Consider the following 71,210-nt stretch of genomic DNA (forward strand, 5'->3'; position numbering starts at 1 on the left):
TGGGTCCTTTTTGACTTTAAAGACCCATTTGAGACCAATAGCTCGATGACCAGTAGGTAAGACTGATAGCTCCCAAGTTCTGTTTGCCTCGATGGATTCCATCTCGGTCTCCATGGCTTTTCTCCAACACTATTCATTTAGAGCTGCCTCAACACTTCTGGGTTCCTCAGCTGCAAGATAGCACACTCCACTGTACTCAAAATCTGTGACTTCATCAGTTGTGTCATTGAGACTTGTCACTGTTCTGAACTTTTGTGGCACTCCCTCTGAATCAACAGACTCTCCGGTTGGTGGAGTTGCAAACTCAATCTCCTGCACTACTGGACTCCCAGGTGGTGTTGCATTTGTTGCTCCATCTGAACCAGCATCGATAGCCCAATCAACTTGGCCAGGTGATTCTTGGTCTGAATGTTCAGACCCATCTGAATGCACTGCTGCTCCTTCTGCATTTTCAGGTACTGTTCCTTGTCCGCCAATAGAGTAATACTCAACATCAAACACTTGTTCTGTTGGATTTTCTTGGGCTTCTTTCTTCCAGTCCCAAGCCTTACTCTCTTGGAAGATCACATCACGAGAGATGTGTAATTTCTTGGCTACAGGATCATAAACTCGATAGCCTTTTGTACCTGCTTCATAGCCAATGAACACCATAGGTGTTGATCTGTCTGACAACTTTGAGACACCGGGACCTGTCCTTTTTACATGAGCCACACACCCAAAAGTACGAAGGTGATGTACCTTGGGTTTTCTGTTATACCATACTTCATAGGGAGTTTTACCTTGTAGGCTTTTTGTTGGAGCACGGTTCAGCAGATACACAGCTGTAGTTACTGCTTCACCCCAAAATTCTCCTGGCATTTTCTTGCTTTTCAGCAGACACCTTGCCATTTCAGCCACAGTACGGTTCCTTCTTTCAACTACACCGTTCTGCTGAGGTGTATATGGTGTGGTAGTGAAATGCTTGATCCCATGCTCATCACAGTACTCCTTGAATTCTATGGAATTGAATTCACCTCCTCTGTCACTGCGAAAAGCTCTGAGCTTGGCACCCGTTTCAGTTTCTGCCAAAGCCTTCACTCTCTTGAAATAGTTGAAAGCTTCATCTTTTGTTGCCAGGAGCTGAACCCACATGTATCTACTATGATCATCCACTATAAGCAAAAAATAGCTCTTACCCCCTGGTGTCTTGGGCCTTATCTGCCCACAAAGATCTGTATGAAACAGATCCATGTTCTTGTCAGCTCTATAGTTTGCCACTTGAGGGAATGACTGGCGCTGTTGCTTGCCAAGAGCACATCCATCACAGAATTCTTCCACCCTATCAATCAGTGGCATACCCTCCACCATCTTCTTCACACCAAGCTCCCTGAGAGCTCTGAAATTAAGATGGCCATATCTTCCATGCCACAACCAAGCCTTATCATCAACATTGGTCATCAGACAAACAGGTGCTGCAAGATTAGTTTTCAGCAAGTACAACCTATTCTTGACTCGAGGTGCTTTGACCAGCAGTGAGCGCTCGACATCAAACACATTGCAAAAACCATCCTCAATCACAACTTTGCAACCACCTTCTTCTAATTGACCCAGACTAATGATATTGCTCTTTAACTTAGGTATGAAATAAACTTCTGTCAGTACCTTATGCCCCTTGATCTTTGCCTGTAGCATTACAGAGCCGATGCCCTCGATCTCGACGAGTGAGCCGTCGCCAAAACGCACCGTGCCCCCCACCGACCTGTCCAGCGACACCAGCGCCTCACGACGCCCAGTCATATGATTACTGGCGCCTGTGTCCCGGACCCAGACATCACGATCTTCATCACAGTCGCCGGGATGAACCTTCTTCTCGTTCAGATGCACGACATGATGAGTCGCGCACCCCACCGACGACACGACGTCGCGCGGTTGGACGCGCACGGCGTTCACCGTGGCCAGGAGCAGTGCGGCCTGATCGGTGTCTGCCTGCGCGTGATGGGCCTCCTCCTTGCGTTCCTTCTTTGGCGGCCGCTTGCAATCTTCCCTCCAGTGGCCATAGATGCCACAGTTCCTGCACCGGCCCTTCCGTCTTGGAGTGCCCTCAGACGTGAGCCGGGGATTGTACTCTTTTTTCTCGCCGCGATCACCACGTCCGCCACCGCCGCCGTTCTTCATCTTCCCGAGCTTCTTTTCACCTCCGGTCGACGATGAGGACTCTGGCAGGAGACGATGACGATTCCTCGCTGCCCAATCCTCCTCCGTCAATAGGAGCTTGCCCGTCTTGTCCGTCACGGCCTCAACGCCGAGACGGTCCTCCGCCAGCTTGAGTCTGCCGACGAGGTCCTCAACCGTCAGCTCCTTCAGATCGAGCATAGTCTCGATTGAGATTGCGATCTGCGTGTAGCGCTTCGGCAACACACGCAACATCTTCTTGACCACCCGGATCTCATCAAGGCTCTCACCGGATGTGTGTAGATCTGCTGCCAGCGCATTGATGCGCATGGCGAACTCGTCCACCGCCTCGCCATCCCTGAATTCGATGTTCTCGAACTCTCGGAGCAGGCGCTGAGCGTTGGCTTCCTTCACGCGTTAAGCTCCCACACGCATGCTCTTCACCGCCGCCCACGCGTCCTTGACGGTTTTCTTCGCGCCCAGCATCTGCCACATCTCCGGCGGCACGGACCGGAGGAGCGCGCCCATGGCCTGCCTGTCCCTGGATCGCTTCACTCCTTCGCCGCCGGGATCGATCGTGTCCCAGATCTCCAGTGTTTTGTAGTTGCACTGCATGAGCATCGCCCACTCCGTGTAGTTGGAGCGGGTGAGCATCGGCCACATGAGAGAGCTCTCACGGACCGGCTGCCCCGTACTGCTCCCCACCGACTCGTTCACCATCTCCTCCGCCGCCGCCGGACTGCTCCGCGGAAACACCCGAACCTTTCGATGTCGTTGACGAGGAGGGCTCACCGAGCCGTCGTAGTACATGCAACGGCCAGGCTCTGATGCCACGTGTTGGCGCCGGCTGCCGGAATGGCTGCGCCGACGGCGATCGGCAACTGCCGGCGAACTCGCTCTCGCTCTCTCGCTCTGGAACGCGAACCGTGAACACGAGAATAGTTTTGCGCCGCACAAAATCGCGGCCTTTTCGGCTTGCTCTCTACTCTTTATTGAACGGCTGTTTCCACGATCGGAGGACCGCCATCCCCGCCACACCGTGCACGCTGTGACGTGCCCGCCTAAAGCGCGGGGCCGTTTTACATCCAGCATGGCGGAGGACTGAATCGCCACCTCGTGAACGCAGCACAAGTCATGGCGCACACACACCGTTCGTTACATCATGCAACAGCTAGCTATGTTTAGAATGTAAACGTGCTCATGCAACTAATCTATTTACATCATGATCCAAACGTGCACGGGATTCAGTTTTGGGTTCAACATCTCCAATGGGGATTGTTTGTTCTACTGGGATCTAGTATTCCTCTCCTCCGGTTGACCGGGATGGGCAGTGAGCAGCTCTTTGTTCAGTGGTAGCCGGTCCTCATGTGTGACCTTGACTGACGGTGGCTTTATATTGTTACTCTCCCCTCTCTCCAAGCTGTTGTCTATTTCTCATTGGCTGTTCCATGGTTGCTGTTGAATTGTGATTGGCTGAGATGGACTTGAGGACCTCTCATTGTCTGCTGATCTTAAACTGATGTTGCTGAGCTATTGCATGCTGGTCGTCCAGGTGCTCTGCTCCTTCTAGAAGCCATTTTTCACCACGGTGAAAACTACTACTACTACTAGAGATAGTTGGTGCTGTTATTTTTTTTATTTTAACCGGAAGTACTGTGACATGTAATTGATTTGATATAAAAAAAGTGATGTAAGGTATACCTTAGTGTTAAATTCATTTGGTCATGCGTACTGGGAGCTTCAAGAATTAGATGGAATTCTTTTTATATCTTAGCTGTATTCATTTTCTTTGCTTGATCAATTTAATACAAGCTAATCATGTCCTTAACTATGATTAAAGATTTGCTAGAAATTTGGGTCGTTACATACACCCCACTGCCCTTCTGCTTTTGTTTTTTTCCTCTTTAGCCCTCCAACATGTTTAGAGAATATTCCAATTTCTTAATGGACAGTATCCCAAACATTCCACCAATATTGCATCCAGTTCGATCATGACTGCACTGCACTAGGAATAAGTTCACCACTAGCACCAATAATGTTGTGTAAGGATGGATTCGGATGTTTATTCGAATGTCAGATTTTTAGTCATTTTTCTTCGATTTTGGACAAATAAGATATAGAATTTACTATGTAAATTCATAGCCTTGTATTTAACATTGATCTTGTAAAGATTCATAAAAACTAAACCTCAAATTTATCATATATATTCTCAAATAATAGATATAAAAATTCGAATACGGATCGGATATGGATTCGAATCTTTTTTCACCTTTTTAATTGTAGGGAGCAAATAATACATAAAAAAATCTATACAAAATTTTATTCTTATGTGTAATAATATGCTTGATAATATAAAAAAAGATTAGCATAAAATTTTAAGCATATCTATTTTAAAATATCAAATTTGTTCTAAGAATTCTGATGTCTAGATCCATCCTTAATGTTGTGGGCCATTCTTGAAAGAACAAATTCGATTTATAATGAGTCTAATTCCAAAGGTTGGGGGTGCTTGGTACTATTGTGTTTAGTTCCTAAAATCTGTGTAGAGCAGTAAGAATATGACAATCACTGCGTTCGGCTGGTGCCTCCAGCTCCAGTGCTACAGTATTTCTCTCTCACATCGCTCCAGCCTCCAGCCTCCAGCCAGGTAATAGTATTTTTCTCTTACACCACTCCAGCTCCAGCCTCCAGCTCCAGCCTGCCGAACGTGGTGAATATACATATGGTGCCTTTTCCTCTCGAAACATACACTTACTGTATATTTCTCTAGATCCATCATTACTTAGTCATTACATTGCTAGGGGTTGGAGTTGCATCAAATCTAACGCATATGGAGCTGGGAATCGATCGACAGCTGTCCCAGGGGCTTGGTTATTACACTGTCATCATCTCAATTCCGAAGCCGTGTTGTGAGATCTACAGGGCGGGGACATTGCCCTGGCCTCATTACCACCAAGCGAGAGGTGTAGTGCTCTGGACCCTCCAAGCAGTACTCCCCTCCCTAGTTTGTTCTCCATGGTCATTTCCTAGCTAGTTGTAGGAGATTTCTTCTTCACTAGGAATTACTGCATCTGCATCAGCACTAACACTAGCAGGATGACCAGAACTAGCCGCAGTGAGAAGGGAGGATAGGACGAGGGAGGGGAAGGTTTGGCAAGGACTCATCATCTACTTGAGGATCCTAAATATTTTCAGTGTTGGATATATATCTTAAATATGCTTTGTCATCTGGACCATAATAATGATACCCGCAACCGCAAGGTCATAAATACTGCAGATATATAGCGGAGTTGTCCTAGATCAGTGTCCGGGGACGCAGCTGATTTATATAGTGGGGCTAGGTTCTAATAGCGGTATTCAAAAAATATCTAAAGTTTTATTAAGTGATATTGCATATATTAAGACTTTGTTCTATCATAAAATTCATACAAAGATAGACTACTCAATCAAAACTTAGCGAGTTTAGAATCATAACTTGTACATATAACATAATAACAAGGTAGCAAGACAATAAAAATGCTAATTTTAAATATTTAAATTTTGAAGAAATAATTTGCTAAGTACCACTATTATAAGGACATTAAATAAAGCAGCCTTATAAACACAATAGAAGCTTTTAAAAATGCTATAGCAGGTGCTAAGTTCCAAACAACTATTCTTAAGTGCTACACTACTACACAAGCGAGCAACAAAACCAGCGCACTAGAACCGGAAACAAAAAACAAAATCGCTTGTGGTTACGTTAACAGAACCGGTTGTCTTGCATGAGGTAAAAAAAAACAAAGGAGCATACAAGGAACTGGTTCTGGTGCTCCATATCAGAACCGATTCTAGGGAACAACCAGTTCCGGTAGTCTTCAGCAGTACCAGAATTGGTTCTAGAGAATAACTGTTCTAATGTGATGTCTATCAGAACTGGTTCTGGAGAACAACCAGTTCTGGTAGTCTATACCAAATTTTGAACACATGATTTTTTTTTGAAAATTTCAAATAGTCTTGTATAAAAAAAAATAGTCTATATAGAACTTGTAGATCTCGATCATACGTACAACTTTGTAGTTGACAAGATTTTCGTTTTGGCACCGAAATATATGCTACAAGTTTCAGATCTATCGGATTTTTTTTAAAATTTTTAAATGACCTCAGATGGAGAAATATTCTATATAAAATTTGTAGAACTTAATGGAATATACAACTTTGTAGTTGACAGATTTTTACTTAAGGTCATTTATGTAGCCAAATGGGTAATATAAGATATTTTAAAGTGATGTTAAAAGTAAAATATCTCAACATTAGTCACATGACATGGTGTAGATGAGATGATAGGGAGGTTGTGCGCGAAGCTGGAGGTCCTGGATTCAAATCCCTGGTCGCCAATATGTGTACATGACATGCGCAACTTGTGACGAGGAATCCTAGAAAAATTCAAATTGTTTTGTTTTGTTTTTTAGACTATGAAAATAAAGATTAGAACAGGTTGTGAGGAACCAGAACCGGTTGATAACAACAAGAAGTTCGGGAGTGTAGCTCCTCCTCACTAGAACCTCTTTCCCAGTCGTGGTTTACTTTCAAGGAGTATTGGCACCAGAACCGGTACAACAACTAGTTTTAATGTCGCTGTTCAGAACAGGTTATTTAATCGGGAGTGTAGCTCCTCCTCACTAGAACAGCTTTCCCAGTCATGATTTATTTTCCGGGAGTATTGGGAGGTTTCCTACCATAGCTAAAGCCAAGTTCTGTAGTAGTGCTACCATTTAGCCGTAACTTTTGTACTCTGCTACCGCTATTGCAGCCGCTACAAATGCTATTTAATACCTTCGTACCCATATGGGTTGAAAATGACTATTATAAAGATAAAGATTCTAATTCCTCCTGATCGTGTTCCGTGGTGTTGATTTTTTATATATTCGGATGTTCCCACCTAAAATAAAATGGACCCTCTTATGCGCATGTGTTCTGTTATATATGTGTGTGTATTGGGAGTGCTCTTTGCTTACTCTCATTGGCCTAGCAAGGCAACCATTATATATTGGTGTTGCTATTTGTTTGCCCTGTTATTTAAAAGCTACGAGATCAGTAACAATGGTAAGTTAACATAAGTCATTTTCCTCAAGTGTTTTAATTGTTTATTACCTCATTCGGTGCATGCTTCTTTCGGCTACACTTGTAGAAAAGGACTTCAATAACAATAGACTGACCCATTAATGATTTCAGCGTTTTAAACCGGACAAGGTTGGAGGTCCATGGGGAGGAGATCATGGCAACTTTCGCGACATCCAGGTGCCTCCCTACAGGCTGCTTCGCCTGACAATCTATAGCCAAGAGAATGTATTAATCAGCTCGATCTCCTTCTCATACATTGGCTGTGATGGCTGCGTGTACCATGAGCACGATTGGGGTTTTGTCAGAGAAACCGAAGCGCATCAGGTACGAGTAGGAACCCATTCATATACTTTCTCCTCAAAACAACCGTTACAGCGTAGGTCCAAACAGAAATTTTCCATTCCCCATAAGGTAAACGGGGATGAAGTTGGGGGAGCATTATTCCTCCTTGCCGTTTTCCCAACGGATTTGCTAAACTAATATGTCACAATGTTTTTCCATGTTATGATCTATGATCATTTTCATGAATGGTAATTTAATTATGTGTTGATGTATTGTATTTATATGTGAATCTGAAATTATTTGAGGCATATATAGTGATGTATAGCATGTAATAATGCATATATGATATATGAATTATGTGAAACACATATATATTATAGTGTTCAATTACGTGGGGACGGACCTCGATGGGGATTTTATTCCCCATGGGATGGGAGGAAAAGGTTTCTGTGAGGCTTCAAGGAGATGGGGAGAGGAATGGCGCCGGGAAATTTCCCATTACTGCCTCTAATCATTAGCAATTACAATATCATTCTCTATTCCTTTAACCTATGTTGCCTGCAATTTTGGTATATATGTATCTAAAATACAATTTTTCACATGAATTTTATTATATTTGTATAAGAAAATTGTATGCCACAAACAAAATCTCGTTGAGAGCTTTACCTTTGATGCACAAATATTTTTCAGATTTATTTATAGTTGTTTAATTTACTCAAAACAACAAAACCTATATATTTGCATACAAATTCCAGTTTAATTGTTAACATGTTTTTGAGAGGAAATGTAAACGATTTAGTGTGAAAAACAGAAAAAATATTAATCTGATAATATGGTATTTAACTTATAACCCAAAATCTATCTGTTAGGACCGAGACACTCTAAGAGGGGAGGGTGAATTAGAATTTCTAAACAAACTAAAGGCTCAAGCATATGTAAAAACCTATACAAGTTCTATCTAGATGTGCACTAGTTTTTTCTATTTGTTTCTATCTCTACGGCACAAGGTATTGCACCCTAAGTTCCATATCCTATCAACTAAAGGTAATTGCTGAAGCAAAGTACAATAATTAAACGTGAAATGTCAAGGATACAGAAAGCAAACTCTCGGCGTGACGACTTTTTACCAAGGTCACGCTTTCCACTAATCCTCGGTGGAGCCCCTCTCAAGGGTCAAGCTACTGGTCGGATAACTCCATGGATTAGCTGTTAGAGCTCCCCATTAGCAAATGGGTCTCCTACTAGGCCTTACCCGAAACTGCTCTCTGCCGTCACCACTAAGGGCACTTCACCAAAACAAGGTGGTTTCTCCTCCCATTCAAAAGTGTCATGGCCGCTCCACAAACTCGGTTGGAGGGTCCCGCAAGACTACAACATCGCCAAACTTTACACAAACGGTGCGCACAAGCACCTTGAGGTACAAGAGGGTTCTCCTCTCCTCATTCTAGGCTAAATAGCTGGCAAGAAGTACCAGAGGCTTAAACTAGCACTAATGAAGTCCTTAATCTAGTGCTAAAATCCCTAATTTTCAATATGCTCACTTTGGTGGTGGAGACACTCAATAAGAGGTATGCAAGATCACCCTCTAGCTTCAGCTCACTCCAACAACACTGAAAAGGAACGTGGTGGTGGTATATATAGCCCCACTTCGAAACTAGCCATTGGAAGCTGTCAGCCTAGAAAACACGAACACAGGAGAGACAGGGGAGGGTTAAACCGGAGTAACAGTCCATCCGATGAGTGCATACTCCGCACTCTGACCAACTAGCCATTGGCCCCTTGCCAACTCACCAAAGAAGCTTTTGTCCATCTGATGCTCCCACCAGTTGGTCCGTTAAGGTCTTCTCACCATCTTCAAATATTCTAGTTGCCTTTTGGAAAACTCTCCGGTGAGCACTTCCTGTGCGGCCACCTATCGCTCCGGTGAGTGCAAACTTCTAGGGTGGCCAAAACCATAACTCCCTAGAAAACACTCCGGTAGACCCTTCCGGTGAAGCCACCGGTCACACCCATGAGGACAAACCTCCAGAGTGGTCGAGAGACCATCTCTCTAAAAATCGCTTCGATAAAGATTTTAAAGCAAGAAAAATGTATCTAGATTTCTAAATATTCTTTGAAAATTTCTAAAGATAGATTGGGACACCAGAAACCCAAATAATATATGAGGAGGCTTCCTACGCAATGGATGACCTACTCTAACTTCAAATAGGCCCATTAGATTAGTTTAAATCAGCCCATCTTGAGAAAAAATAATATTTATTTAGAATAATAGAAAATGTTCCATAATAATGTTCTAGAACATTGCTCTAAAACAAAATTAAATTTTATGGACCATTTCTTTGGAATATTTTTTCAGAACAAAATCAAATGTTCCAGAACATTTTTCGAGACATTTTTCCAAGTACAAAATCAATTGTTTCGAAATATTTTATTTCTTTTCACAAACAAAATCAAATGTTCCATAACATATTATTTTATTTAGAAAACAAATGAATGTTCCCAAACATTGTTCCTGAACATTTTTTTGGGATTTTATTTTGTTCCAAGAACAACAACAAATGCTCCATAATATTGTTCCAAAACATTTAGCTCCAAAAAATCACATAGCCAAATCTTCTAAAAAATACTATTGTTATGATAAAAAGAAAGAAAAAGAAAAAAAAATAAAAACACACACGCCCACCTCATGCCAGGGACCTCAGCCTACTATGGCAGCACAGCCGCCCACGTGTGTGTGTGTGGGGTGGGGGGTGGGGGGAGGGGTCAACTGTTGCAGGGCAGCACTCGGCGGTACGGCTTGAAGGGTGGTGCTCGGTGGGGCGAGGTGGTGTGACGCGGAGCAGATAGTGAGGAGCTGGAAGGAGTAGGAGGGCGGTGGTGGTGATAGGAGGAAGAAGATGAGCTTTCAACCGTTGATTTTGTCATGCGCACGAATCTAGGAGTGTCCAACTTTATGGTTGGAGTCTGTCGGTGTTTGGAACCACCGGCTAGTAAATTTGTATTCGCACGTCTGGCTCGGATGGTGTGCACGGAGGACACAAGGATTATACTGGTTTGGGCTGAATATCCCTACGTCTAGTTTGCTGCTGCTCATTTTACCGGCACTAGTTTGCAGTAGTGGTTACAAACGGGCGAGAACGGGAGTAGGTCCCAAGTCTCTAGTGGATGAAGTTGGATTGAATCGGCTCTGGTCCCCATGTAGGGGGGGCCTGCCTCCCCTTTTATAGGCCAAGGGAAGAGAGTAGGCTACACGAGAGAGAGAGAGTGAGAAATGGGAGGAGGAGAGCAAGTCTTCCGAGGTCGCGCCGTTCTTCTCCGCCTTCCGTGGGTCCCACCGACCCTGTTGATGATGACAGGGACATCCGCACGCCGTGTCCCTATTCGCCACTGGCGCCGTATGCAGGTGTCATCAGCCGGTCCTGGTGCCCCGTCCCGTCTGACGGGCGGCATGGGCAACGGGCTCCCTTGACCGCGCCGTACAGGAGTAAGTCGCACAGTGCCATCCTGTTCGGCGTTGTGGGTGTCGTGGGCTTCTTAAGTATGGTCCGTCGCCTTCGTAGGTCAAGTTGAGGCATGCCCAGGCCTGGCCTGACGTCAGAGGCCTATTCCCAGGCGTGCGCCATCACATCCATAGTGGTTGGGTGTAATGTGGGCCCCACGGGGTCCCACATAGTAGAGCTGGGCGAACCGAGTCCTCGCCCTCGGGGTCGGGTGAGGCAGAGATCTTCCTCAGGGGTTGGGCGAGTCCGCCCCCGCGCCCTTGAGGTCGGACGAGGCAGAGCGTCCGAGCCCGAGTCTTCAGGGTCGGGTGAGTTGAATGCCACGTAATAAACCACAGGTTGGTTTGAGGCTTTTTAGTACTTTAATCCCTCCTGCCAGGTATCCCTAATATTGATACCCGACAGAGTCAGACTCGAACATCCGGTATATAGGGTTCTGGGTATAAGAGCCCCGGTACAAGAGCATCTCCAAGAGTACCCTAAATATACTAGTCAGGTTGGCGCGCTACGCGCGCCTGTACAAAAAACGTGGACCAAAGATATTATCTGTTACTATATTCGAAGCAACATTGTATCGATGTATTGAGTTAGATCTAAAAATTACAGTAAGCGGGCATAGTAGTTTTGTGTCTGAGAGCGCGCAAATCTCAAGCATTGTAGTATAGAGGTACATGTAATTTTTTCTTAGGAATTTTGTTTGGGTGTCAGTAGGTATAGTTTAATTACTTTAATAGGGAAAAAAGTAAGATTAGAAATGAATGAACAGTCTAATTATATTTTGTGGGTTTACGGAGGAAAATCAAAACCCAAGAAGTTGTACAACTACCACATGTAAATGTAGTATACAAAGTTTAGTTATTATTTTTGTATGTAAAAAGTAGTTAAATATATTTTGTATTGTCAAATAATGGAAGGAAAATATTTTTTTAGATAAAGAGACTAATTTAATAGAATCGTGGGCCCCATGTGAGTCCCGCCTGAATAGTACATGGGTCCCACGTGGGTCCCGACTGAATAATACGTGGGTCCCACGTGGGTCCAGCCTGAATAGTATGTGGGACCCGCATGAACAGTGCACGGGCCCCGTGGGCCAGGACTCATGAGGTTGCTCCAATTCTTGGAGCTTTAGTATATGTACTCAATTCCCAAAAGCTTGATTTTAGGCATGAAGTAAAAAACTACCCCTCCAACAGATCCCAAAAGGTATTCCTAATCTTTTTACAATCCCAAAAAAGAGCCAAACTGAACCAGATTTGGGTTAGTCTGCCGCAACTCCAATCCTTCTTTTGTTAGTCTGCCGCAACCCCAATCCTTCTTTTGTTAGTCTGCCGCAACCCCAATCCTTCTTTTGTTGTGGCCCACAAATTGATGACATGGCAGTTCTGAAATAATTTTGGCAACCAATTTTTGGGATCTGCTGGATGAGAGGTTAGTTTTCACTTCCAATAATTTTTGGTAAGATCCTAAAACTAGTTTTTTGGGGTTATATTTTTTAGATACACTTGGAGATGCTGAGCCCCGCCAAAGGAACCCTTCGAAATGGGTTTTTTCTTTTTTATATTTTTTTAAAAATAAAAATTTCGAAAATATATGTCCGTTTTGAAATATTTCAAAAATACCCCCGGTCGCCCCCCCATAGGGCGACAGGCCTTAAGTGTAATTTTTTTTCTTCAAATTCGCAACGAGGTCCTTGGAAAAAAAAGGCCTGTCGCCCCCCCCACGGGCGACAGGGGCCTGTCGCCCTTGGGGGGGGGGGGGCGACAGGGTCCCCTCCCCCTATATAAGCCCTGGCCGCCATATGCCGCCATTCCCTTTGTCATTTGAGCCAAAAAATTCAGGAAAAAAAGAGGGGTGAGGCGAAGAAAAACGGCTAAGCTCTGCCGAATTGCGTACTTGTGATCTACCGGTAACTTCCGTATGAATCCATTGATATTGTATAACAATTTAATTTAATTAGCAGATTAGCTGAATTAGATTTGGTGCTTTAGAACACTCGTTTAGTATTACAATTTCAGTACTATTACATACTTGTTTTTAAATTAATTATGAATTAGAATAAAATTATGAAAGTACCTTATTGATATTGCAGCATAAGGCAATGGCTGCCTCCAATTGTGGAGGATTTTCATGGACCGAAGAAAAATCTAGTATAATACTTGATATCATGACCTATCTTGTTATCAGTAAGAAGTTGGATCCATTAGCGGATGGTACGATAGAGATGGTGTTGTCCAAAGTAGTAGAGTTTAAAGATTTCACATTATTTCGAGGTATTACGACGCAAGATGTAAAGGGACACCTGCTAGAACGTCGGAAGATATACATGAGAGTATGTGAACTAGCGAATCATCCTAATATCATTGGATTCTTACAAAGTTCTTGTAAGATATGGATGCGGCCAGAGGTGTATGAGATGCACATTAAGGTAACTCTCATTCAGTTGTAATCCCGTCCGTCATTTCGAATCCATATTTATGAAACAGTAACATTGTTTTTTAATTATATGCTAGGATTACCCTGAGGACACGGAGTTGATTAACAAAACGATACCAAATTTCCTTAAATTGGTATGTATCTTCGGTGGACTTATGCTGCAAACTAGACGAAGGAGGTGGATAAGATCTTCAGGTGATAGTACTTGGCCTGCGCAAGAACAGATGCCCGGAGGTTCGTCGAGTCATGCTTCAGCACCTCAACCACCAACTTGTGTTAACTGGGATGACGACATGGATGACTTCATGCCCCCCAAACCATGGCCTCCAACACATGATGTTCCTCCCCCTGTACATGAACCTAGAATCAGAAAGGAGACAAAGGGAAACACAAGAGGTTCGTCAAGTCATGTTGCACCACCTGCAGCACAAACTTGTGTTAACTGGGATGACGACATGGATGACTTCATGCCTCCCAAACCATGGCCTCCAACACATGATGTTCCTCCCCCCTGTACATGAACGTAGATCCAGAAAAGAGAGAAAGGGAAATCCAAGAAGTTCGTCGAGCCATAGTACACCACCTGCAGCACCACCATCTGTCAACTGGGATGACGACCTAGATGATTTCATGCCATGATCTATAACATATGATGTTCATCGGTTTAAGATGTATTCGCATTTAGTATTGTTAATGTTGTATTATGCTTGTATGTATGTCTCGTACCAAACTTGCATTCACTGGACATGTACATAATGTCGAGTTTGAATCGTACTTAGTCGTAATGGAGCATCGAAGTATAAACATACCATCTATTGTATGTAATGGAAAATACGAGAGTGATCAGAGGCGAACGTTTAAGTGTATAAAAAGCACTAGGGTGTCGGACCCTCTTAGCCCTCTGCTGGGCACGGACATGGCCCTCGGAGCTTTTCTTGTGACTAGAATACTATAAAGCACACATTTAATTAATATAACGATAAGAAATAAGAACTAAGAAATGCATTACATAATGTGAACCATCAAATTTTACATCATAATAAAACGATAATGAAACACACATCACACATGCAGTGGCATGGCAGAACCCGTTGCAAACTACGGTAAACAGATTCCGGACTAACCTAACATGCCTTAGGTAATTTAAAAAAAAAACAGAACAAACACAACGATGCAGCAAGTCACTAGCACTAGGGTAGTTCTAGTAGCCGTACCCCCACGTAGCAAACTGCGTTGAGCCTTCTCCGCAGTATGCACCCATTGCAGGTGGTGCAGGTGGTGGTGCTGGAGGCGCAGGGCCCTTCTTCTTGTGACAAGTACAGTTGCAGTAAGGAATAGTGCATGGTTCATCCTGTAAACCAGCAGCATTGCTGGTATCATCAACTTCGTCGTCTTTGTTACCCTCGCTTACTTCCTCATAATGGTTCACCTTGCATTCCAGATCAAAGATCTTTATCTGGAGGTACTCGATGAACTCCTGAACAGAATAAATTGGTGCAGGATCGACCCACCTAGTAAAACCACAGTTTTCTGGAGCATCGGAAGACTGCAAAACAAATTTCATGTAAGGTGTCTCATTGAAGATAAAGAAATGAAACAACCGAGTATTACCCATGCGTGTGGACATTTAAAGAAACGCCGACCGCCATCCATCCCGTCGGTGCACATCTGCACTAAGCAGTCCTCACCATGTCTGCATTTTGGCCACGGTTCTCTACGGTTATCGTATTGTTGAAGAGGAGTTTCATTGGTAAATTCACTCTTGTGCTATGGTGGAAACTCAAACACTGGTTCCGGAAAGGAATCAGGTCCAAGAGGCCCCTCCCATATTATGGGGTCTCTCATTCTTCCCCCTTTTACTTTCTCAAAACCGTAGTAATTCTTCCCGCTAGACCCACCTCCAGACATTGGGTATACAATGAGGTTTGGTGTTTATGTGCTGCTGGGAGTTCACAAACTTCGGAGTATTTATAGGCGCACAAAGGTCTGATACCCGGAGTGTGGAGTGTAAATGCACCTAAAAAGCCTACATGACAACACAGTGAAGAGGCTAGCTGACCAAACACTGAAAAGGCTAGATTCGATTCTCGAAATGACTACTCGATGCATCTCTGTGCATGCAGACTCATAGCGCTGCATTGCTGCCGCTCGGTCGATCGCGCCTAGATGCCGCCTTCCCCACTACACGCCACAGACCTGCGCTGTAGAATGACAGGTCCGTCGTCCTCGACAGAGAGACTGCTTTGAAGGTGAGCTGGAGTGGTTGCCGTGTTGTCACATCTTTTTGAAATGGTGGAAGGGCACTGCTATTAGGTCACTTATGTCTGTGGCCCCGGTACCATCCCTGGATATGGTCCGCCAACTGGTGCTGTCCCTCTAAACATTCCAGTATGGCCGAACACAGTAGCTGGATCGTATCCTGTATGTGATATTAGTAAATATGTAGGAACACTTGATCTAATTTTAAAGAGATATGTACGTTACCTGCAGTTGGGAAGAACTGCGACGTCGGCCCGTGCACGGTCGACGGACACGGGAACGACGACGAGGCCTGGGACGACCCGTGGATGTCTTCGTACTGCACACGGCTTCCCAAGTTGTGAACTACCTGACGTAACTGATCACACTGCCTCGACCATGCCTCTGTCTGCTCAAACTGGGTCATTGGGGATCCGGCACGTACCCTCGTCAAGTAAGTCGAGCAGTCCGTCTCCATCATGTTGCAAAGGCGAAACTGCATCCATTCAGTAAAGGTACAGTTACAAACACATGAATTACCTTACAAACACTGCGTTCCCATGTGTCTTCATGCAGCCGTCGCAGAGTCCACGGTAAGTGGCTGCAAGTACCGCCTCACCCCAGCTGTTGGGCGGTACGTCCTCGTTCCCATCCGCAATCTCCCGTGCATACGGAAGGAGAATCCTATCGACCGAGTTGCCATGACTATTGTTGAACATGATGTAACCAAACAACCAAAGTAGGTACGCCTCCAACGATCTGGTCACACTGTACTCGTCGGCATCCGCAGCCAACAGGGCAGGCTGCATAAATAATTAAGATTAATGGTTTCAACTGACAATGGAACATGTGAATTGTAACAATTAAATTTATATATGGAATGAATACGTACTGTAAACTGTAGGAACCAGGTCTTCGAAGGACCTGCTGCTCGCGGGTGCGGGTTGATCGGACCTGCTTCTTCCACGCGGTCAACCAGGGCAAAACGGGCCTCCAGGTCATCCTTCCACGAGGCCGCCACCACACGCGGACCTACAGCCTCCCCGACGATAGGGAGGCCGAGGAGGTAGGCCACGTCCTGCAGCGTAGGAGTCATCTCCCCACACGGGAGGTGGAACGTGTGTGTCTCCGGCCTCCATCTGTCAACGAGCGTCGTCAGGAGGGATCGGTCGAGCTGAATAGGCCCAACCTCGACAAGACGGCTCAGAGTCAGTAGATCGGCCTCATGTAACCTGCAATAAACAAAATTGTCTAAATAAAGGAATACCGACGAATACATAAGTGATAAACAATAATATTTCATTACATACCTGTCACACCAATTGTGGTGTATAGAGATCGCCTCCCCGGGTGGACGAGGACGTAGCACCTCTATGGCTCGGTGCTCAACAGCTGCAAAGTAAGACCTGTGGCTCGAGTCGATAACTGGGTCTAGCAAGGAGTCCATCTCCATACCTGCATTTTCAAAAATATATGAGAACACATAGGTATATATATGTTTCTTACAAATTGGACACATAGGTACAATAATATTTCATTACATACCTGTAATATTTCATTACTACATATTACAAATAATGAAATGCAATTGTAGATCATGACACCGAATGCCTTCCACGAGCAATTCTCGCCGATGCTCGTCTGAACGTAGGAGGTGCTCTATCTCTGGGATTTCCGGAAGGACCGACGTCAGCAGCATCGTGAAGTGCATTCTGAGGACACTTCTTGTAGTTGTGACCCAATGCTCCACATTGGCTGCAACACTTTTGTGCCTTGCTTGCTTCCGACTCGTCCATACCATTCCGAATACGACGTGTCTGACGGCGGCCTTTGCCTTTGTTAGTGGCTGGATCAGGAATAAACATCTTATTCTCATTATCCTGAGTGAAAGGCCCCACAATTTCAATCCCGCATACCTCATGTCCCCAGGTGGATACAGCTGCTTCCTTGCTGAAGTAAGGTGAAACAAATACTCCTGGCTGTAACGCAGACTCTGCACATACCGCAATGAGATGGGAGCATGGCAAATGCAATAACTTAGGCTTCATGCAGGAGCAGAAGGCTTTGCCATCTACTGTAATCAAACTCTCCTGTACCACCCTATCTCTACGGATACCACGACCACTTCTATCCTTGCATAGAACCTCAAATCTATGCTCCATTGTACCTGTCGATATGACGCGGTGCAGTTTGGCCTTTTCAATCTTCTCTTGCATATATTGTGTCACTCTTTTGCAAAACTGAATTTGGGGGTTGCTGATGTTTATGCTTGCAGCTGTGTAACGCTCTCTGAAATACTTCATGCACCCATACATGATGAACTCAACAATTTTCACAAGAGGAAAGGCACGACAAGAACGCATAACCATATTGAAACACTCTGCATGGTTCGTTGTCTGAATACCATACCATATTCCGTTAGTATCATACAGGAATGACCATTTCTTCTTAGGTGCACCTCGAATCCAGTGTGAAAATAGCTTCTCAATTGAATCCCTAGCCTCTGCAGCCTGACTCGTGCCTGATTTTGATGCCTTTACCTTCACTAGCTCTACAGTCAACTGATCAAGCATCTGCCATAATGCATTGAATTTTCTCTGTTGATTTTGGGTGCACAACCTCTTAAACAGGTTCTTAAGATTCTTGTTCTTGAAGTGGTCATAGAAGTTTGCACCCATATGCGTAGTACTTAAATTAAATTAAATTACTCACCCCAACTTAAATTACTCCTACTTAAATGCGTAGTACTTAAATAAAAAATTATATAAACTAAATGTACTAACCTGCAGATCACAAGTGCTGAATCCGGCAGGGCTTCGCCGCTTCCCTTCTCTCCACCTCTCTCTTTTTTTCTGGATTTTTGGTGGAATTTTCGGGCTCAAATGAGGAGGGAAGGGGGGTTGGAGCTTATATAGGGGGGTTGCCCCGGTCGCCCGGGGGGGGGGGGGCGACAGGCCCCCTGCCGCGCCCGTGGGCCGGGCCCAGCGGTCGCCCGAGGGGGGGGGGGGGCGACAGGCCCCCCTGTCGCACGCGGGGGGCGACAGGCCCCCTTTTTTTTCTAGGGACATCGTTGCAAATTTGAAGAAAAAAAATATACACTTAGGGCCTGTCACCCTATGGGGGGCGACCGGGGGATATTTTTGAAATATTTCAAAACGGACATATATTTTTGAAATTTTTATTTTTTAAAAATATAAAAAAGAAAAAAACCTTCGAAACAGGCCTATGTTGGGCTTCGTTAAACATCAGGATACTTTGTGCTGGGCCGGCCTAGGTAGGTACCCAGCTACGCCACCATGTGAACCACGTGTTTAGGCCCAAAGCTTCATGCCGATCCGTGGTTGAAACATGGGCGTGACGTGCCATTGTTCTCTGGTCCAGCACGAAAAAACCTAGCCCAAATCCCAACCTCTTGGGAACTCAGCAAGAGGCAGCCAAAAGGCAGAGGACAAGAGGTAATTAAAACAGGAAACACGAGCAGGCAGAGTGGAGTTTGTGAACATGGTTTGACTTGAGATGGTATTTAAAACTATACATTGACTATTTATTTTTTTATACTACAATAATGTTGACAACAATGAAATCATAATTATAATAAAGTATTTTTAATTGTGAATACAATGATATAATTTTTATAAAAAAATTACACTACCTAAAGTTAGTTGTTGATTGAAAATGATAAAGTAAGTTGAAATCTTGAAATACATGCGCACCTTATAAAAAGAAAGCACAGGGAGTATCTTGGTTGGACGGGTTGGATGCACTAGTTGTGGATTCTTAGGGTTCCTTTGACATGGCTTCATCTTGCATAAAAACTGTTTTAGCTCCAATTTTTCAGACAGGAGAGCTTCTTTGTAGAGAGTTTGTAGGACCGAGACAGGCGACCAGAGGGGGGGGGGGGGTGAATGGGAGCCTTTAAAAATTCACTCCGTTGAATCGTCAAGATGACCCAAGTCAACTCGTGGCAAGCTCACCCTAGAAACGATTTGACACGCTCAAAGCATAGCGGAAGCAAATCAAAACGAGACACCGAAAAGCTTGCACAAACTAGATTAAGCAGTCATTCACATGAGCTCAAGTTCATGTAGAGAAGCAACGTGACACAAAAACTCAACTGAAAGCAGGCTTGCTGTGCAGCCGCTGTGTCTCGCTGGCGCTGGGCCTCATCTAGTCTCCGCCCAATCGTCCCCCTCTCTTGATTGGAGAGATCAACAAAAATCCCTCGCTAGGAATTAAACCCTAGGTTAGGCCGGAGAGAGGAGTGCGCGCCGGAGGAATTCTGGGACATCGGCTATCTGTGGCTACTGTAGCAAACGCCCCCAAAACCCTAAAACGCATACCCCTCAATCCTAGGTGCCACATATTTATAACCCATAGGGTGGCATACCTAAATTACAAATTTGCCATTACGTCAATCAAATTAACGTAATCGGCGCGTATCACGCAATATCATCCTCCACGGCAAACAATCTCGATGTCCGCGATCCTTCCATCTATCACCATGGCATCCCGTGATCTCGCCGCACGACGATCCGGAATCTTCTCGTGATCGACAATTATCCCTGTCTTCGGCCACGTCCGCCGCAACGAACGTCTGGGATCTTGGTTTTGTGGCTTAACCAAGAAACCGTCGACCAACGTTCTCTCATTGTGTCGTCAGGTATAGTAGACATACACCGCACGATCTCAAATCCCTCGAGCGCAAGTCTTGATCCACCCTTCACCGCTCTCAGTCCATCGGCGTGGCATCATATCTTCGTTCTTCACACGTCGCCGCATGTTCAGTCTCCACCTATCACCTGCAACAACACCAACCAAGAGAAACGTCACACGCACACCGTGTTGTTCAATCACTCATCACAAGGTCCTAGCTCCACGGGCATCTCAGAGTTGAATCTATTTGAAGAAACATTTGGGATAGAGATTCTCTACTGGATTCACGAATAGAAGATAGAAGTTCAATCCGAACCTGGTGAAGCCACTTGTTTTAGCGCCAGCATCTCAGTACAAAAAGGGCTTTGGATTTTGCCGAATTATACGGATGAGTTGTTTTGCTTGGGACACTTTGGAATGAAGTTTGGATGAATTCTATTCTAAGGCTATATTTGAAGCTGTGCAATGGGAGCTTATCTTCTTCTTCTTTTTTTGCAAAACACTAGTACAAACTCAAGTGCACGCAAACCCTACCCTATGAATAGGGATGGTAATTAGATCGGATTCGCTTGAAATCGAATTCGGATAGCACTTTTTACCACGTATTTATTCGAATTTGGATCTTTATTCGGATGTTCTCGAATGTGATGCAAATCGTACAGTTCGAATTCGGATGTTTATTCGAATATCCACTTAATTTGGGTGATAAGAAATAGCCCATATCCATTCGCTTTGTCAATGATTTTACCAGAATAAAATTAATCAATCGTCATAAAACATGTAAGTAAGGATTAGCTATAACACTATAGACAAAATATCAATTTTTAAAAATAATTTTTAATAAATAATAGGCTCATAAATAAATATATAAATATCAAAAAAACAAATATATAAAATATATAAAAATATTTTATATTTATAAATAAATAAAACAAAGTATTTAAAGGCAATGTACATTAATTTCAAATTAAATACCTACCATTTGCCATCCCTACCTATGAACCTACATTAGTTTAAAATTAAATACCTACCATTTGCCATCCCTACCTATGAACACCTTCGAGGGACTGGATATCTCGAGATCGACAAAGTTACCATAGAAGCTTCGCTCTCCAACTACCACTAAAAGCATAGCACCGATAAATCCTAAAATAAATCTAGAAAAATACAAGCACTCATGCCAAGTCAAAAACTTTAACCTGGGTGGATAGGTTCTACCCCAAGGAACCTAACCGGTTGAGCTACGCTCAGTTCGCAAAGGGAAGCCTTATCATGATTTGATATGGTCCGTGCTTTCTGCTATGTAGCTGCAATATTTAATATAATAATTATCAAATATTTAATAAGTACTCCTTCAATATAGATTGACTGGTTATGATACAATGTGTATATTCTACATACATCTGATTTTGTGAATATTAGTAGCTATATATTGTACACAGCTGAGGTGGGAATGTTGTGCAGATTCAGCTTGGCCTGATGGATTATGTGATGGAAATCTCCGGGACAACGGGTGAATTCGATAACATGCCTAACATCATTTTGTCTCTCAAGATTGTCACCTTCAAGGGAACGTATGGGCCATACGGCAACGACAGTAAGGGGACTCGTTTCAGCTACTCGGTGCAGGGCAGCGACCGTATCACTGGCTTCTTTGGACGCTCTGGCTGGCACCTGGATGCAATTGGACTCTACGTCCGTCAATGCTAGATCTCTGCATACACGTGTAATGCATAATACATACAATCACATCGGTGTGGATTTCTTATCCCACTCCGTGACTGGGCATGCGGCATGCCACGACGCCTGACCTGTAGTGTGCTTTTACACAAATTTCAATAAAGAACAATGGCTTTATCTGTACTGTCTGATCAGGGGTGCGTTTCGGTAGTGATGGCTGCTGCGGCAGGCAGTTTTGAGCAGCAACAATTCAAAGAACGGCGAGCCTGCAGCCGAGTACGTGGCTGGGTTTTGCAAACTAAATCTATCAAATGTCTTCGTGACATTGGTCTACAGACCGTGGGGCATGGGCTACAGAGTTGCCAAATCGTCCGCAGGGGCCGCAACGGAGCCGCTGCAGGGAAAGATCTGTGATGCCTAGACTGATGGATGCGCGGTGGCAAATTAAAGACAATTATATTGCACGCAGCTGAAGGCTTCAAGCAGCTCCGATCCATGGACCAAAGATACATCCTGAGCTACTATTGACTGTCGCTAGTATGTTCTAGTTTGACCATATAGATACTCTGTATTGCATCTACATCCCAAGAAATGTAGTCTTCCTTGCATGTAATAACCAGAGAACCTGATGTATCTAAAACTGACAAAGTCTATCTGGGTAATGCAAGAACCGGAGAAATGTTGATGGGCAGCAAGAAAAGTAAGTCATCAGCATGATTTGAAGACCTACTGCGCATTTGAATCCAAATACACACAGGTTGCCACTTGCAAAACTCCTTTGACGCAGAACCTATCTCCATAATCAGCAAGTAAACTGTCTGAGGAAACCAGCATGGTTTTCATAGTAGCTTTTTGTTATCCATCACGATTTAAAACCACAATATATGAAACTTTTGGTTCAAATTGAAGACTCAATGAAACCACAGCACCAAGAAAAATAAGGCAAACACTGCTTGAGGAATACTGGGCGGCGGGACTCCTCATTGCAATAAATTTTTATGTACCGCAGCGCAAATTTAAGCATCGCAAATAGATGAACTACTTATTCTCTCAAAGAAACCATGAAAATATCCTTCATCCTACTCCGACTCAGTCCATGAACATGTACTACATGTCTATATCTATCCTACTCCGTGCAGATCCACCCTGCCGCTGACAAGATTCGGTGCGTCTGGCTCATGCTCACTGCCATGCTGGGGCAGAACGAGGATTATTCTAAATGCAATGGAGCCTAGCATTAGTTGTATGTTAGACAATACTGAATTTTCTTCCATTTAGTTAATCCCAAGCATCTGATATAGTCCTTCGTTAATTTAGGCTAACCGTCTTAACACAAAACATGAGAGAAGTCTCCACCATGGCATCTAAGGTCCTGTTTGCATCAGTTTTACTTTCTTATAAACCAGCTTTTTTCCTCTAATTTTTAGAAACTGGTTTTTGACTAAAAGCTATAGGTAGGGGTATTCGGATCCCTGGTTTCTAAAAACTGGTTTCCTACTTGGTTGGTGATAAAATACTATTGGGCCTCTGCATTAATTAGTTCATGCACATCCATAGCTAACCACTAGGGATGAAAACGGTTGGGAATCGTCGGGAAAACCACTTAGCCATTCCCGCAACTGCAATTTTTGGCCGAAAACGGGAGCAGGAACGGAAAAGCCAGACGGAAAAACAAAAATGATATTATGAGATATCGGGAACGGAATATTTCATTCAGGAAGATGCCGATTACGATTAGGAATCGATAACTCAAAATGAGAAAATATATATGACCACTTTAAACTTTTAGCATGACAAAATAGTTACAGCAAACAGATCACAATTCACATCGCAACACAGCAACATTGCAACAACTAACAACAACAGTTTAGTGTTCAGGCAGGCAGGCAGCACCGCAGCATGCAGCAACAGAAGGCAGACGGGTACAGGAGAAAGCAAAATAAGTTTAGCAATTAGCATGCTGCATGCATACAGATACAGCAAACCAGCAAACCAACAATAGTAGTACTAATACAGTAGCCAACACGGCAACAACAAAGTACCACGGCAGTCTTACAGCAATCAAGTTCAAACTCAGAAACAGACCACAAGTGACAAGTCCACAAGACCATAACTAAGTCACTGACAAGCATAGTAATAGAAAGACAGTAAACCACAACTCGGCAACTCTAAATGCCATAGAAATCATGCTCATTTGCAGTTGGCCCATCCACTTCTCCATCACTGTCTGCGATGGGCAGGGGGCGGCGGTGGAAGGCGCATAATATAGTCCTTCGTTAATTCAGGCTAACCGTCTGAACACAAAACATGAGAGAAGTCTCCACCATGGCATCTAAGGTCCTGTTTGCATTAGTTTTACTTTCTTATAAACCAGCTTTTTTCCTCTAATTTTTAGAAACTGGGTTTTGACTAAAAGCTATAGGTAGGGGTATGCGGATCCCTGGTTTCTAAAAACTGGTTTCCTACTTGGTTGGTGTTAAAAGACTATTGGGCCCCTGCATTAATTAGTTCATGCACATCTATAGCTAACCATTAGGGATGAAAATGGTCGGGAACGGTTGGAAAAACCCCTTAGCCATTCCCGCAATTGCAGTTTTTGGCCGGAACGAGAGCGGGAACGGAAAAGCTGGATGAGAAAACAAAAACGATATTAGGAGATATCGGAACGGAAACGCCCCTTTGCTCTGTTGGAGCCATTCTTTGGGTTTTAGTAGCTTCTGCGGAGGTCACATTGTTTTTGTTGCAAAACATATCAGGGAGAAGAACAGATGCAAGAAGAGGATTTGCGATGTTCCTGATCATGCATATCTTCTTACAACAAGCCTTTTCCTCCCTGAATGTACTTGGATTACTCCCTTCTGGGAGTAACATGATTTGTATCTTCGTATCGGCTCTTGGGCTGTCTTCTTTATAGTTGAGATCGAGTGGTGAAACCGTTGAGATCTGTGTATCTTCTTATATTGGGATGTAATCCTTGTAGTTGGATTTCTTTTGGAGTGAATCCAGAGGTTGCTGGCTGAGATAACTCTGAGAACTTGGTTCACGCCCTTTGTACTTCTTGTTTTTTACCATACTGCCCCTGTCTCTGTTTATTTAACCGCTCGACTAAATCTAGGGTTAGCACGTTTTCCTCTTCTTTCTCTGCCGCCGCAAAACTCATCTGCTCTCGTCCTCGAGTGCCGTGAGAAACTAGCCACTGCTAGCCCCCGAGCATGAAGTGAGAGAGACTTGTTCTAATGGCGCTGAAGAGATCTGCTATGAAGGTGAAGTCGAGCGAGGCTGCCGGAGACCAGGCGGAAGTCCAGGGGTGGAAGTCGAGTAAGTGTGCCGACTCCCATCTTCTGAATCTGGTTGAGAGTCATCTTCTTCAGCCTCGAAACATGATCCATTGGCGTGGATCCATGGGGGAATCTTTTCCTCATGAGGAGGAAAACAAATCTGTTGTTTTCCTTCCCTATGTTCTTCGGGGCCTCGATTTTCCAATTTCCAATTCTTCCGGGGCCTTCTTTTCCATTGGGGGGTTTAGGTGCCTCACTTGACCCCTAACTCCATTCTTCATATCTCGAATTTTGTTCATCTGTGTGAAGCTTTCCTGGGGATCGAGCCCCACTTTGATTTGTTTCAGTATTTCTTTCATCTAAAACCTCATCCCAACGATTCCAAGGTAGATGTGGTTGAGGGAGCCGGGTTGCAATTCTGTCAGGGGAGGAAGCCCAAGTACATTCCTTATGAATTGAGTGACAAGGTCATCGACTGGAAGTCGATGTGGTTTTATGTTAGGAACCTTTCTTCTTCCCTTCCTCTTCGCACTCCTGCCCCCCTATGAAGAAGTTGAGTTGGAATTCCAAGGGGAGCGGGGGGGGGGGGGGGGGTCCAGGTTAACTTTCTTCCTGGGGAGATCGAGAGGTTGAAGGCAGAGCACCAAATTTGCGGTGCTTCTGTGATTGCGCATTGATCGATGCGGAGGATCCATATACGGGGGAGTTGGATCCTACCCGTTATAGCCGATCCAAGATTAGTGAGGATGATTTGAAGGATCGGGTGTTGGGATTGCTGAAGAATGTGGCTGGTACGGCTAATATTGCTGGGGTCTTCAGTGCTGGCAGGCGTCCTCGGGAGGTACTGTTTCGAGTGGTCGACTGAAGTGTAGTTCGAGTACTTTTTGTCGAGTAGTCGAGTTGATCCGGTATCTTTCGTGCAGATTAATCCCGAAAACTATCAGAGTAGGCCTCTGCTGCCTGAGGATGTACCTTTGGCGCATACTGACTCAAGTGTGCATCTGACTTCTTTTGCCTTGTATTTTAGTTTGAAATTGCCGTTGGATCCTTGTTTGATCGCAGTTAAATCTTTTTTGCAGGTCCTTCGGCTAGTCGGATGGCGTTCGGACGTCCAAGACCGAACGGCGGAGGAGCCGGCAGTCGAGTCTGTAAGGACTCGCAAGCGGAGCGTTGCTTCTGCTGGGAGTAGTGATAGGTGAGTACGGCTTGGTACACTTCTGGGGTGTTTTCGTTTTCTTGATGGCTTTTTCCTTTTCTCAGGCCTCCTTCCTCTTCTAAGAGGCAGGTGGTGGGCTCTATCGTGAGCCCTGCCATCTCGACTCCTGCTGCTCCATCTGAATCCGGCGGGAGTGGCTCTGCCAAGGGGTAGAGCGCTTTGGGACAGAGTGTGGTCCCGAAGTTTGTCAAGCCGAAGAAATTCGTGCTGAAGCAGTCCTCTCAGTAAGTGTGGCTGTTGATCGACATCTTGCAATTGCTCTTTTGATTTTGTGATTGTAGTGTCGGGTACTTCTTCCTTTTGTAGCAATCCAGACGCTCTAGGGATTGATGAGTCGGAGAAGGGGATTTTTGATTCCCTTAAGAGTATTGCTCAGTTGCCTCCTAGTCCGCCGCGGGGGATGATCGGTTGGGCAATTCTGCTGCCGGTACGACGGAGAGTCCTATGGCCGAGGAGGCGGGCAAGGTGCCTCCTGCTGCTGGCACTAGTGAGTGTCTTGATGTGGTCGACTCATTTTTCCAACGAGCTTTTGCTGATTGTCTTTGTATATTTCAGATAAGAGGGCTGAGGACCACCCGGAGAGTCCTTCGGCTGCTACCAGAGTTGATCCCTCCTTGCAGGAGTTGCTGCGGCAGGAGGTGGAGAAGTCGGTCGAGGAATCGACTGCTATCGTCCGGGGGATCCTGGGCTGCCATTCCTGCCTTGTTGTAAGTGACTTCTTGTGCTCGAGTGCTTTTGTTGTGTTGTCGAGTACTTTGTCTTGATCGTGCTTTGTTGGCAGAATTTGGCCAAACAAGTCGCAGAGCAGGCCGAGTTCCTTCGGCGGGCTGGGGAGGATATCCAGCTGACGGCTGACCAGTCGCTGCAGCTTGAGAAGATTGCTACTCTTCAGAGCTCTTCTCGGGAGCAGTCGGAGAAGGTCAAGCTGTTGGAAGCCCGGGTGGAGACTTTGGAGCAGGACAATTCTGCTCTGAAGGAGAAGGCTTCCAAGCTGCAAGAGAAGGTCAAGGCTTCTGTGAAGGAGAAGAAAGGTATTCTTTTCCTTCTTTTGAGTCCTTCGAGTAGTTTTCTCCTGTTCTCATGTTTTCCTTGCTTTGACACTGCTGAAAAGCTTGTTGTTGCGAAAGGATAATGAGGTGACTGATCTGACAAATATTATGTATCGTCACGCAGATGCTGTGGAGAAGCTGACCAAGATCAAGGCTGATGCCGACAAATAGACGGTTAGTGATATGAAGCAGATCAGGGAGCTCTCCCAGTAGTTGGCTGATCTTGAAGTGGCAGCCAAAGTAGTTGTCGACATGGTGGAGGACGAGAGAGCAGCCGAAAAGAGTCTGCTGGAGCATCTTCGTGAAGCCCCCCAGCGACTCAGTAGCTTCTTCTCCGACACCTCTAGAGAGTACTTGGCTCATGCCTTAGGATTAGTTAAATCCTTTCTCCCTTCCGCGAACTTGTCCCCTATTGGTGATGGGGTTGCCGTTGGCTGCTCAGAGGAGCGATTCTCTGAGTATATCGCGGAGATGAAACCCATTGCTGATAAGGTTATCAGCGGCTTGGAGCCGGCGCTAGAGTCTTGAACAGTTTTTGTAATGTCTTCTTGGTTTTTGTGTGGATGTGGGTCCACTTGAGTACTTTTATGATGTATAGTACTTTTTTCCTTTTATTTGACGGCCGGTTGGCTGGTTGCCTTTTCATGAAGCTTGTCATCGACTGTCTTGAATCATTTCTTCGAGTACCGTAGTAGTCGATTTGCTTGTCATCTCGTGGATGAGTAGTTCCTCTATAGGAAATGGAGAGATTGTTTGAGTACTGTAGTAGTCGGTTATTCTCTTCTCGAAGTCGAGTGCGTAGCAGTTGATGAATTGTCACCTCTTGGATGACTAAGTCCTTGTTGGAGATAGGGAAATTGTACCTTCCGAGAATCGAGTACCTAAGTAGTCGATCAATTGTCATCTCATGGATGAAGAAATCCTTTTGGAAGATAGGGAGTGCGTCCCATCCAGAGATCGAGTACCGAAGTAGTCGAATAATTCATCGTCTTATGTACGAGAAAAAGTCCCTCTTTGGGAGATAGGGAGCTTGTCCCATCCGTAGGTCGAGTATCGAAGTAGTTGAATAATTCGTTGTCTCATGGACGAGAAAAATCTCTCTTTGGGAGATAGGGAGCTTGTCCCATCCGTAGGTCGAGTACCGAAGTAGTCGAATAATTCGTCATCTCGTGGACGAGAAAAAAACCCTCTTTGGGAGATAGGGAGCTTGTCCCATCCGTAGGTCGAGTACCGAAGTAGTCGAATAATTCATCGTCTCATGGACGAGAAGATCCTCTTGGGATGCGGGGAACATGTCCCTCCGAAGATCAAGTACCGAAGTAGTCGAAATAGTCATCGTCTCATGGACGAGAGAGTAGAGAACTTGTCTGTAGGGCCGTAGGCCCCGACTACTCGATTCGCCGTGCCTTTGACTCTGACTAAACAAAGAAAGGTTGGTATTCGAGGTAGCCGAAGGAGTAACCACCCCTGGAAGGGGGAGCTCATGTCTCTAGGTTTAACTCCTGAAGATGGTAGAAAACTTGTCTCTAGGGCCGCAAGGCACATGTCCCTTAGCCCCGGTTACTCGGTTCGCCGTGCCTTTTACCTTGAGTAAATAAAGAAAGGTTGGTATTCGAGGTAACTGATGGAGTGATGACTCCTGAAGAAGTAACCCCTTGGGAGGGGGGAGCTCATGTCTCCGGCGACGAATCCAATTTTGAAGCACTCGAATTCTTTATATTGGAATTTTACTCGCGTGGATCCATCTTGGCCTTTATTGGGTGTAAGACCGGGAATCGAATTGAGTATTTGTCTTCTGCCAACACGAGTGGTTTGGGAACTGAGTCAGAGCTCGGGCGAACCCATCCGAGCCTTTATTGGGTGTAAGACCCGGGGTAAGCCCAATAGATGACTCGAGTCAGAGCTCGGGCGAACCCATCTTAGCTTTTATTGGGTATAAGACCGGGGGTAAGCCCAATAGATGACTCTCTTTAGTCTTTGCTTTCTGTCAACACGAGTAGTGAACTGAGTCAGAGCTCGGGCGAACCCATCCTAGCCTTTATTGGGTGTAAGACCGGGGGTAAGCCCAATAGATGACTCGTTTGCCAGTGCGAGTAATTTTGGGGTTGAGTCAGAGCTCGGGCGAACCCATCCTAGTCTTTATTGGGTGTAAGACCGGGGGTAAGACCAATAGATGACTCGAGTCAGAGCTCGGGCGAACCCATTCTAGCCTTTATTGGGTATAAGACCGGGGGTAAGCCCAATAGATGACTCTTTTGAGTAACTGGCATGCTTAATTCCTCATTGGAAAGGATTTTGCTCGTGTTGACTCTCTTTTTGTTGTCTTTGTTGGCAGAAGTTGGAGGTGCTCCGAGTTCTTTGCGAAGAGTGCTGCATTGGAAGCTTGAGTGCTTTCCTTTGGGGTGCAGGAAGCATTTTGAATGGATTTTCTGGTGAGTAGAATCAGTCGTCGACTGCTTTGGTTGAGAAGGAGGTGCTGCCTTGTCGCGGAGCCGTTTTCGCGAATTGTACCCGTAGATATCAGGTATCCGGTAATTAGATGTCGGACTGTAGGCTTCGATTTCCTCATGATCTTCTCTTTTGTTGATGATGACTGTTTTTGCGTTGCGGCCAATGTTGATAATATTGTTTAAGTCACTGTTGGAGTAGTCGAACGAGTCGCCCGGTTGTTGATGATGCTGTCTTGAGAATCATTTTCGGGTTGTTGTCTAGATGGACGGTGACTGTGATTCCTGGTGGAGGATTTTCGTAGCTAGCTACTGCTGCTTCAGTTATCTCCGGTTCAGAGAGGAATTCGTCGTAGTCCAATTCTTCCAGTGCTGTAGAATCACTTTTTCGGTTTGTAGCATCCGAAAGAAAAGCCATGAAAATTTCGCGGTTATGGTTGTGAATTTTTGAATTGACATTGTTGTCCTTGAGCGGGAGACCTTGATAGAACGGTAGTTCTTCATCTTCTGAGAGTTGCTGCCTCTCTCTTTGATTTGCGGACTGCCGTTCTCCTTTTATAGTGACTGTAAATGTCGAGTTCTTGTCGGACTCGGTCCTCTTGTCCGAATCGGGTTGTGGCGCGAGTCAGTTTCTTCTTATGTTTAAAACCAGGTAGGTTTCCTTGTCTTGCTTGATTCGGGGAGAGAGTTCGAGAGTATGTCATAGAAGGTCTTTGTCGTGCGGGATGTGGTCCGCTGGGGGCCATCCGCCTTCGATTTGAACTGAGAGTTCATTTTTGAATTTGTTGTATTTGTCCAAATTGTTCCGTTTTTCCGAGGAACATGTCTGCGGCATGCAGTGATCTTCTTGCGGGGTAGGGGAGTTTAGAGTTTGGACAATGTTACAACCAGCGACTCATGTAGTCTTTGAGTGAAACAGAGTCTTCTGCAGGGTGGGTCTGTGATAAATGTTGATCCAGTGGTCTGTGCGAGTTATCCCACAACTCCTTTGCTTTGGACTACTCCCAGGGAGCTTCAAGCTTGTCGGGATTGCTTAATCCTTCCATGAACAGGTCGATGTCATGTGACCATTCAGTTAGTTCGTCTTCGGGAATTGGTTCATCTAATTCTTCGAGATATTTGATGAAAGCTTGATCTTGTTCCAGCTCTGCAGGTGTAACACCCTAATTTAAATTTCAGCATTTATTAATAAATTTAATTGGCTTTATTTAAATTTCTAAGGTTTATTGTGTTTAGCCATGCATTTAATTTAATTTTGTTTCACAAGTAATTAAAAATTTGTCTAAGTTTAAAAAAAATTTGTGTTGCATTCATGCTGGTGCATACTTTTATTTGAGTGTGGTTTGAATTCAAATTTATATTCATCTAGTTTGGTTTGAGTTAGAATTAGAAATAGAAGAAGAAGAAGAAATAGAAAAGGCCCAAACCCAAACTCCAAGTAAACCCAAACCCACCAGCCCAGCTCAGCAGCCCAACCCACACAAAACTGGCCCAGCTAAACCCCTGCGCGGCCCATCCTTTTTCCCCTCTCCCCCTCGGGCCCGCTTCCACCCGCAAAGCCCAGCGGCTCCTTCTTTCCCGCGGCCCAGCCAGTAACGCCAGCTCGGCCCAAAGCGCGCGGCCGTCTCTCTCCGCCTCTCACCCCGCACTCACCGGGCCCGCCTGCCAGCGTGCGCCCACTCCCCCTCGCTCAGCCCGCGTCGCCTTCCTCCCTGACCGCCCGGGCCCACGCGTCGGGGTCATCCCCTTCCTCGCGCAACGGCCGCGCTCGTCACACCGTTTTTCCCGGCGAGGCCCCCCCACGCCAGGCGCGCACGCCAAGGCCGCCGCCGCCCTATAAGTAGCGCCCCGCGGACCCCCCAGCACCCTCACTCCACCCCACGCGCCGCCCCAAAACCCTAGCAGTGCCCACTCGCCCTGCTCCGCCGGGACGAGACCCTGCGCCGCCGTGGAGCCGCCGCCCCATTGCCCTCCGCTCCACTACGACCAGCGCAGGAGCTTCGCCAAGGTCCCGTGAAGCCCCCTGATTCCCCCACACCGACCCCAGGCCTACCCCTCGCCGCAATTTCTTCTACGGCGCTCGGAGGTGAGAACGCTTCGCCACTGCAAATCCTCGCCGCCGGTGACCCCGGAGCCCCCCTGAACCCCTGGCCTCACCGCAGGAGCACCCCGCGTCGATCTGAGGCGCCAGGAGGCCCGGAGCTGCGCCCCATCGACCTCTCCCCGAACCCAGCGCCGACCCGCCGCTCGGACACCGCCGACGACCACCCTGCGCCACGCCTTTCCCCGATCCCGACCCTAGGTGAGCACCCCAGGGTCCCTGTCCTCCTTCTGCGCTAGATTTGGATCGCCCTGGCACACTCTAGGTGCCTAGTCACCGCACTCCAGCGAGACCTCGCCGCGCCGAGCCGCCACCACCCTTGACCTCCCCGCTCTAGGCCTCTCAGAACCCCAACAACCCCATAGGAAGTTTACGCGTGCCACTAGCTTCCTCCCAGGCCAAGCGGCACCCCGTTTCGAGCTCTGGAACGCCAGTTTCGCCTTCTCCGGCGCTGCGCCGCCGCGGGAGCACGCCGCCGGCGCCTTCCGCCGCCGTTTCCGCCCCTTTTCACTCGGGCCGTTAGATCAGAGGCCAACGCCCACGATTAGAACCGGTTTGGATCAGATCTGGACCCCCAGATCGAGATCCAGCGGCCGTGATTCGCGCGTAACGGTTCGGCTGGGAATTTTTGTTAAAGAGCCCCTCGGTTTTATTGAAATAAACCCGCAGTCCTAGCGCGTTGAAAAATAATTAGGTTTAGGTCCAGGTTTTAACACTTAGCCCCCTGAGCTTCTTTAAAATTGAACCCGCCGTCCACCCTTGGCAGTTTTGCATGTTAGACCCCAGAGTTTTAGTTTAATTACGTTTTAGCCCTCGGTTTTTGCAGAAAACCCCCCTGGAACTAGTTTTTATTACAAATAAGCCCCTGAACCTTGTTTTTAGCCTAGAAAATGCGTTTTAGCTCCGTTTTTAGCGTTCTTTATGTCCACGCGATCGTTGTAACGCGTAGAATAGCTTTAGACTAGTTTAGTGTGCTGTTTTTATGTATTGATGTACTGTTTCTTAGTTTTTGTTAGTGTTTGCTTGTATGCTTATTTATCATGCATTGTTTTGGCCATGTGTTCGTGAGTAGACGTTGATCCATCTGAGGAGCCCCAGTACCAGTACCCGGAGCGCAGCCGTCTTCGGAGCACTTTGAGCAGCAGCAGGAGCAGTACGAGGAAGGCAAGTATAACATGAACAACCCATCACTTTAAATACAATTTCATACTGCATTTTAATATTGTATGCCTATAAGGATTTCCTAGCCACTTTATATCCTTTACATATACCTTTGGGTTGCATTTTGGTTAGTTGTGCTAGGTTGCTGCGCTATAACACTCTCTGGTCCTTTTTTTAATTAATTTGATTAATGGTTTACTTGAACTTAATTCTGAGAGTGGCCCTCTGTGCTTCGTGCTTGAGTGGCTCACGTCTCGTTAAAATATGGTTTTGTAGAAACATGGTTTAGGGGGCCAGCACGGTGCTTAGTGCTTGGTTGGCCACTCTCCATAAGGACCGGTTCATAGAGCGACAACCTGGGACAACAGCGCTACCACAAGGCTAGAATGGGATAGACTTGGCGTACTAATTAGATCTTTTTGGTTTGGAGTAACTTACCTGCGGGGCAGGGGCGGTAAGCTTCTATGGCCCTCGTGCTGAGTGGCCTCGTCTGTGCTTCGTGTCTTGACGCCCACTAGACCTGCTCCATAGTCGCCGATCCACCCTCGCGGTTACTCCCTACCAACGAGTTTCTTTGTAAAGGCCTCGTAGTGAGTCGCTAGTCATCTCACCTAAGGAAGTGTGATGAACAACTGGCGTAGCTCACGACTTGTGGGTAAAGATGTGCAACCTCTGCAGAGTGTAAAACTAGTATACTAGCCGTGTTCACGGTTATGAGCGGCCCAGATCCTCCTTTGATTAGTGGAGTTATCTCCTTCCGACGAGGGAGGTGCTTCTCGGGGTTACCTTGGTGGCTTGGTTTGGTTTCTCAGTAGTTACATGATTAAACTTGATTAATAACTATGTAACTGGGTTAATGGTAATTCATCAACTCGTAGTAAATAGCTTTAATAAAATCTTGCCAACACTTAAAAGCTAATGCAGTTGAGTCAGCCAACCTTAGAGCCTCATAGTTTGTGTTATACTTGTTGAGTACAAGTTGTGTACTCACTCTTGCCTCTTCTCTACTTTTTCCTCTTGGCTACGCTACTGCTGCTCAGTTCCTGCCGACACGAGGGAGTTCGCTCAGCGCTACCAGGACTACGAGGACTTCTAGGTGTTCGTCTCCCAGTCGACGTCCCTGTGGCGCCCTGCTTCAGCTTTGGAGAGCTTTATTCGTATTTTGTACTTCGCTTCCGCTGTATCAGACATTTTTGTCATTATTGTAATAAATAACATTCGTATTCGCTTTATTATGTCTTTTTACGTGATATGTGCTATGATATACTGTTCATTCTGTTGTATATACATATGACTTGATCCTGGCACGTATATGATTGCTCGGTTTATGTTCTTTTATAAACCGGGTGTTACAGAGTGGTATCAGAGCCATATCGACTGTAGGACGAAGCCTAGATAGAACTGGTCGAGTTTTAGGACTTCTTCTCTCCAATCCTTGCCTGCTGAAATTATTTTACTACTATACCCCTTGACTTCTATGACTTTTACCCTTCTTGCCTTGATTTCTCTCTCTGAAGAATAGTCTTCGTAGACTTTGGCCTGAATCAGTCATCTGACCACCATGAGTATTAGCTAGGTGACCCTTTTATAATAATACGATAGCCCGCTCTGCGACACGTTGTGTTAGTCGAGTCGTATGCTAAACTCGGCTAAGTCGTGAAATTGTCTACTTGTTATTATGCTTCATGCTTGATTTGGATTTTTAAATGATTGCATAGCTTAGTAGTTTAATTTGTTTAAAGAAAATCACTCAGATGTTAAAGTTAAATAATTAATAAAATGAGTTAGATCGTTGGGGGTAAAACAGTCCACTCTATCCTGTCTACTTTATCATGGCTGAATCTTTTTCCGCAGAAAGTTATCATATCCATCTGAATTTATTCCTGCAATATCCTTACTCGTGAAATCTTTTGTCCAAAATCAGATGGTGAACACCAGGCGTGGTTCTGACCAGCAGGGGCAGAACAACCAGGGTCAGAACACCCAGGGGACCGGGATCCCGATGCCGCCGCCCTTGACTCCGGAGCAGTACTTCCAGCTCCAGATGCAGATGATGGCCACCCTGAACAACACTGTTCAGGCTCTTCAGCAGGCTCACACTCAGCCTCCGCCTCCTCCACCGCCGCAGCCTCGCGACAGGCGTGCTGAGTTCCTGAGGGGTCACCCGCCGACGTTCTCTCATACGTCCGACCCTCTTCAGGCCGACGACTGGCTCCGTGCAGTGGAGCGTCAGCTGGACATCGCCCAGTGCGATGATCGTGAGCGCGTCTTGTACGCAGCAGGACAGCTGCGAGGGGCAGCTTTGGACTGGTGGGAGTCCCACCCAGTTCATGACCGCGAGGCTCTCACTTGGCTCCAGTTCAGGGAGCGTTTCCGCAGCCACAACGTCCCCGCGGGCGTTATGAAGATGAAGCAGAAGGAGTTCCTTGCACTGAAGCAGGTAATCTTAGATAAAATCATTCAGCGTTTTCTTTTGAGCTAATGCCCCTTGTTCTATCCTTATGAATCTTGAGTTAATCTTCCGATATCCATCTGTCTTTGTGAATTCAGGGGACTATGTCGGTCACGGAGTATCGTGATCGCTTTCTTCAGCTGGCTCGCTACGCCCCTGCCGATGTTGCGGATGACCGCAAGAAGCAGGAGCACTTCATGGAGGGTCTTGAGGACTACCTCCAGTACGCGCTGCTCAACCTCTGCTTCGACGACTTCAACCATCTGGTTGACAGCGCACTTAACACCGAGCGCAAGCACTTGGAGATGGAGGACAAGAAGAGGAAGATTGTCCCCGTTGCTTCCGGCAGCAACACTCGTCCTCGCCTCCAGCAGCCCCAGCAGTACCAGCAGCCTCAGTACCGGCCTCCTCAGCAGTACCAGTAGAGGCCACCGCAGCAGTACCCGCCTCGACAGCAGCAGGCAGGTCAGGGCCCGAGGTTACCGGCACCTCCGGCTCGTGCTCCACCAGCCCCGCCAGCACCTCAGGCTCCACGTCCGGCAGCTCCTACCGGACAGCAGGCTTCGACACTTGCACGCGTCTGCTATCACTGCGGCCAGCTGGGGCACTACGCCAACACTTGCCCCCGGAAGGCGCAGGCGGGACAGCAGGGGCGCCCAGCTCAGCCCAGGGCGCCAGCACAGGGCAGGGTGAACCACGTGACGGCCGAGTCAGCGGCCGAGGCTCCTAACGTGGTTATTGGTACGTTCATGGTCAACTCTCACCCCGCTACAGTGCTTTTCGATACCGGTGCTACCCATTCTTTCATTTCCAAGTCATTTGCCGAGCAGCATGGTATACCGGTTTCTTATATGAGGACAGCTATGGTAGTTACCTCACCTGGGGGTCAGATTCGTACATGTTCTATATGCTCCAGAGTTAGTATTGTCATAAAGGGGGTAGAGTTCCGCACTGGCTTGATAGTTATTGACTCCTCGGGGATAGATGTGATTTTGGGCATGGAGACTCTTACCAGATGGGGAGTCCGTATTGATTGTGTTCAGCGGACAGTTCACTTATCGGCATCTGATGGCCAAGAGGTGACAGTCAGTGCTTCAGAGCCTTCTGGATTTCTTCATCAGATGGAGGCTAGACCCACGGACGGTATTCGCGTGGTGTCTGAATTCCCGGATGTCTTTCCGGATGATCTGCCAGGTATGCCGCCTGAACGCGCCATTGAGTTTTGTATTGATCTCTTGCCTGGCACAGCTCCTATTGCAAAGCGGCCCTACCGTATGGCACCTATAGAGCATGAAGAAGTTAAGAAGACTATTGATGAGTTGCTAGCCAAGGGCTATATCCGTCGCAGCTTCTCTCCTTGGGCTTTTCCATTGTTGCTGGTAGATAAGAAGGATGGCTCGAAGAGGATGTGTGTGGATTATCGGGAGCTGAATGCAGTCACTATCAAGAACAAGCATCCACTGCCCCGTATTGAGGATCTCTTCGATTTGCTTCGAGGTGCTCGTATATTCTCGAAGATTGATCTTCGTTCGGGATATTTTCAACTGAGGATCCGTCCTGGGGATATTCCGAAGACGGCATTCACCTGCAAGTACGGGCTATATGAGTATACAGTCATGTCCTTCGGCTTGACTAATGCCCCGGCTTACTTCATGCATCTGATGAACATGGTCTTCATGGATTATCTGGATGTTTTCGTGGTGATCTTTATTGATGATATTCTGATCTTCTCCAAGACAGAGGAGGAGCATGAAGAGCATCTGAGGCTCGTGTTGCAGAGATTGAGAGAGCATCAGCTGTATGCCAAGTTCAGCAAGTGCGAGTTCTGGATTGACGAGGTGCCATTCCTCGGTCATGTTATCTCTCAGGGAGGCATTGCTGTTGATCCGAGCAAGGTGAAGGATGTGCTCGAGTGGGAGACACCGCAGACAGTAAAGGAAGTCAGGTCTTTCTTGGGCTTAGCTGGATATTATCGGAGATTCATTGAGAATTTCTCCAAGATCGCGAAGCCTTTGACTTCTTTGCTGGAGAAAAATGTGGCTTTCGTATGGACTGATGAGCATCAGAGGGCCTTTGATGAGCTGAAGAAGAGGTTGACTACGGCGCCAGTCCTGACTCTGCCAGACCAGACGAAGAGGTTCACAGTGTATTGTGATGCTTCGAAGGATGGTCTTGGGTGTGTTCTGATGCAGGAGGGCAGAGTGATTGCTTATGCTTCACGGCAGTTACGTCGGCATGAGCTGAATTATCCCACCCATGATCTTGAGTTAGCCGCAGTTGTGCATGCTCTGAAGATTTGGAGGCATTACTTGTATGGGCAGCGGTGTGATATCTACACTGATCACAAGAGCCTCAAGTATATTTTCACGCAGAATGAGCTGAACATGCGGCAGAGAAGATGGCTAGAGTTGGTCAAGGATTATGATCTGGAGATTCACTATCATCCTGGCAAGGCCAATGTTGTAGCAGATGCTCTGAGCAGAAGAAGTTATGTCAACATGGCCATGGCTTTCCAGATGCCTCCAGAGTTATGCGAGGAGTTCGAGCAGTTGAGTCTGGGCTTCTTGCATCATACCTCCAGTGCAGCATTTGAGGCAGTACCGACTCTAGAGTCAGAGATCAGGCAGCATCAGAAAGATGATGAGAAGCTGCAGGAGATTCGTGAGTTGCTCAAGAAGGGCAAGGCTCCTCATTTCAGAGAGGATGATCAGGGTACCTTGTGGTACAAGAACCGGATCTGTGTGCCAGATGTGAAGGATCTTCGGAAGTTGATTCTGAGTGAGGCCCATGATACAGCATACTCTATTCATCCGGGCAGCACGAAGATGTATTATGATCTGAAGGAACGTTTCTGGTGGTATGGGATGAAGCATTCAGTGGCAGAGTACGTGGCTATTTGTGACACCTGTTAGCGTGTCAAGGCTGAGCATCAAAGGCCAGCAGGTCTATTGCAGCCTTTGAAGATTCCAGAGTGGAAATGGGAGGAAATCACTATGGATTTCTGTAACACCCGGTTTATAAAAGAACATAAACCGAGCAATCATATACGTGCCAGGATCAAGTCACACGTATATACAACAGAATGAACAGTATATCATAGCACATATCACGTAAAAAGACATAATAAAGCGAATACGAATGTTATTTATTACAATAATGACAAAATGTCTGATACAGCGGAAGCGAAGTACAAAAATACGATAAAGCTCTCCGAAGCTGAAGCAGGGCACCACAGGGACGTCGACTGGGAGACGAAGCACCTAGAAGTCCTCGTAGTCCTGGTAGCGCTGGACGAACTCCCTCGAGTCGGCAGGAACTGAGCAGCAGTAGCGGAGACAAGAGGAAAAAGTAGAGAAGAGGCAAGAGTGAGTACACAACTTGTACTCAACAAGTATAACACAAACTATGAGGCTCTAGGCTGGCAGACTCAACTGCATTAGCTTTTAAGTGTTGGCAAAATTTTATTAAAACTATTTACTACGAGTTGATGAATTACCATTAACCCAGTTACATAGTAATTAATCAAGTTTAATTAAGAAACTACTGAGAACCAAACCGAAACCAAGCCACCAAGGTAAACCCCGAGAAGCACCTCCCTCGTCGGAAGAAGATAACTTCACTAATCAAAAGGAGGATCTGGGCCGCTCATAACCGTGAGCACGGCTAGTATACCAGTTTTACACTCTGCAGAGGTTGCACATCTTTACCCACAAGTCGTGAGCTACGCCAGTTGTTCATCACACTTCCTTAGGTGAGATGGCCAGCGACTCACTACGAGGCCTTTAAAAAGAATCTCGTTGGTAAGGCGTAACCGCGAGAGTTAGGTCGGCGACGATGGGGCCCACCTCCGGGGTACAAGCACGTAGCACAGACCAAGCCGGAGGAGCAGGGACCATTGAAGCTTACTACTCTTGCCCCGCAGGTAAGTTACTCCAAACCAAAAAGATCTAATTATTATGCCAAGTCTATCCCATTCTAGCCTTGTGGTAGCGCTGTTATCCCAGGTTGTCGCTCTATGAACCGGTCCTTATGGAGAGTGGCCAACCAAGCACTAAGCACCGTGCTGGCCCCCTAAACCATGTTTCTAAAAAAACATCTTTTAACGAGAAGTGAGCCACTCAAGCCACACAGAGTGCCACTCTCAGAATTAAATTCAAGTAAACCATTAATCAATTTAATTAAAAAGGACCAGAGTGTTATAGCGCAGCAACCTAGCACAACTAACCAAGATGCAACCCAAAGGATATCTATAAAGGATATAAAGTGGCTAGGAAAGTCCTTATAGGCATACAATATTAAATGCAGTATGAAAATGTATTTAAAAGTGATGGGTTGTTCATGTTATACTTGCCTTCCTCGTACTGCTCCTGCTGCTGCTCAAAGTGCTCGGAAGACGGCTGCTCCGGGTACTGGTACTGGGGCTCCTCAGGTAGCTCAGCGTCTACTCACGAACACATGGCCAAAACAATGCATGAAATAAGCATACAAGCAAACACTAACAAAAACTAAGAAACAATACAACAATACATGAAAACAGCGCACAAAACTACTCTAGAACTATTCTACGCGTTACAACGATCGCGTGGATATAAAGAACGCTTAAAACGGAGCTAAGACGCATTTTCTAGGCTAAAAACAAGGTTCATGGACTTATTTGTAAGAAAACTGAAGTTTCAGGGGGTTTTCTACAAAAACTGAGGACTAAAACGTAATTAAAGATTAAACTCAGGGGCTAGCGCATAAAAACTCAAGGACTGGACTGAGGGCGCTAAATCCAGAAAGCTCTGGGGTTAAAATGTTAAAAACAGGACCTGAGTGGAAATAGTTTTGACTAACTCTGGACCACGGGTTGATTATTATAAAGCTGAGGGGCTCTTATGCAAAACTTGCAAGCGCTGACCGTTTTCTTCCCTATTGACTTTGGCTGGGGCTTCTGTGCGCCATCGGATCTTGATCCGACGCCTGAGATCAAGGGGTCGCGGGGGAGGCGGCGCTGCTCGCCGGAGCAGAAACTCCCGCGGCGGCGGGCTCGCCGGAGATGGCCAATCCGGCGTTCCCGTGGTCGGTTTGGATCGCGACTTGTCTCTAAAGCATGCCCGTGGCATGCGTAAGCCACTGGGACACTCAACGGGGAGCTGCGGGGCTGGGAGCTTGGAGCACGGCGACGATGGCGGCTCTGGGCGGCGGGGTCTCGCCGGTGCGAGTGTTTTGGGCAACTCCGAGGGCTACGGGCTACGGGAACAGGCGCAAAAGAAGGAGGGGTTTGGGGCGTAGCTTACCGAGGCTTGGGCCAGGTTGGGGCGGCCGTGCAGGGGTGCCGACGACGTTGACCGGCGGCGGGGGTGGAGTGGATCTCACGGTCCAGATGCTGGGGTGGCCCTCCGGGCTTCTGGGCACCGCGATCCAGCACTGGAGGCTCCTACGAAGTCAGAGCGGGGGGTCAGCGCGGCTGTACTGCACCAGCGGCGAGAAATCGCGGTGGCGCAGAGGTCACACCTTCGAGTAGTCCCGGCGAAAATTCAGGCGAGGCAGGGTCTAGGCTCCGGGGCAAAGAGTTTGGGGAGAACCCTAGGGCCACGGCGAAGCTGCTGCGACGGTTGGCACGGGCTAAAGGGCAGCGGAGCGGTGGGACTACGGCGGCGCGGAGCTTCGGGCCAGCAATGGCGAGACGGGGGTGGCTCTGGGCGCTGATGCGGCGGTGGAATGGCGTGGGTGTGCACAGGGATGGTCGCGGGGGTTAATTAAGGGTGAGGCCGTGATCCCCTGCGCAGGACGATGGCGGTGAGCCCCGGTGATCTCGGCGGAATTCTGCGCGGGGAAAACGGATCGCGGCCAACAAATTGCGCGATCCCGGGCTTCTGGCTGCTGTTTCTAGAAGGAGGAACGACCTGCTGCGACTGTCCAGTGGGTCTCGAGCGTCCGCACGGGGCGGAGTGGGGCCACGGGCAGTGGGGGTGCGGCGGAGTGGAGCAGGGGAGTCGGGCGCGAGGTAGAAGAAAGGAAGGTGAACGCTGACGAGGGGGGTCGCGGTGTCAGCGACAGGGGAGGCGAGAGACGCGCGCGTGGGCCGCGCGCTGCTGAAGTGGGCCCAGGGGGAAGAGAGAGGGCGCGACTGAGGGAGTGGGCCGCGCGGGTTTGCCTGGGCCGGGCTGGATATTGGGTTTGGGTTTGCTTTGGGGTTTGTTTCCTTTTCTAAATTCTATTTCTCTCCTTTCTAAATCTAACTCAAACAAAGCTATTTGAATTCAAACAAAATTTGAATTCAACTCCTATGCATTCAAACAAAATAAAGCCATGCACCAGCATGAATGCAACAAAAATTTAAACCTATGATAAATTTTAATTAATTAGGAACAAAAATTAGATTAAATGCCAACTAAACACAATAAACCTTAGGAAAATTAACTAAAGCCAATTAATTTATTAATAAATACTGAAATTTAAAATTAGGGTGTTACAGACCCTACCCCCTTAAAGAAATCTCGTCCCCGAGATTTAGCTGGGCTGGCTAGCAAAGAGATCTGGATACGTCTTCTTCAACTCATCTTCTCACTCCCAAGTAGCCTCAGCTTCACTGTGATGACTCCACTGAACTCTGCACATCTTGATGCGCTTGTTCCGAGTAATCCTCTCTGATGTCTCCAGAATCTTCACCGGATGCTCAGTATAAGTCAGGTCTTCCTGCACATCGACTCCATCCAGGGGTGCCTGCTCCTCGGGTACTCGCAAACACCTCTTCAGCTGAGATATATGGAAGACATCATGAACTCCCGAGAGGCTGATAGGTAACTCCAGGCGATAAGCAACTTCGCCTTTCCGCTCTAGCACCTTGAATGGCCCCACATACCGAGGTGCTAACTTCCCTTTGACATTAAATCTGCGAATTCCTCTCATCGGAGACACCTTCAGATACACATAATCACCGACACTGAAAGTCAGATCCCTCCGTTTGCCATCTGCATAGCTCTTCTGTCTGCTCTGTGCAATCCTCAGATTTTCTCGTACAGCCTGAACCATCTGCTCTGCATCATCTATGATCTCAGGGCCAAAGAGCTGCTTCTCACCGATCTGATCCCAATAGAGAGGAGTCCTGCACTTTTTGCCATACAATGCCTCGAATGGGGACTTCTTTAGACTGGCCTGATAGCTGTTGTTATATGAGAACTCAGCAAATGACAGGCACTTATCCCAACTAGTACCATACTGAATAGCACAAGCTCTCAACATATCCTCCAACACTTGGTTGGTTCTCTCTGTCTGCCCATCTGTCTGAGGGTGATAAGCCGTACTGAAACGCAGCTTCGTATCCAACGAATCATGAAGCTGCTCCCAGAAACGAGAGGTGAACTGAGACCCTCTGTCGGATATAATCTTCTTGGGCACACCATGCAAGCAGACAATCCGAGAGATGTACAACTCTGCAAGTCTAGCACCGGAGTAAGTAGTGTTCACTGGAATGAAGTGAGCAACCTTCGTCAATCGATCCACTACTACCCATATAGAGTTGTACCCTTTCTGAGTACGAGGCAATCCAACAATGAAGTCCATAGTGATTTCCTCCCATTTCCACTCTGGAATCTTTAAAGGCTGTAACAGACCTGCTGGCCTCTGATGCTCAGCCTTGACACGCTGACAGGTGTCACAAATAGCCACGTACTCTGCCACTGAACGCTTCATCCCATACCACCAGAAACGTTCCTTCAAATCATAATACATCTTGGTGCTGCCCGGATGAATAGAATAAGCTGTATCATGGGCCTCACTCAGAATCAACTTCCGAAGATCCTTCACATCTGGAACACAGATCCGGTTCTTGTACCACAAAGTACCCTGATCATCCTCTCTGAAATGAGGAGCCTTGCCCTTCTTGAGCAACTCACGGATCTCCTGCAGCTTCTCATCATCTTTCTGATGCTGCCTGATCTCTGACTCTAGAGTCGGTACGGCCTCAAATGCTGCACTGGAAGTATGATGCAAGAAGCCCAGACTCAACTGCTCGAACTCCTCGCATAACTCTGGAGGCATCTGGAAAGCTACGGCCATGTTGACATAACTTCTTCTGCTCAAAGCATCTGCTACAACATTGGCCTTGCCCGGATGATAGTGAATCTCCAGATCATAGTCCTTGACCAACTCTAGCCATCTTCTCTGCCGCATGTTCAGCTCATTCTGCGTGAAAATGTACTTGAGGCTCTTGTGATCAGTGTAGATATCACACCACTGCCCATACAAGTAATGCCTCCAAATCTTCAGAGCATGCACAACTGCGGCTAACTCGAGATCATGAGTAGGATAATTCAGCTCATGCCGACGTAACTGCCGTGAAGCATAAGCTATCACTCTGCCCTCCTGCATCAGAACACACCCAAGACCGTCCTTCGAAGCATCACAATATACCGTGAACCTCTTCGTCTGGTCTGGCAGAGTCAGGACTGGCGCCGTAGTCAACCTTTTCTTCAGCTCGTCAAAGGCCATCTGACGCTCATCAGTCCATACAAAAGCCACATTCTTCTCTAGCAAAGAAGTCAAAGGCTTCGCGATCTTGGAGAAATTCTCAATGAACCTCCGATAATATCCAGCTAAGCCCAAGAAAGATCTGACTTCCTTCACTGTCTGCGGTGTCTCCCACTCGAGCACATCTTTCACCTTGCTCGGATCAACAGCAATGCCTCCCTGAGAGATAACATGACCGAGGAATGGAACCTCGTCAATCCAGAACTCGCACTTGCTGAACTTGGCATACAGCTGATGCTCTCTCAATCTCTGCAACACGAGCCTCAGATGCTCTTCATGCTCTTCTTCTGTCTTGGAGAAGATCAGAATATCATCAATGAAAATCACCACAAAGACATCCAGATAATCCATGAAGACCATGTTCATCAGATGCATGAAGTAAGCCGGGGCATTAGTCAGGCCGAAGGACATGACCGTATACTCATATAGCCCGTACTTGCAGGTGAATGCCGTCTTCGGAATATCCCCAGGACGGATCCTCAGCTGAAAATAACCCGAACGAAGATCAATCTTCGAGAATACACGAGCACCTCGAAGCAGATCGAAGAGATCCTCAATACGGGGCAGTGGATGCTTGTTCTTGATAGTAACTGCATTCAGCTCACGATAATCCACACACATCCTCTTCGAGCCATCCTTCTTATCTACCAGCAACAACGGAAAAGCCCAAGGAGAGAAGCTGCGATGGATATAGCCCTTGGCTAGCAACTCATCAATAGTCTTCTTGACTTCTTCATGCTCTATAGGTGCCATATGGTAGGGCCGCTTTGCAATAGGAGCTGTGCCAGGCAAGAGATCAATACAAAACTCAATGGCGCGTTCAGGCGGCATACCTGGCAGATCATCCGGAAAGACATCCGGGAATTCAGACACCACGCGAATACCGTCCGTGGGTCTAGCCTCCATCTGATGAAGAAATCCAGAAGGCTCTACTGCACTGATAACAACCTCTTGGCCACTGGAAGCTGATAGCAAGACTGTCCTCTGAGCACAATCTATCCGAACTCCCCATTTGGCCAGAGTCTCCATTCCCAGAATGACATCAATGCCCTTAGTGTCTAGCACCATCAGATCAGTACAGAACTCTACTCCCCTCAAAGAAACACTGACTCTCGGGCAGTAAGTGTGAGACCTCAACTGTCCACCCGGTGAAGATACTAACAGGCACCTCTTTAATGTGCTAGTATGAATACCATGATGCTCGACAAAAGACTGAGTAATGAAGGAATGCGTAGCACCAGTATCAAAAAGCACTGTAGCTGGATATGAATTAACCATGAACGTACCAATAACCACGTTGGGAGCCTCGGCCGCTGACTCGGCCGTCACGTGGTTCACCCTGCCCTGTGCTGGCGCCCTGGGCTAAGCTGGGCGCCCCTGCTGTCCCGCCTGCGCCTTCCGGGGGCAAGCGTTGGCGTAGTGCCCCGGCTGGCCGCAGTGAAAGCAGGTGCGAGGAGGTCCCTGAGCCTGCGGTCCGGTAGGAGCTGCCGGACGTGGAGCCTGCGGTGCCGGTGGAGCTGGTGGAGCACGAGCCGGAGGTGCTAGTAACCTCTGGCCCTGACCTGCCTGCTGCTGTCGAGGCGGGTACTGCTGCGGTGGCCTCTGCTGGTACTGCTGAGGAGGCCGGTACTGCTGCTGGTACTGCTGGGGCTGCTGGAGTCGAGGACGAGTGTTGCTGCCGGAAGCAACGGGGACAACCTTCCTCTTCTTGTCCTCCATCTCCAGGTGCTTACGCTCAGTGTTGAGCGCACTGTCAACCAAATGGTTGAAGTCGTCGAAGCGGAGGTTGAGCAGCGCGTACTGGAGGTAGTCCTCAAGACCCTCCATGAAGTGCTCCTGCTTCTTGCGGTCATCCGCAACCTCAGCAGGGGCGTAGCGAGCCAGCTGAAGAAAGCGATCACGATACTCCGTGACCGACATAGTCCCCTGAATTGACCAAGACAGATAGATATCGGAAGATTAACTCAAAATTCATAAGGATAGAACAAGGGGGCATTAGCTCAAAAGAAAACGCTGAATGATTATACTTAAGATTACCTGCTTCAGTGCAAGGAACTCCTTCTGTTTCATCTTCATAACGCCCGCTGGGACGTTGTGGCTGCGAAAACGCTCCCTGAACTGGAGCCAGGTGAGAGCCTCAGCGGTCATGGACTGGGTGGGACTCCCACCAGTCCAAAGCTGCCCCTCGCAGCTGTCCTGCTGCGTACAAGACGCGCTCACGATCATCGCACTGGGCGATGTCCAGCTGACGCTCCACTGCACGGAGCCAGTCGTCAGCCTGAAGAGGGTCGGACGTGTGAGAGAACGTCGGCGGGTGACCCCTCAGGAACTCAGCACGCCTGTCGCGAGGCTGCGGCGGCGGAGGAGGCGGAAGGCTGAGTGTGAGCGTGCTGAAGAGCCTGAACAGTGTTGTTCAGGGTAGCCATCATCTGCATCTGGAGCTGGAAGTACTGCTCCGGAGTCAAGGGCGGAGGCATCGGGATCCCAGTACCCTGGTTGTTCTGACCCTGCTGCTGGCCAGAACCTGAACCGGTGCTCCTGGTGTTCACCATCTGATTTGAACAAAAGATTTCACGAGTAAGGATAGTGCAGGAATAAATTCAGATGGATATGATAACTCTTTGCGGAAAAAGACTCAGCCATGATAAAGTAGACAGGATAGAGTGGACTATTTTACCCCCAACGATCTAACTCATTTTATTAATTAGTTAACTTTAACATCTGAGTGATTTTCTCTAAACAAATTTAAACTACTAAGCTATGCAATCAGTCAAAAATTCAAATCAAACATGTAGCATAATAACAAGCAGACAATTTTCACAACTTAGCCGAGTTTAGCAATAGACTCGACTAACACAACGCGTCGCATATCGTGCTATCGTGTTATTATAAAAAGGTCACCTAGCTAACTCATGGTGGTCAGATGACTGATTCAGGCCAAAATCTACGAAACTATTCTTCAGAGAGAGAAATCAAGGCAAGAAGGGTAAAAAGTCAAAGAAGTCAAGGGGTATAATAGTAAAATAGTTTCAGCAGACAAGGATTGGTGAGAAGAAGTCCTAAGACTCGACCAGTTCTATCTAGGCTTCGTCCTACAGTCGATACGGCTCTGATACCACTCTGTAACACCCGGTTTATAAAAGAACATAAACCGAGCAATCATATACGTGCCAGGATCAAGTCACACGTATATACAATAGAATGAACAGTATATCATAGCACATATCACGTAAAAAGACATAATAAAGCGAATACGAATGTTATTTATTACAATAATGACAAAATGTCTGATACAGCGGAAGCGAAGTACAAAAATACGATAAAGCTCTCCGAAGCTGAAGCAGGGCACCACAGGGACGTCGACTGGGAGACGAAGCACCTAGAAGTCCTCGTAGTCCTGGTAGCGCTGGACGAACTCCCTCGAGTCGGCAGGAACTGAGCAGCAGTAGCGGAGACAAGAGGAAAAAGTAGAGAAGAGGCAAGAGTGAGTACACAACTTGTACTCAACAAGTATAACACAAACTATGAGGCTCTAGGCTGGCTGACTCAACTGCATTAGCTTTTAAGTGTTGGCAAAATTTTATTAAAACTATTTACTACAAGTTGATGAATTACCATTAACCCAGTTACATAGTAATTAATCAAGTTTAATTAAGAAACTACTGAGAACCAAACCGAAACCAAGCCACCAAGGTAAACCCTGAGAAGCACCTCCCTCGTCGGAAGAAGATAACTTCACTAATCAAAAGGAGGATCTGGGCCGCTCATAACCGTGAGCACGGCTAGTATACCAGTTTTACACTCTGCAGAGGTTGCACATCTTTACCCACAAGTCGTGAGCTACGCCAGTTGTTCATCACACTTCCTTAGGTGAGATGGCCAGCGACTCACTACGAGGCCTTTAAAAAGAATCTCGTTGGTAAGGCGTAACCGCGAGAGTTAGGTCGGCGACGATGGGGCCCACCTCCGGGGTACAAGCACGTAGCACAGACCAAGCCGGAGGAGCAGGGACCATTGAAGCTTACTACTCTTGCCCCGCAGGTAAGTTACTCCAAACCAAAAAGATCTAATTATTACGCCAAGTCTATCCCATTCTAGCCTTGTGGTAGCGCTGTTGTCCCAGGTTGTCGCTCTATGAACCGGTCCTTATGGAGAGTGGCCAACCAAGCACTAAGCACCATGCTGGCCCCCTAAACCATGTTTCTAAAAAAACATCTTTTAACGAGAAGTGAGCCACTCAAGCCACACAGAGTGCCACTCTCAGAATTAAATTCAAGTAAACCATTAATCAATTTAATTAAAAAGGACCAGTGTGTTATAGCGCAGCAACCTAGCACAACTAACCAAGATGCAACCCAAAGGATATCTATAAAGGATATAAAGTGGCTAGGAAAGTCCTTATAGGCATACAGTATTAAATGCAGTATGAAAATGTATTTAAAAGTGATGGGTTGTTCATGTTATACTTGCCTTCCTCGTACTGCTCCTGCTGCTGCTCAAAGTGCTCGGAAGACGGCTGCTCCGGGTACTGGTACTGGGGCTCCTCAGGTAGCTCAGCGTCTACTCACGAACACATGGCCAAAACAATGCATGAAATAAGCATACAAGCAAACACTAACAAAAACTAAGAAACAATACAACAATACATGAAAACAGCGCACAAAACTACTCTAGAACTATTCTACGCGTTACAACGATCGCGTGGATATAAAGAACGCTTAAAACGGAGCTAAGACGCATTTTCTAGGCTAAAAACAAGGTTCATGGACTTATTTGTAAGAAAACTGAAGTTTCAGGGGGTTTTCTACAAAAACTGAGGACTAAAACGTAATTAAAGATTAAACTCAGGGGCTAGCGCATAAAAACTCAAGGACTGGACTGAGGGCGCTAAATCCAGAAAGCTCGGGGGTTAAAATGTTAAAAACAGGACCTGAGTGGAAATAGTTTTGACTAACTCTGGACCGCGGGTTGATTATTATAAAGCTGAGGGGCTCTTATGCAAAACTTGCAAGCGCTGACCGTTTTCTTACCCTATTGACTTTGGCTGGGGCTTCTGTGCGCCATCAGATCTTGATCCGACGCCTGAGATCAAGGGGTCGCGGGGGAGGCGGCGCTGCTCGCCGGAGCAGAAACTCCCGCGGCGGCGGGCTCGCCGGAGATGGCCAATCCGGCGTTCCCGTGGTCGGTTTGGATCGCGACTTGTCTCTAAAGCATGCCCGTGGCATGCGTAAGCCACTGGGACACTCAACGGGGAGCTGCGGGGCTGGGAGCTTGGAGCACGGCGACGATGGCGGCTCTGGGCGGCGGGGTCTCGCCGGTGCGAGTGTTTTGGGCAACTCCGAGGGCTACGGGCTACGGGAACAGGCGCAAAAGAAGGAGGGGTTTGGGGCGTAGCTTACCGAGGCTTGGGCCAGGTTGGGGCGGCCGTGCAGGGGTGCCGACGACGTTGACCGGCGGCGGGGGTGGAGTGGATCTCACGGTCCAGATGCTGGGGTGGCCCTCCGGGCTTCTGGGCACCGCGATCCAGCACTAGAGGCTCCTACGAAGTCAGAGCGGGGGGTCAGCGCGGCTGTACTGCACCAGCGGCGAGAAATCGCGGTGGCGCAGAGGTCACACCTTCGAGTAGTCCCGGCGAAAATTCAGGCGAGGCAGGGTCTAGGCTCCGGGGCAAAGAGTTTGGGGAGAACCCTAGGGCCACGGCGAAGCTGCTGCGACGGTTGGCACGGGCTAAAGGGCAGCGGAGCGGTGGGACTACGGCGGCGCGGAGCTTCGGGCCAGCAATGGCGAGACGGGGGTGGCTCTGGGCGCTGAGGCGGCGGTGGAATGGCGTGGGTGTGCACAGGGATGGTCGCGGGGGTTAATTAAGGGTGAGGCCGTGATCCCCTGCGCAGGACGATGGCGGTGAGCCCCGGTGATCTCGGCGGAATTCTGCGCGGGGAAAACGGATCGCGGCCAACAAATTGCGCGATCCCGGGCTTCTGGCTGCTGTTTCTAGAAGGAGGAACGACCTGCTGCGACTGTCCAGTGGGTCTCGAGCGTCCGCACGGGGCGGAGTGGGGCCACGGGCAGTGGGGGTGCGGCGGAGTGGAGCAGGGGAGTCGGGCACGAGGTAGAAGAAAGGAAGGTGAACGCTGACGAGGGGGGTCGCGGTGTCAGCGACAGGGGAGGCGAGAGACGCGCGCGTGGGCCGCGCGCTGCTGAAGTGGGCCCAGGGGGAAGAGAGAGGGCGCGACTGAGGGAGTGGGCCGCGCGGGTTTGCCTGGGCCGGGCTGGATATTGGGTTTGGGTTTGCTTTGGGGTTTGTTTCCTTTTCTAAATTCTATTTCTCTCCTTTCTAAATCTAACTCAAACAAAGCTATTTGAATTCAAACAAAATTTGAATTCAACTCCTATGCATTCAAACAAAATAAAGCCATGCACCAGCATGAATGCAACAAAAATTTAAACCTATGATAAATTTTAATTAATTAGGGACAAAAATTAGATTAAATGCCAACTAAACACAATAAACCATAGGAAAATTAACTAAAGCCAATTAATTTATTAATAAATACTGAAATTTAAAATTAGGGTGTTACAATTTCATTGTTGGATTGCCTCGTACTCAGAAAGGGTACAACTCCATTTGGGTAGTAGTGGATCGTCTGACGAAGGTTGCTCACTTCATTCCAGTGAACACTACTTACTCCGGTGCTAGACTTGCAGAGTTGTACATCTCTCGGATTGTCTGCTTGCATGGTGTGCCCAAGAAGATCATATCTGATAGAGGGTCTCAGTTCACTTCTCGATTCTGGGAGCAGCTCCATGATTCGTTGGATATGAAGCTGCGTTTCAGTACGGCTTATCATCCTCAGACAGATGGGCAGACAGAGAGAACCAACCAAGTGTTGGAAGATATGCTGAGAGCTTGTGCCATTCAGTACGGTACTAGTTGGGATAAGTGCCTGTCATATGCTGAGTTCTCATACAACAACAGCTATCAGGCCAGTCTGAAGAAGTCTCCCTTTGAGGCATTGTATGGCAGAAAGTGCAGGACTCCTCTCTATTGGGATCAGATCGGTGAGAAGCAGCTCTTTGGCCCTGAGATCATAGATGATGCAGAGCAGATGGTCCAGGCTAGTGCGAGAAAATCTGAGAATTGCACAGAGCAGACAGAAGAGCTATGCTGATGGCAAACGGAGAGATCTGACTTTCAGTGTCGGTGATTATGTATACCTGAAGGTGTCTCCGATGAGAGGAATCCGCAGATTCAATGTCAAAGGGAAGTTAGCACCTCGTTATGTGGGGCCATTCAAGGTGCTAGAGCGGAAAGGTGAAGTTGCTTATCGCCTGGAGTTACCTCTCAGCCTCTTAGGAGTTCATGATGTCTTCCATATATCTCAGCTGAAGAGATGTCTGCGAGTACCCGAGGAGCAGGCACCACTGGATGGAGTCGATGTGCAGGAAGATCTGACTTATACTGAGCATCCGGTGAAGATTCTGGAGACATCAGAGAGGGTTACTCGGAACAAGCGCATCAAGATGTGCAGAGTTCAGTGGAGTCACCACAGTGAAGCTGAGGCTACTTGGGAGCGAGAAGATGAGCTGAAGAAGACATATCCAGATCTCTTTGCTAGCCAGCCCAGCTAAATCCTCGAGGACGAGATTTCTTTAAGGGGGTAGGGTATGTAACACCCTAATTTAAATTTCAGCATTTATTAATAAATTTAATTGGCTTTATTTAAATTTCTAAGGTTTATTGTGTTTAGCCATGCATTTAATTTAATTTTGTTTCACAAGTAATTAAAAATTTGTCTAAGTTTTAAAAAAAATTGTGTTGCATTCATGCTGGTGCATACTTTTATTTGAGTGTGGTTTGAATTCAAATTTATATTTGAATTCATCTAGTTTGGTTTGAGTTAGAATTAGAAATAGAAGAAGAAGAAGAAATAGAAAAGGCCCAAACCCAAACTCCAAGTAAACCCAAACCCACCAGCCCAGCTCAGCAGCCCAACCCACACAAAACCGGCCCAGCTAAACCCCTGCGCGGCCCATCCTTTTTCCCCTCTCCCCCTCGGGCCCGCTTCCACCCGCAAAGCCCAGCGGCTCCTTCTTTCCCGCGGCCCAGCCAGTAACGCCAGCTCGGCCCAAAGCGCGCGGCCGTCTCTCTCCGCCTCTCACCCCGCACTCACCGGGCCCGCCTGCCAGCGTGCGCCCACTCCCCCTCGCTCAGCCCGCGTCGCCTTCCTCCCTGACCGCCCGGGCCCACGCGTCGGGGTCATCCCCTTCCTCGCGCAACGGCCGCGCTCGTCACGCCGTTTTTCCCGGCGAGGCCCCCCCACGCCAGGCACGCACGCCAAGGCCGCCGCCGCCCTATAAGTAGCGCCCCGCGGACCCCCCAGCACCCTCACTCCACCCCACGCGCCGCCCCAAAACCCTAGCAGTGCCCACTCGCCCTGCTCCGCCGGGACGAGACCCTGCGCTGCCGTGGAGCCGCCGCCCCATTGCCCTCCGCTCCACTACGACCAGCGCAGGAGCTTCGCCAAGGTCCCGTGAAGCCCCCTGATTCCCCCACACCGACCCCAGGCCTACCCCTCGCCGCAATTTCTTCTACGGCGCTCGGAGGTGAGAACGCTTCGCCACTGCAAATCCTCGCCGCCGGTGACCCCGGAGCCCCCCCTGAACCCCTGGCCTCACCGCAGGAGCACCCCGCGTCGATCTGAGGCGCCAGGAGGCCCGGAGCTGCGCCCCATCGACCTCTCCCCGAACCCAGCGCCGACCCGCCGCTCGGACACCGCCGACGACCACCCTGCGCCACGCCTTTCCCCGATCCCGACCCTAGGTGAGCACCCCAGGGTCCCTGTCCTCCTTCTGCGCTAGATTTGGATCGCCCTGGCACACTCTAGGTGCCTAGTCACCGCACTCCAGCGAGACCTCGCCGCGCCGAGCCGCCACCACCCTTGACCTCCCCGCTCTAGGCCTCTCAGAACCCCAACAACCCCATAGGAAGTTTACGCGTGCCACTAGCTTCCTCCCAGGCCAAGCGGCACCCCGTTTCGAGCTCTGGAACGCCAGTTTCGCCTTCTCCGGCGCTGCTGCCGCCGCGGGAGCACGCCGCCGGCGCCTTCCGCCGCCGTTTCCGCCCCTTTTCACTCGGGCCGTTAGATCAGAGGCCAACGCCCACGATTAGAACCGGTTTGGATCAGATCTGGACCCCCAGATCGAGATCCAGCGGCCGTGATTCGCGCGTAACGGTTCGGCTGGGAATTTTTGTTAAAGAGCCCCTCGGTTTTATTGAAATAAACCCGCAGTCCTAGCGCGTTGAAAAATAATTAGGTTTAGGTCCAGGTTTTAACACTTAGCCCCCTGAGCTTCTTTAAAATTGAACCCGCCGTCCACCCTTGGCAGTTTTGCATGTTAGACCCCAGAGTTTTAGTTTAATTACGTTTTAGCCCTCGGTTTTTGCAGAAAACCCCCCTGGAACTAGTTTTTATTACAAATAAGCCCCTGAACCTTGTTTTTAGCCTAGAAAATGCGTTTTAGCTCCGTTTTTAGCGTTCTTTATGTCCACGCGATCGTTGTAACGCGTAGAATAGCTTTAGACTAGTTTAGTGTGCTGTTTTTATGTATTGATGTACTGTTTCTTAGTTTTTGTTAGTGTTTGCTTGTATGCTTATTTATCATGCATTGTTTTGGCCATGTGTTCGTGAGTAGACGTTGATCCATCTGAGGAGCCCCAGTACCAGTACCCGGAGCGCAGCCGTCTTCGGAGCACTTTGAGCAGCAGCAGGAGCAGTACGAGGAAGGCAAGTATAACATGAACAACCCATCACTTTAAATACAATTTCATACTGCATTTTAATATTGTATGCCTATAAGGATTTCCTAGCCACTTTATATCCTTTACATATACCTTTGGGTTGCATTTTGGTTAGTTGTGCTAGGTTGCTGCGCTATAACACTCTCTGGTCCTTTTTTTAATTAATTTGATTAATGGTTTACTTGAACTTAATTCTGAGAGTGGCCCTCTGTGCTTCGTGCTTGAGTGGCTCACGTCTCGTTAAAATATGGTTTTGTAGAAACATGGTTTAGGGGGCCAGCACGGTGCTTAGTGCTTGGTTGGCCACTCTCCATAAGGACCGGTTCATAGAGCGACAACCTGGGACAACAGCGCTACCACAAGGCTAGAATGGGATAGACTTGGCGTACTAATTAGATCTTTTTGGTTTGGAGTAACTTACCTGCGGGGCAGGGGCGGTAAGCTTCTATGGCCCTCGTGCTGAGTGGCCTCGTCTGTGCTTCGTGTCTTGACGCCCACTAGACCTGCTCCATAGTCGCCGATCCACCCTCGCGGTTACTCCCTACCAACGAGTTTCTTTGTAAAGGCCTCGTAGTGAGTCGCTAGTCATCTCACCTAAGGAAGTGTGATGAACAACTGGCGTAGCTCACGACTTGTGGGTAAAGATGTGCAACCTCTGCAGAGTGTAAAACTAGTATACTAGCCGTGCTCACGGTTATGAGCGGCCCAGATCCTCCTTTGATTAGTGGAGTTATCTCCTTCCGACGAGGGAGGTGCTTCTCGGGGTTACCTTGGTGGCTTGGTTTGGTTTCTCAGTAGTTACATGATTAAACTTGATTAATAACTATGTAACTGGGTTAATGGTAATTCATCAACTCGTAGTAAATAGCTTTAATAAAATCTTGCCAACACTTAAAAGCTGATGCAGTTGAGTCAGCCAACCTTAGAGCCTCATAGTTTGTGTTATACTTGTTGAGTACAAGTTGTGTACTCACTCTTGCCTCTTCTCTACTTTTTCCTCTTGGCTACGCTACTGCTGCTCAGTTCCTGCCGACACGAGGGAGTTCGCTCAGCGCTACCAGGACTACGAGGACTTCTAGGTGTTCGTCTCCCAGTCGACATCCCTGTGGCGCCCTGCTTCAGCTTTGGAGAGCTTTATTCGTATTTTGTACTTCGCTTCCGCTGTATCAGACATTTTTGTCATTATTGTAATAAATAACATTCGTATTCACTTTATTATGTCTTTTTACTGTGATATGTGCTATGATATACTGTTCATTCTATTGTATATACATGTGACTTGATCCTGGCACGTATATGATTGCTCGGTTTATGTTCTTTTATAAACCGGGTGTTACAGCAGGGTTGAGAGTCCACTGGTTGAGAGTCCATGAACAGGGTTCGAGATATTCGATTGAGCAGCTTTTGAAGCCGCCTGATCCATCGGCGACGAAGATCCAAGAGCCGACGCAAAAGGAGGTGCCTTTTTCGAGCACCGGGTTGTCGTCGAGAGGAGCCATCGGGTTCTTCTGATGATCGTTGGCGAGAGGCCCCACGGTGGGCGCCAGCTATCGGTGTTTTACCGTCGGGTTCTCCGAGGGGTATCCCGAGGAGAGTGGTTTTGAGTAGGGACTCGCCGAGATCAGAATGCGTTGGTGCAAGGAACACAAGGATTTAGACAGGTTCAGGCCGCCGGAGCGTAATACCCTATGTCCTGTGTGGTGGTTTGTATTCCCTCTGGTATTGTTCGATATTTTGGAGGGGTCCCTGCCCGCCTTTATATATTTTGGGGGGACAGGGTTACATGGAAAGTTCTAGTCGAGTTCTGTTAGGATCCTAGTCTGAGGGGTTCGGCTAGTTCCCGAGTACGTTGACTAGTTCTACTCTTATTCGAGTAGATACAAGAGAGGTAGGGCGTATCCATGTACTACTCCCTACTCTAGAATATTTTGTGCCCATGGGTAGTCCCGCTGTCCCGGGTCCGACACTTAGATCTCCTTAAACCTTTTCAAGGTTTAGTGCGACAAATCTAGAAGTTTCCCCATAAACTACATTAGATCTCCCTAAACCTTTTTAAGGTTTATTGCAACAAATCTAGTAGTTTCTCCATAAACTACCTTAGATCTCCCTAAACCTTTTTAAGGTTTATTGCGACAAATCTAGTAGTTTCTCCATAAACTACCTTAGATCTTCTTCAACCTTTTTAAGGTTTATTGCCACAAATCTAGTAGTTTCTCCGCCAACTACCTTAGATCTCCTTAAACCTTTTTCAAGTTTATTGCGATAAATCTAGAAGTTTCCCCATAAACTACCTTAGATCTCCCTAAACCTTTTCAAGGTTTATTGCGACAAATCTAGTAGTTTCTCCGCCAACAGATCTCCTTAAACCTTTTCAAGGTTTATTGCGACAAATCTAGTAGTTTCCCCATAAACTACCTGTCACATCCCGTAATTTCACGGAATGTTATATAGTTCCAAAATGTGAAATTTTAAAAACTTTTTGTGTGCTTGTGTTATTGGCTAGAAATAATATAAAGTTGAACTGTTTTCCATCTCGAGTTCCTAGTAAAATAAAATTTAATTAAAATAAGGACATTTAAATTGCTAGTGTGCTATACTTGGAGTTGGAGTTTATTTGAATCTATATTGTTTAAATTTGGATTTGAATAATTTTTGTTCGAGTTGTGTGAGTTTTAATTTGAATTGAACCAATTCAAATTAAAACTAAAAGCTAACTACCCTAACCTGCCCTTGGACCCAAAGCCTGCTACCAGACCAGCCTGACCCACCTAACCTAACCCCACGCACGCGGCCCAGCTCGGCTAGCTAACCAGCAGATCCGGCCCAACCACCTCTTCCTCACCCGCTGGCCTGCACGGCCCGATCCGCACGACACAACACCGGCCCGCTAGCCAGCCCAGTACCGCCGTACCCTCTTCACCCACGCCGCGCTCGCTGACACCCTAGGCCCGCACGTCATCGGTGCCCCTGTACCTTTTTCCTCTACCTTGCGACCCTGCTCTGCCCCACCTCCGCTTTCCGCCTTTATTGCCGGTGCTGACGTCAGCAGCCGCGGCCGCCTGTCCCCGCTCTGCAACATGGGAGCGCAACCGCTCGCGACTCCATGTCGGCCTCCAAACCCTAGCTCTCGCCCGGAGCGGCCGGATTGCCACCATGCGTCCTCGCGCGCGCACCCGGGCCGGACCGTCGATCCTCGACGTGCGTGCCCCCAGCCGGACCCTAGCCGCACCTGTAAGAGTCCCAATCGGCTGCCACAAACTATAGCCACCTTCCCCTATTCCCAATCGAGCGCCTCCGCCACAATCCGAGAACCAGAGGAGAGCTCAGAGAGGAGGAAGAAGGAGAGGAGGAAGCAGGAGAAGCACAGAAGGAGAAGAGGAGAGGAGGAGGAGCTTAGCGCCGCCGCAATGCCAAGCAAAGGAGGAGCCAGCACCAAGCACGCAAAGGAGAAGAGGAGCACGACGCTGTAGCGCCGCCCGATCCAAGGACGCCGGTGGAGTTCACCGTCGACCTCTGCGGCCCGAACACCTTCACCAACGCACCCGTGCGGCACGGCAGCAAGTCTCCACTGCTTTGACTCGCCACCGCGTCGCGCTCCGCCCCACCGAGCCGCCAGTAGGTTCCCGCCATCTCCTCCCATGCACCCTCTTGCTGATTGGCCATTGTGCCGAGTAGCCTTCCGTAGGCCGCCGAGGAGACCTCTGTAGCAGACCCCTAGGAACCCTGTCCCAGTTCTTTCCTGTAGGATCCAAGCGCCGCTAAACCAAAACCCGCGAGCTCCACTGCGTCATCGTCCAGCTGTGCCATGGCCACGCCATGGCCGCGCCTTATCGCACGCACGCAACCACACGGCCGAAAGGCCACGTCTTGGACCACCTACGCGCGCACCGCCTCGGCCTCAACCTCTCCTGACCCTCGCCATGCACCCATGCAAGATGAACCACATCGCCACCGCGGGCCCGAAATGCTGGTGCCCCACGCGCGCACGCCTTGTCTGCGCCGCGGGTCTGGAATGCCCAGACCTCACGCTCACCATCTCTATTCGCGTTCTGCGCTGCCGCATTTCGGCTCCACCAGAACACCGCATGCGCAGGTGCCGCGCCATGGCTTCACCGTGGCCATGCCACGGCAAGCGCACGCGCTTGCACTGGCCAAGGCCTCACCTTTTGGCCTGGCCACGCACACAACGTGTCGCCTCCACTCTGCCTGCCTCGCCGTAGACTTGGTGGACGCGCTCACGGCCGCGTCGTCGCGCCGCGACGCGGACAGCCCGCGCGGGCAAAACGTTGGGCACCCTGGACGCATGCCCATGGACGCACCTCCCTGCTCGGCCATACACACGCACCCACGCCCTTGTGCCGCACCGGATCGGGGTCTTGCCGCACCGAATCCGCCCTATCACTGACAGGCGAGCCCCGCTTGTCAGTGAGGGCGGGAGAAACCGCCTCGTGGGCCCGTATTGTGTGTGTGTGAGAGAGAGCCACGTGGGCCAGAGCAAGCCAAAATGGGCATCGGTCCGAGCCGACCCAACTGCCTTTCAGCCCAACAAGTCGAGCCACCCGTTACCTCCTCAGCCGGCCTGTGGAGCCAAGCCAACGGCACCTGGGCCGATGAGCCGGCATGCTTCTCCTTTGAGCCTAGAACCAAGTTTCCCTTTTTCTTTTCTTTTCACCTTTTTAACATGTGGGTCCCATGCGTCAGCCTCTGGGTGAGGCTAACTTGTGGGGCCACTGACCCGTGGACCCCGCTGACCAGACGTTGACCGTTGACTGGTCAAGTCAACACTGACGTCAGCATCAGCCGTGCTGACGTCAGCCAAAGCTGACCTCGTGCTGATGTCATCATAACATGTGGCACTCCCTGGTGCTGCCACGTGTCAGCCTGTGTGTTTTTCTTTTTTTTCTGAAAATGATTTACTAATTTCAGAAATAGATTTAAGCTTCAAAAATTCATAATAAATTAACCGGAGCTCCGAAAATTATGAAACTAGTTTCATAATTTTTCTAAAATTATGATCTACGCGATAAAGTAGGTTTTGTTGTGTTTTGGATTTTATTTGGATACTTTTTTACATTCTTGCACTTTGGACCCTATAGTAACTTGTAATTACGAATAGGCCCCTAGCGAGGAGGAGCTGATCGACGCCCCAGACGCCCAGGAGACCCAGGAGGACGTCCCAGACTATGAGAAGACTCTAAAGACCTAGGACGACTACGAGAAGTCTCAGGTTCATGCCCATCTATGACTTGATAACCTATTAGGCATTGCTTGCTAGAACTGCTATCACTTTATTACTGTTATGAGATGAACCTGGATAGCCATTTGTGTGCCTTATTCCTTGAACTCCTAATATAAACCATGTCGAATGGTTGATATGCTTGCAAGTGTATGTGTGGGATTTCTCATGATATGATAGTCTTGGCGTGAGTGAAGATCCACCATATATCAGGAGTTGGTGATTTGGGCTTTTTAGCGGGGGCAAGCGACTGGCCGGAGATGTGGATTGGGCACATCTTAAGGAGCACTTGTGGCGGGTGCGGGATGAGGAGGGGCATGCTTGTTATGGGTGCCTAAGGAGAGGCGATACCTGTTATGGGTGCCTTTGGCGAACCACTACGGGGGACTATGAGAGAAGATGCTTGCCCCGGCTCGTAAGGACATATGCGGTAACTATGATTAGTGGGACTTTGTGAGCGTGCACACCACTTATCCACTATGCGGGTGGATCTGGTCCGAGGCTAGTAAGTATGGTGCCAAGCCTGTAGGCGGATGTAGTATCAGTGCAGGGGAAGCAGGTGTGGACCTGACGTTCCCCGATTCGAGGGATTCGTGGGAATCCTATTCTAGATGGCTTAACAGTCCCGGGGCGACCTCTTGTGAGAGGACGCGTCCCAACCCGGGAAAGCAGGATGGTACCATGGCTATTAGTTCTTGTTCTCAGTAGACCGGTGTCTCATTGTCAGTCGGCTGGCCTCTGGCTGGCAGCGATTTGAGTGGGTCCAGGTGTACAACCCCTACAGGGTGAAAACTATACGTATAGCTGCGTACTCGGTCATGTACATTCCTACTCTTCTGTTACTTCATCTAGTTTAGTGTGCCTTGATATTTCTACCTCCCTCTAGTACCACTTTTCTTGCTCGGATAGCAGTTGAAGTGCGGGGAGAGGGAGTTCCCGCACCGAACCAGGGATGGGTTGTTACGTAGTGGGAGATTGATTTGACCGGGAGTCCGGGATGCCGGAATGGCCCGCGTCCAGGTGAAATGGATGACTTATATATATTGCTAGCTGCTTGCATAGGAAACCCTAGCCTTAACCGTTGGCTATTCTTTATACTACATTGCATCCATTTAAAGCTTGCATACGGATGGTGACGTGAACTTATCCCATCCTTGGGGATAGTTTGGTAGATGCATGATCTGACTCGAAGGTCGACAACGATGTTGAAGAAAGGACTAAGGATGAGTCGTGCTTCCCTCAAGTTTGCCTGTGGAGGAAGGACATCAAGATGGAGGATGGCCAGAAGTTTAGCTACCACTTTCGTGTTCTGTTTGTTTCCCTTTAGCCCAATGGGCTTGTACCAGAATTTCGTACAACAATCCACTGGATTATGTATTAATTAAACCTCTGTTGTGTTTGATCACAAAGTATGACTATGATATGTAATTGAAATGAGTTCTGTATGTGATAGCTACTGATCCAGGGACTATCACGACAATACAGGGAGTCGGGTTCTCCTTAAACCTTTTTAACGTTTATTGCGACAAAACTAGTAGTTTCTCCGCCAACTACCCTAGATCTCCTTAAATCTTTTTAAGGTTTATTGAGACAAATTTAGTAGTTTCTTCATAAACTACCCTCAATCTCCTTAAACCTCATAAAGATTTAGTGCGACAGATCGAGTAGTTTTACATCAGCTATCTTCAATTTCCCTAAACCTTATACAGACTTAGTGCGCTATATCGAGTAGTTTTCTACTAACTACCTTTGATCTCCCTAAACCTCATAAAGGTTTAGTGCGACATATCGAGTAGTTTCACATCAGCTACCGTCGATCTCCCTAAACTTCGTAAAGGTTTAGTGTGACAAATCGAGTAGTTTTTATGGTCTACCCTTGGACAATCTTGAGAGATTGATCTAAGTCCTATTATGGACAATCGAGTCGACTTATCTAACGCTCCGTTTACTTTAATAGCGTACTACAGTCGAGCACCTCCGTCTTATGACACTCACATAGCAGTTGTCACATGACATATGTTATCTTACAAGTAACGTAGGAGTAAACAAGAACATGTTCACAAATGATCCACGATCATACCTCAACATCAGATGTTTGTTATAAGCTTTCTACAATCTTATCGGCAATGGGCTTCGCTTCATCTAGGTACTCGGCGAACCTTTCATCCGAGCACTCTATGGATAGCCTATCGCCAAGTGGAGTCAAGTTCTCCCCAGGCCAGTACAACTTCACCAACCCTAGGACATGCGCCACGTATTGCCTTGACATCTCCGATAAGAAGCCAGTAATCTTCTAGGGGGCTTCATTAAGTCGCTCCACTAAAGATTTGTTTCCGGCTCCTTCACCTTCAACCAGGTCGACCACCGTCTGCACCGCAGTCTTGAGATCAGTGAGTTCTCTCACCTGGAGGTCTCTTTTAGCTGCCAAGTCCTTGATTTGCTGCATACTCTAGACGAGTTGCACATTTGGATCAGCCTTTATCTTGGACAACCTCTCCACTTCATCTGTGCGACGGTACACAAGATTCTAGAAATCAGTCACCAGTTCCTCTTTTGTTACTAATAACTCTTTGAGTTCTGCGTGAACATGTCACGATATAAGTACCAAAGCAGACGAAGGAGACTCCAAATGACTACTTTCGATCAAAGGATTCACAACACAAGGGAGTTACCTTTGTGATCTTTGGTCATCTTTTTGGTCCTCTCCTGCAGGGATTTGTATTTCTCTATAAGAGACGCCTTTTTCCTTTGCAAGGTCCTTCAATTTCCTTTGCAGTAGATCGACTTCTTTGCTGTGCTCAGCTTTCAACTTCTCCAGCTCTCCTCGAAGACTGGCGACCTCTTGGAGCCGTTGCTCTTGATCTACGGAGAGTCGCAGACCTTCTCCAGCCTGTTGAAGCTCCAAAGCCTTGGCAGCGGCTTGTTCAGCTAGTTCCTGCAAAGAGAACTTATTAAGCCAAACCACTAGTCAATAAGATAAGTACTCGATACGACCATACTTACATTCAAAAACTTCTGACAATCACGTATCTTTTCTTGATACAATTTTGTCCCCTCTGCCGGCAGCATTGTTTCTTCTTGTCAACTTTCAGGAATTTTCTGCTCGACATCGGAGACAACATCTACTCTACCAAGTTCGGCGCCAGCAGATTTTTCTGCCCCAGGCACCTGCGGCCCTGCATGCTCCAAGAAGATCATTTTCTACAAAAATGGAGCGCGGGGATCATAGGAAAAAGGAAGGCACAAAGACTAACCTGATGGGATTTCGGTCATCTCCAGCAGCTTCTCCTTATCGTCGGCGGCAGACACTTCTACTCTCTCCGCCTCCCCAATACCACTCACAGAAGCTACTGTGGCGGTTGCCTTAGTTGATGTGACCATAGGCTGGGCCTGCGGTGGAGGTACGCAAAGCTGATTCTACAGTCAACCGTGAGTTTCTAAACTCACGGTCGACTCCATCGACTCGCGCTAGCACCCACGTGGTGGACCCCGGCACCCACGTGATATCATTCCCCATTCCCAGCCGAACAAATATTCTTCTTGTCCGCCTCTCTCTCTTCCATTCTCTCTCTTTCTCTTTCAGCTCGGCAAGCTCCGCGATCTCCGCGCCCTCAGGGAGCGCGCGCGGAGGCGAGGCGGCGGTGGCGGCAGGTGAGCTCCCCCCGGATCTCGCCCAAGGCGGCGGCGGCGAGCTCCGCCCCTCAGGGAGCGCGCGCGGAGGCGTGGTGGGCTTCTCGGGAGGCGCGACGGCGGGCTCCGCGAGCGGCGGCGGCGGAGCGGACGGAGGGGAGCGGCGCGGCGGCGGGCTCCGCGAGCGGCGGCGGCAGAGCGGACGGAGGGGAGCGGCGCGGCGGCGGGCACCTCCGCCTCTCTCCGGCGGCCCCGGATCCGCGGCGGCAGCGGCTCGCGGGCTCCGGATCCGCGCCCCCCCGGCACCGGGGCCGCGGCGGGAGGCGGTGCGGCGAGCTGCCGTGCGCCAGGCAATTTTTTTTTGCAAATTTTTTTCTTTTCATTTTTATGCAATTTTTTTTTCTATAAGCATTTTTTTCTGATGCAAATTTTTTTTACTATTTTTTTGTTCTGAATGTAAAATTTTGTTTCTAACTTTTTTTTGTCAAAAAAATTTCTTTCTCCAAAATTTCTCTTACAAATTTTTTTCCAAAATCGGAAAACGACAAAAAAATTACTAAAAAAAAATGATCAGGAGATCGACCGTAGGGAGCCCCTCTCTACGGTCAACCGTAAATTAGCGAGACCCGTGGAGGTATGACTTCAGAAGGGTTAGGCCCGGGGACGGAGGCAGAGTGAGTCTGCTCAGACACACCCAGGCCGAGGTCGGCCCCTTTGCTGATCAAAGAGCAAAGATCGAGTAAATTCCAGGTTCTACAATGAACAAACTACTCGAAGGACATTTCAGTCAGAACAACTTACTGGGTTCGCTTCTTGCTGGGCAGCTTCTTGGATTTCAGCAACTTCGAGATCATCGTTGTCCCCAAAGTACCCGATTCTTTCACTGCTTGCCCCGCCGATGGTTCCATCAGCCTAGAGGTGGTTATTGCACCACTCGCAGGTGCGGATCGGACGGATGGGACAGGGCTCGTAACAGGGGTCGAAGATGATTCTCGCCCACGCTTTTCTGGCCTTGGGCTAGAAGCAAAAAGAAGATGTTTTCAGCAACAAAAAGACAGATCTCTATGACTACAATAAGTGTCGCAAGCACAAGAACACTTACCTGCAGCCTCCGCTTGAAGCGGATACTTTCCGCTTGCAGGCTTCTGATGACATGGCCCGACGGCCGCTTGTTGCGAAACTCTCTGGCGCGGTGGGAGTCTGGTTGCTGTCATCTTCACCTCCTCTTCCAGAGAGACCTATCAAGACACAACAGTGGACATCTTTATTAGCCTACAAGTATGGATGCACACGGGATACAAATAATGATTCAAAGTCCTCAGTGCAGACTTGGAGTAGGTTGTGTAGCAGGCACAATTCCGAGTAGTGGCGGCCTACTCCGGTAGTTATCAGGGTTAATCTACATAGTAAGCTTTGGATTAAGTTCTACAAAGGGGAAAAATACTCAACATCTACAAATCGACTACTTTACACTACCTCTCGGGGATACTTATTCAGTCAGAAATCTCCTCCACTTAATGGTGGCTCGAGTACTCCATCAAGTACTCGGCTCACACGGCACAGGGTATCCTCCTTGTTGATCTTATCCGCTGAGAAGCGTGACGGATCACTTTCACCTTCGTACAAAAACCGAGGTTTGCTCTTTGTTGAAGCGTCTGGATCCGTCGGCATATCCAATTGAAGACTACTGAAGCCCCAGTCAATTTCTTCTTCTTCAGATGATCTATCTTGCCAAGTAGATCATTGATTTGAGTAAGATTTTGACCTTTTGAATTCCAACTAGGCTTGAGAACTGGTGGTCCTGGAACCCTTGCTGGAAGTGCGGGAGCTTGGTTTTCAATATAGAACCAAAAATCTTTCCAGTCAATCACCTTTGACGACAACTTATAGGGGATGTACTTGGCTCCTATCCCCTGGCGCAATTGCAGTCCAGCCCCTCCAACTACGTCTATGTTGTTCACGCTGGGTTGGGGTTTCAGATGGAAGAGATGTTGGAGAAGTGGGGTTCGATCCCAAGATATGCCTCACACAAATGAACAAAAATGGAGATATGGAAGATTGAGTTTGGGGTCAAGTGGTGTGATTGAATTCCCCAATGGAAGAGAAGGCCTCGGAAGAAATCGGATGTCAGAATCCCAAAACCACGTAGTGGTTTCGTGTGTTCCTTCGCGAGGAGGAGCGTCTCCTAAGGCTTTACGCCAATGAAGTTGGAGCACTTACTAGTCACTACTACAAAAAATATTAACCGCAACCTTTAAAAATGGCCTCCGAGGCGGGCACGATTTCAAAATGCCTGCAATTAATCGACACGGTTACAAAAATCCGCCCCGCAAAATCGATTAATAGAGGCGGACACCTTAAAATGTCCACCTCGGTTAATGTCTATTAACCGAGGCGGTTGTTTTAACGTAAATGCCTCGGTTAATACATTAACCGAGGTGGACATTGTAACTCAACCGCCTTGGTAAATCAAGCCCAGCCGCTAGCCCAAAAAGCCCAGTTGCGATCACACATATATATACAAGGGGGTTTGGTTCCACTCCGCCCTTTCCCTCAGCCTGACGGTGCCGCCCCTCCTCCCTCTCACACTCCTCTCTCCTCACTCCTCTCTCACCCAGCGGCGATGCGGGGAGCGGCTCGGAACGGCGGCGGCAGGAGGCCCAAAACCCTAGCCCTGCCCTCATCGCAGGGCCCCTCCATCGCCGCTCCCCGTCACCGCCTCTGCACTCAGCTCCACCAACGCCGGCGAGCTGACCTCCCTCCCCGGATCCGTCCTCTCTTGAAGCGCTCGACCTGATGGCGGCGAACGCGGCAGCGGTGCGGACCGGATGCGGCAGCAGCGGGAAGTGAACACGGAGGATCCGGCGAGCAGAGCACCCCCACGGTGCCGGATCTGGCGAGCAGAGCCCCCCACGGTGGCGCTCGGCCTCCCCCGGTAGCGCTCGGCGAACACCGAATCCGGCGAACAGGGCCGGATCCGGCCTCCCCCACACGAGCAGCGGTGGCGGGGGCTCAGTGGCGGGAGCGGCGGGTCCGGATCTGGTGGCCCTAGGGCTAGCGGGGCATCTCGGCGGCTCAACGCGAGCAGCGCCGAGCTGCGGCGGCGCGGGCACCACCGGATCCGGTGGCGGGCCTATGATGATCTCGGCGGGCTTTTCTTTTCTTTTTTTAATTTTTTTATTCGATTAACCGAGGCGGGTAGCAAAACCGTCTCAGTAAATAGGTCATTTACCGTGACCCTAGGTCCGAGGCGGTTGGGGTTGCCCGCCTCGGTTAATAGTTTTTGACCGCCTCGGAAAATAGTTATTGTAGTAGTGATTTCTCCACCCTTCAGCTTCCACTGGATCTGAAGCTCCACTCCCCTGAACTTTCCCCTTGCCAGTTTCCTTCTTGGGTGCCATCTCCAGGGATTGAGATCGGTTCCTTGCAAGTTTGCTCGGGGGTTACTGACTGGTAGTCTCTGAACGGCAAGGAAGATGGAGTAGAAGAGATAGCGACGGCGGCAGCTGTAGCTATGCGAACGGGAGAAGGTAAAAACCCTAGGTTTTACCATCTGGTTAAATAGCCCAGTCAGTGGCAATTTGGTAAATTTCCATAGACTTAAGGGTCACGCGCCAGTTAAGATCTTTTCTTAACTGAAAAAGGGAGGTTTCAGATTTTTTGGATCGATCATTCTATCAAAATATTTCTTCATTGCAAGTCACGACTTTAGATCCGTACTTCCAAAATTCTTGGATTTGGCTCTAAGGCTCGGGGGCTACGGGATACGTGTCATAAATGGCATATTTTTTAGATCGATTTAAAAGAAGATTGGAAGATTGATTTTGACTCTCAGCCTGATTCTGCGATCCAACCTAAGACTCGGGGGGGGGGGGTACTCCATATGAAGCGCAAGTTCATCGCGCACCATATAAAAGAAGATTCGGGGCTTGAGCACCTCATAGTCTCGATGCAGCCAAGGAAGTACTCGAAAGACTACTCGAAGCACTCAATGAAGCATTGGAGGAATCCAGAAGCACTCGAAGCACTCAGTAACGTCTTCAGAAGTACTCGACGCTTGCAGGACTCGACTACGAAGAGCTTGGAGGCTTGTCAGACCCGGGACAACGGGACTGCTCACAGACGTTTAATATTCTAGAGTAAGGGATAGCGCATGGATCTACCTTAACATACTGTAACTACTTGTGCAGAAGTAGGACTAGTCAATGTATAAGGAAACTACCCGACCCTATTGGAGTGGGACTCTGCCAGTACTCGGCTAGGACTTCCTATGTAACTCTGTCCCCCAGACTATATAAGGGCGAGCAGGGACCCCTCCAAAACCGCAACCTCATACAAACACCCAAGAGAATACAAACCACCACACAGGACGTAGGATATTACACTCCAGCGGTCCGAACCTGTCTAAATTTTTATGTTCCTTGCACCATCGCGTTCTGATCTCGGCGAGTCTCTGCCTACAATTTACCACCTAGGGGGTATCCCTCGGTGGGCATGGAGGTTAAACACCGATAGACGATGGGCTTGAGTGCTATAGAAGAATTGAAGAAATATACGAACTCATGTTTCATGGTTCGAAACCTATCATATTCAAATGCCGTTAGTTTGATCCTGAAGCTATGAGATGGACCCTGAATCTTGGGCTAGTTGAAATTCAACAGTCATCTGTGTACCTAAGAGACGATGTCTATGTTGCGGCTCAACAGGCTACCCAAGTTTATTATCTCTCATACCTGTGCCAAACTGACGATCGTCTCAACGATTGGGATGTTGTGTACAAGGTATCGCCACATGGTAAACTACCTGTCCCAACAATGAAGATTATAATATAGACCCAAACACATATGCCGGTGAGTTCTTTCAAGAAGATGTGCTAGAAGGGAGTTGTGAGATAGACTTAACCGAAGCAATCCGAATGGAAGTAGACAATGAAAGGGTTGTTAACAAGGGTGCTGGGGATGATGCTCATAATGTGATGGACTTAGAATTACTTGAGAGATTACGTTTAGGCAATGACAGTGATGATGACAGCGTTCCTCCTTTGGAGCACGGTGTTGATTATATCGACACGCGTGATAGTGATGATGAGACATATGATCCATCCAATCTCGATCATGATGAGTATTTCTAATACATGTAAGAATCGTACTAATTAATTTACTAGTTGTAATACTATGTTATTTTCTAATTATGTTTTGTTTATTTTAGTAGTTCTACTAATTTATTTACTACTTGTACTAATTTATTTCTAACACATCTACTGATTGGTTTACTCTTTTTAATTCCTAGGGATTGATCAAAGATGGTGGGGGCGCAGTGGAGGTATGATGAGGTCGCTCACAGATGTACTCGACAGAGTTATCGGGAGCGGTGAGTCCTCCCGGACGACTCGACGGAGAGGCAGGGGAAAAGGGAAGGGTGCGGCAACTTCATCGGCGCCTACAGCAGCTGAGGACTCCGGCACGGCTTGAGGGAGGAAGGGGACTCACATGAGGTCACCCTCGCCTATATCCTTCGCTTCGTCTGAGGAGGAGGAGGAGGATACGATACCTGAGCCGCACGCCTCTGGTGAGGAGGAGGAGGAGGAGGAGGAGGAGGGGCCTAGCTACCGTCTGGCAGCGAGGCCCCTCGAGGCTCCCGGATCGACCGATACCTTGAGAGAGACGGCCGATTATTCACCCTCACAGGAAAAGGTAAGTAACTTTAGATGTTATCACTACATTTTATTTTGATATTTTCAAAATCACAATTGACAATAATATTTTATCTTAATCACTTGGGTAGAAACTTTGTGATTGTCGCTCCAGGTGCTCACAAACGCATGCCCAATGGCATCCTGGGGCTGCTCTGTAAGCTACACTACCCTAGCCGCATGCAGATTGCCGGCCAACTTCAGCCGGCGTCATCGTGGGAGCACTACATTGCCGCCGAAGTTCGCAGAGATCGGGAAGGCAGGGAATATCCGAACAAGGCGCAGCGGGTGTTGAACAAACTGTGGGTAAGTCTTACTAGTACTACATTTCTAAATACATCGTATTCATTGTACATTCTTAAAATATTGACCTCGTTCGCATTTATGTGCAGGATTTCTACAGATGCGAGGAGGGAATGCTACCAAGGGCGACGTAGATAGCTAACAAAGTCTGTTACTAGCTAGTGGCGGATATGCTTTACGAGGTGCACATCTAGACCGTCATAGACTACAAGGCTCGCATCGAACGCGTGAAGGTCAACAAACCAGTTGCGAGAAACATTAGGCTCACCCGGGAACAATACACAATACTTGCAGATAAATATACAACATTATTAATACTGACTTTTCCTTAGATTAAGTACGCTCCATTTGATCTTCTTATATGTCATGTAATTGATGACGTGCAGGTGCCTTCGTGGTGTTTAGCTGGGGGTACTCAGTCCTGGGAAATGATAGTGGACAGGTGGTGTGCGGAAAGTTGGGTGGAGATCCACAACGCTTGCCGGGAGCAGCGTTTGATGATGCCAAGTGCACCGGACCATCAGGGCAACTGTAACCTCGCTGAGTACACAACTAGATGGGTACGTGAATTAATTTCTTTATTCTAACGCTCAATTCTACATAATTTCTAATCATCTTTTTTTTTCCGCAGTTGGCGGCACATGGTGGCCAGCCTTGCTCCCAGGCATATGCTTTGGCCCACAAGAGAAAGGCTACGTCCGATGTCACCTACAACCCGGAGGACCCGCCCAAAGCGTACAGCAACGCGACCATCCACAGCCGCCTCAGTGACTACACCTTGATGGCAAGGGAGGTCCATGGGCCAGAGTTTGATCCGAGCACGCAACCCCATGATGGAGAAATCATCACGAGGGTAGGAGGAGGCAAGAAGCATGGCCGGTTCTGAATTGGCAACAGCACACTCGACACGGCCAGTAATCCCACTCTGTTGCAGATTCAATCTAGGAGCACCAGCTCAAGCCTGGCCATACGCCCACGGCCAGACACTGCATAGACCCAGATGGAGGCACTCAAGGTTATTTCTGTTTTATTCATTGTTCCTTGATTTTTACATACGTTTGCTTTGTATTCTAACCATGTGATCAAATATTGTAGGCTCAGATGGAAGCAGACTTTCATGCATGGTAGGAGGCGGCGGAGGCGAAGGGGCAGACCGAGCCGGAGCAGATGCAGCAGAGATTGGACCAGACTCTTTAGTACATGCAAACTCTGGGCTCGACGATGGGTCTTTTGCCGCCACCATTCACTCCGACTCCAATTCCTTCTCGTGCAGCTACTCCAACTCCTGTGAGTGACTTGATAATATGATAGTTTCATTTGTCATAGCGACTTAGCACTTTGAATGACGGATAAATCTACAATGACTTAGAACTAATGACTTAGGATACAACTACAATGACTAAAAACTTAGGATAATGCTTGTAGTTTCATTTCTCAAAATATACATGCTCGCAACTTAGGATAAAGCTACAATGACTTAGTTTGAATGTTCGTAACTTAAATCTTGTCTAACACAAGCAATATCTTTACTTATGTGCAGAATCAATCGGCGGCATCCAATGATGGGCCAATCAATCCAGACATGTTGCCTCCGCCGTCGCCTCAGCCTCCTTTGTGGCCGCCTCCTCACTGGGTGTCTCACCTTCAGCAGTACTCGCAGCAGCCTCCATGGTCGCAGCCGCCGCCGCCCCCGGCTCCGTGAGTTGTATGGACTTGATTTGCAGGGACATATATGCTAGCTTTGCATTTGAACTTGTATGGACTATTGTACGAACTTGTATGCACTACTTGTGGCTGTGGATGAACGATACTAGAGTTTATTTGCATTTGTGTATTACTTGACTAGAGTTTATTTGCATTTGTGTATTACTTGACTATATAAACTGCCTGTGATGCTTATTGTAATATATGAAATGCATGCGATGATTATTGTGATATATATGAACTGCTTATAATGATTGGGGTACCATATACGTGACCAACTAAAAAAACACACAAAATATGGTCACTTGCCATGTGCAATGACCAAAGCACACGGCAAATAAGCCATTTGAGCTACCCCATAAACCTATTTTGCCATGTGCAATTGCCATGGCATACAACTGTTGGTATTTCTTAACTCTTACAGAGAAGTCCGCAAGCGCACGGAAATACCGTTGTAGCACTTCACCCGGGAGTATTCAGGGTATCGTATTTTCCACGAGGAACGGGTGTGTAACTGTCTTCTAACTAGATTACCCCGAAGAAGATAAGAGATAGAGAGACCTTAGGGTAGTGTGATTCTGATCTAAG

The 71,210-nt window shown here is 47.9% G+C and overlaps 3 protein-coding genes across 4 annotated transcripts; 1 reads left to right on the forward strand and 2 right to left on the reverse strand.

The window, feature by feature from the left end:
* The first annotated feature begins 7,059 nt into the window (after positions 1-7,059).
* On the forward strand, positions 7,060-22,223 carry LOC120711258 (salt stress-induced protein-like). Its single transcript, XM_039996726.1, has 3 exons — positions 7,060-7,236; positions 7,366-7,578; positions 21,825-22,223. Exons 1-3 carry the CDS (start codon positions 7,063-7,065, stop codon positions 22,068-22,070), a joined length of 633 nt encoding a protein of 210 aa, XP_039852660.1. The 5' UTR covers positions 7,060-7,062; the 3' UTR covers positions 22,071-22,223.
* Positions 22,224-61,322: 39,099 nt separating this feature from the next.
* On the reverse strand, positions 61,323-62,960 carry LOC120713859. Of its 2 annotated transcripts, XR_005691299.1 has the most exons (4): positions 62,548-62,960; positions 62,297-62,469; positions 61,966-62,228; positions 61,323-61,798 (listed from the first exon to the last, which is right to left on the reverse strand). XR_005691299.1 is itself a non-coding variant. In XM_039999836.1 (3 exons), the coding sequence occupies exons 1-3, from the start codon at positions 62,360-62,362 to the stop codon at positions 61,795-61,797; spliced, it is 333 nt and encodes a 110-aa protein (XP_039855770.1). In that variant the 5' UTR covers positions 62,363-62,506; the 3' UTR covers positions 61,323-61,794. The 2 variants fall into 2 exon arrangements, 1 of the variants encoding a protein (XP_039855770.1); XM_039999836.1 differs by lacking the exon at positions 62,548-62,960 and having other exon boundaries at positions 62,297-62,506.
* A 486-nt stretch (positions 62,961-63,446) lies between these two features.
* On the reverse strand, positions 63,447-64,350 carry LOC120713860. Its single transcript, XM_039999837.1, has 3 exons — positions 64,026-64,350; positions 63,725-63,940; positions 63,447-63,640 (listed from the first exon to the last, which is right to left on the reverse strand). Exons 1-3 carry the CDS (start codon positions 64,076-64,078, stop codon positions 63,529-63,531), a joined length of 381 nt encoding a protein of 126 aa, XP_039855771.1. The 5' UTR covers positions 64,079-64,350; the 3' UTR covers positions 63,447-63,528.
* Between the last annotated feature and the right edge of the window lie 6,860 nt (positions 64,351-71,210).

This window comes from Panicum virgatum, chromosome 6K, assembly GCF_016808335.1.
Source record: "Panicum virgatum strain AP13 chromosome 6K, P.virgatum_v5, whole genome shotgun sequence".
Lineage (NCBI taxonomy): Eukaryota > Viridiplantae > Streptophyta > Magnoliopsida > Poales > Poaceae > Panicum > Panicum virgatum.

Excerpts from the sequence above, each read along its gene's own strand:
- LOC120711258 (XM_039996726.1), top strand. The coding sequence starts at position 7,063 with ATGTTCCCACCTAAAATAAAATGGACCCTCTTATGCGCATGTGTTCTG. Across the intron at positions 7,237-7,365 it reads CTACGAGATCAGTAACAATG|CGTTTTAAACCGGACAAGGT; the intron begins GTAAGTTAACAT and ends TAATGATTTCAG. Across the intron at positions 7,579-21,824 it reads GAGAAACCGAAGCGCATCAG|ATTCAGCTTGGCCTGATGGA; the intron begins GTACGAGTAGGA and ends AATGTTGTGCAG.
- LOC120713859 (XM_039999836.1), bottom strand. The coding sequence starts at position 62,362 with ATGCTGCCGGCAGAGGGGACAAAATTGTATCAAGAAAAGATACGTGAT. Across the intron at positions 62,229-62,296 it reads ATTGTCAGAAGTTTTTGAAT|GAACTAGCTGAACAAGCCGC; the intron begins GTAAGTATGGTC and ends TTCTCTTTGCAG.
- LOC120713860 (XM_039999837.1), bottom strand. The coding sequence starts at position 64,078 with ATGTCATCAGAAGCCTGCAAGCGGAAAGTATCCGCTTCAAGCGGAGGC. Across the intron at positions 63,941-64,025 it reads GCTTCAAGCGGAGGCTGCAG|CCCAAGGCCAGAAAAGCGTG; the intron begins GTAAGTGTTCTT and ends TTTTGCTTCTAG. Across the intron at positions 63,641-63,724 it reads CCCAGCAAGAAGCGAACCCA|CAAAGGGGCCGACCTCGGCC; the intron begins GTAAGTTGTTCT and ends CTCTTTGATCAG.